Source organism: Cygnus atratus, unplaced genomic scaffold (genome assembly GCF_013377495.2).
Source record: "Cygnus atratus isolate AKBS03 ecotype Queensland, Australia unplaced genomic scaffold, CAtr_DNAZoo_HiC_assembly HiC_scaffold_50, whole genome shotgun sequence".
In the NCBI taxonomy this organism is placed as follows: Eukaryota; Metazoa; Chordata; class Aves; order Anseriformes; family Anatidae; genus Cygnus; species Cygnus atratus.
In genome coordinates this window covers 71,099-142,407 of record NW_026110106.1, presented here as the reverse complement: position 1 = coordinate 142,407, position 71,309 = coordinate 71,099, and the positions used below count along the sequence as shown (strand labels likewise).

The window sequence follows — 71,309 nt, the reverse complement described above, 5'->3', positions numbered from 1 at the left end:
TTGTTTCTTTTGGCACAGAAAGATGTGCATCGGCACGCTGTGGTGGCTGTGAATTGACGTAGTGACTGAGCGATGCTCTGAAGGCTTAAACGTAAAGCTTCTTCCTTCCTCCCCCCTTGGCACAACTCGATGTTGGGCACATTGTGAAGCTTCGGTGTTCTGATTTCTCGGACAGTTGATACCCAAATCCCGGAGTGACTCTGTCAACTCGTGGCTTTTATTTGTGTATGCCATTGTTTTGACTGTAATCTTTTCAGGTGATGAAGCTGTAGGGGCAGGAGGGAGCAGAATAATTATTCTAGCGTTGTGGACCAAACATGCTGCCAGGAGTGGTGGGGGGGGGGGGTCAGCCCACCCAGCCTTACTTTCAGATCAGGGATGATAAAATGGGGTGAAAAGCAGCAGCTCTGCGATACGGCTACGCTACCCCCACTCCCTTCTCTTGTGCTGTAGCAAAGTTCCCCCAAGCTTTGGTTGGTGCTTTTTGCTGGTGAGAGTAGGACTCCAGGGCGAGTAGTCGAGACTCTTCTGCAGTACTGGGTCAATTAAGGGTTGGTTTAAGTGCCTCTTGGTTTTTAAAATTGCTCCCCTGAGCTGCTGGCTCTGCTGCCTGCTCCAGCAAATGTTCGGGTGCCATCAGCGTCGCACTTGGGCGTGGGCACTGACCCTGCGGAGGATAGCTGAGACTCGGGTGTATTGTGTACCCTGCCACCAGTGATCGTTTTCCCCTAGCAGATCTATTTTGAATTTTCTGAAATTTTAGAGGAACTTGAGGCTCTTTGTGCTATGATTTGTGAAGCTGTAGGGGCCCTCAGGCATTTGCTGCTGGCAGAGGAAAAGCGCTTCTGGAATTTGTTGTAAATACTTTCTGTTTCTCGTTCAGAGAACTTTCTCGTTCAGGGCACGGAAGCCCCACACAGTCCTTGAGCTAGCAGGGTGCTAAGGAGGGTGTTGGAGATTTTGCATCCAATTGCAGCCCTTTGTTGCTGCAGTGACAGGTTCCTCAGATTCTTTCTAACAGGGTTTAACTTGTTGAGAATCTTTTTGGCAGTGTTTATTGTGGATCAATCAGTAAAAGTATCTTAGTGGGCCCGTGAGGGATTTGGGGCTGTGGTGCAGTAACCCAGCGTTTACAAGTGTACTGATAGGCATGCTTGTCAAATAACACCTCCAGATCAGAGAGTGAGAGCGGGCAGGGTTTGGATAAATCTGTCACTTCTTGCTGCTTTGGACAGAGCCTGTAGATTAAACCCTTGTGCTGTTCATAAGCTGGGGTATCGGATGTGTCGGTTGGGTTTTTATCATTGGATTTTTTTTGTATCCGTTTGGAGATCTGTCTGTTCTATTTAAGTTTCCCCAAGAGAGCTGAGTTGCTTGGTGCATCGACCAAAGATAAGTTCCCTGGCTGACTTGGGACAACCAGTCCCCTCTTTTTCTGATCACAAAAAACAAACAAAAAAAAAAGAAAAAAATTTGACTGTAACTGTAACTCAGAAACTAAGATTACCTGAATGGAGAGAAATGAATTTTGATGCACAGGCTGTGCTAGAAATCTGTTAATCAGCATTCAGTTTTTCAAAACTTGAATTTGTGTCTCATCATCATGAAAAGTAATCAATTCACGGTGGGAGATCCTTTCCTGAAAGGGAAGGACAGAACTACGAGTCTTGCTGTGGGGCCTTCCCGGCGCAGTTCTGCCATTCCGAGAAATAATACGTCAGGAGTGTCCCAGCAGCGTTCCCAGGAAGAAAGCTTTGAGGGGCAGCATGACACACTTGATTGGCTAAAGCAGCTTCAGCGTACAGCTGCTGCCGGGATGGTAATTCTAAGTTGTGTTAAAGTTGGTGAGTTCCTTTCAGCATGTAGTAAAGATGTAACGTGCCGATGTCGTTTGGGAACAGGAGGCATTCCGTGTCACCAGCAGTGGGCACATAGGGAACGAAACTAGTATCTTACGAGGTCCTCCACATCTGCCTTTCATTTTGTCCTTGGTTTGCCAGCTGGAGCTTTCAGGAGGTGAGGAAGGAGGCTGTCCCAGTCAGTAGTTGAGGTGTTGCAGGGTATTTGTGATGCAGTGCTTGTAAAATTTACCTGCCCGCATCTCCTGTTACAGGCAGCCCCCCCTGGGCCCTGTGAGACGGGGAGCTGCTGCCCGGGGTCAGGGCCAAGGTCCCCTGTCAGGCCCAGGGCCGCCCTTCCCCTCGCCTGCCCTTCCCTGCCGCTCCTCAGCCCTTGCTCAGGCCTTTTGGGCCGTCTGGCCGTCCGTCTGGCCCTCTGTCCCTCCGTCCCACCGCCGTGCCCCGTCCCTGCCGTCTCCCTAGGGAAGCAAAGAGTCCCTGGGCTGCCTTCAGGGGGGAGGTTCTGCTGAGGAAATTAAAGCCCCCCTTAACAGGCGCCTTGCGAGTTCTTTTGAGTTCCAACCTTCTGCCTTCCTTTCGTAGCAGTGCCTCTGAGGGGTGCGCTGTAAGGTAGGCGTCGTCTGGCGCGCTGCTCCTCCGTTTCCCAAAGGAACTGCCTTCCGGATCTGACTAAGTCTGGATGCAGCGGTTGTCACCTTAATTTCTCCTTTAGTTTGCTGAAAACCAGCCGCTTGGGTGACCTTGGTGTTTGTTTCTTAAAACTTGGCTCGAGGAGGTCTCTGTTTCCTTATGCTGATGTTCACGATGAAAGTGCAGAAGGGATGCTTACTGTTGCCCGGGTCAGTACTGTTGCCAGGATGGGAATGTTTAGCCTACCGGCCCTCTGGTGCTGTTAGGCTGCACTCGGAGTGTGAGCTCTGGGCCTTATTTCGAAACTACGGCGTTATTTGAGTGTACAGAGCCGAGATATTCTGCGGATAGGTGATTCTCAAACCACGTCAGGACCACCGCTGTGGCGTGTGCTGGAGTCGGACGCGCGTTTGACTGATCAGGCGGAGCAGGTGAATTGAATTTGTTGCTGGATGGCGAGGTGTTCTGGGGAAGAGCTAGTCTAAGGAAAACTTCCTCTTACTGCCCCTTCCCATCTCCAATGGCCACTGCCTGGGGAAATTGGTTCTTTCTGAGATTAACTACAACGTTACAGTGAGGATGAGGAATCATCATTACTCCCAGAGTTATTTGCTGCCACGCCGCAGCGTTGATTTCAGAGATTTAAAAATAAAAAAAAAAAAAAAAGGAAAAAGAAAGGAAGTATGTATTCTTTTTTCACATACTCTCTTTTCTTTCCCCGAGAGTAAATGTTGTAGCTTCAGCAGTACCCTTCCTCTGGAAACGATTCCCAGTGCCTGCTCAGACACTGGGGAGGAAAATGACAGAGAGAGCAATGGAGGAGAGCCACCCGATATAAATAAAGGAAAAAAGGGGTTATGGATTAAGGGAAAGCCACTACAGAACAAATTGGTGCTATCTAAAAATTGGTTAAGGGTTTGGGACCTGCAGGTGCTGCCTACACGTGCGTGTGTTGCAGTCGTGCCTGTTGCCACTGCGCAAAATGGAGAGAGCTTCTTTGTCGAATGCAGCATGTTAAAGCATGCGCCATTGCCTGGAAGAAAAGCACGGCCTTCCCTCGTGTGGGACTTCTTCCCTATTGATCTGTGGTTTACCTGAAGGTTTACCATAACCTGCATATGTTTCAAAAAAACAAAAGAAACAGAAAACAAAAAGCAACACCAACACTAAAGAGTGGCAAGGCAGATGCTCATGTGGGGACTCTGACTCATGGGTGACATCACCAAGCAAAGCACTGTGAGCGCTTCGGGTCGGGGCTGCTGTGGCGAGCCTCGCAGGCGGGAGGGAGAGCGGGTACGGTTCGCCTCTGGCGGGTCTGTGTCAGCCCTCTGCCCGGTGGCTTCGTTAGCAGTGAGAGTTTGACTGCTGTGTTCCCAGCTTTGGCTTCTGCACCGAGCGTGTGGCAGAGCCCGCAAGCTGCTTGCTCAGCTGGAAGAGGAAGAGGAGTGACCTCAACTGTGCCAAGGTAAAGCAGAACTGTTGAAAAGATTTGTCAAAGATGCGGGTTGTACCAGCGCAGCCGCTGCAGCTGCAGCAGGTCCTGGAGCATTGGAGAAGACAGAGAGGGCTTTCTTCGTGAAAAGAATGCTGTAAAAGTGTTTTCGTGCCGGAAAGTAGGACAAACGCCTCGTTGTTTGGATATCCTCTATTGACCTGGCACACTGGCATTACAGCATACCTGGCACACTCTTTGTATCGTTTGTGAAAAAAATAAAATAAAATAAAAAAAAAAGTGTTTTAGTGAGGGCAGGCCAATGGTGAGTGGCAGCGATGGTGCTGTTGGGAACGTGAAGTTCAGGAAGCACTTCTGGGTTTTTCTGCTCTTTCATGTGACTTTTTGCCCTGTGAAGGTGGTGTATTGAGCTCTTTTCTTAGCAACAACTAGGTTTCAAAGCAGTTACAGTTTAACATCTACATGCTTGGGTGTTATTAACACAGCATTGCATACTGAGCTGGTGCTTGGTAGGAGAAAACAGAAATCTTACCGGGGAAACTCTGGGAAACCTGGGAAACAGAAAACTTACCGGGGAAGTTAACTGGAAGTCTTTGAAGATCGATAACTTTGCTGAGGTTGTCCAGGTGGGTGAACTCGAAGACCCACAGGGACTGGAACATGCTATTTAATGCGTTCATACTGCGTTCTGTAGGAAGTTATTGTAGCCATAGTTTGATTCATTGCCTTGCATGTATGATCAGGTGGGGTTTTTAAGAAGTGACTCCATTTTCAGGCTCTCCAGGTGTGCTCCAAGTCATATTATTGAGGACGTGGAAGAGAACGCTTGCTGACAAAGCTCCTGGCAGCTTTACAGATCTTTAATTTAATATTGTGTTTAGTTCATGTAACAGCTGATTTCAAGGCATTGCTCTCCTCAAGAGACTAATTTGTTAACAGAAGAAAACTGGAAGAAATGCTTGTTACTCATTATTTTTCACTTGTTGGTACTTTCTTTAGGGTTACTTTTAAAAAGAAGATTTCACTGATCACAAGCCAGTAGAAAGACTTTCAAACCCAAGCAAGGGTGAAGACAGCTCTCTCCAAGAGCAGGAGGAAGTCCCTGTGGAGAGAACCCGAGCTTGTTATCAGAACTTGTCAGCATGTCTAAACAAGGAGACGATTGCTACTTCTATTTCTATTCTACCTGTACCAAGGTATGGCTGGGTTTCTTTTGCTTTGCTTTTCTTTCTTTTTTTCCATTTTTTTCAGGAAGGAGTAGAGTAGGAGGAGGAGGCACACTGGTCTTTGGTTAACTTGATAACCAGCTAGATTCTGAATTCAATGGTAGCAACGTGAGGCAGTAGCATGGAGGTTTTTGAGGCTGTCCTATATTTTCCTTGTTGGTTTCCTTTTGGTTACAGGGAGACAACTGTTCCTTCCGCCACTGCGAAGCTGCTCTGGGGAACGAGACAGTGTGCACGCTGTGGCAGGAGGGTCGTTGTTTCAGGAATGTCTGCCGATTCAGACACATGGAAATGGATGTGAGTGCCTAAAGATGTGTTCTCAAAATAAATCAACAAAAGCGTTTTTCAGTGCCGTAGGTGTGCTGCTTGTGCTTTTGCAGGATAGATTCATTTGCTTTGAAATTACACTGGTTTCTGTTACCAGGAGAGAGGGGGTGGGAGGAAGGAGAGGGAAATAAAATCAGTGCCTTCGGTATGTCTTAGCAAGATTTTCTTTTATTAGATGCCGACAGTATTTTCTCAACAGATGCAGAATAACCGCTAAATAGCCTGCTAAAACCTGCTGGAGCAGGGGGGTAATAACAGGCTGTACTAGCCTCCTGAGAGCAGGCTTGAGAATGATCTATCAGGTGTCTTGTGTCCCGCAGTCCTTCAGATAATGCTGTTGTAGCTGCCTGGGGTAGGAAGCAGTGGGGCAAGTTAAAGGTGCAGAAGAACAAAGTCTCCAAGAAGTAGTTCTGGATAGAGTTAACCTAGGCAATTTAAGATGTTCTTTTTCCCTCTGAAGAATCCTAGTATAAGCCTACGTGTATTAGTTTAACCCACCCTAAACTGCTGTCTGAGAGTGCCTGTCTTCTCAAACCTGAATGATGACAAAGCTAAACGTGCCTAGTGGTTACAGCTTATGCAAACTTTGTGAATATGCCCGGAAATACTCTACTTAAGTGACAAACTGACCTTTGGAATGATGTTTCAGCACTGTATTGTGACAGCCCTATCGCTGTCATGATCTGGAAGTGTGCATCTCTTTGCAACCCTTAGGTGCATGTTATCACGAGCTTGTCTTTCTTTGTGTCTTCAGAAAAAGCGCAATGAGATTCCGTGCTACTGGGAGAACCAGCCAGTAGGCTGTCAGAAAGCCAACTGTGCTTTTCATCACACAAAGGGACGTTACATCGATGGAGTCTTCTTACCACCAAGCAAGAGTGAGTTTAGGTCCTTTTTCTTTAAGTACTGAAGAATTAATTTTGAATATTACTTAGTGGGTGCCAATCCTGTAGGAGATATCAGGCAACCGTTCATCTGTGAGTGCAGGAAAAGGTGTGCAGTCCTAGGTGGTCAGCTAAACCGAGTGTCCTGCTGGTGTACTGCTGGTATTTGTTTTCTGCTTTCATGCTCAGCTTCTCTCTGCTTTGTGTGATATTTGCCTTGCAGTTTGCTTTCTGTTGTTTCATCTTCTGCTGGGTGGTAGGGAGATGTGTTGTTGTTTGAAGGGAAGTCATTGTTCACTGGTGTAAACAGTGACGGGATGGGCAAAAGGAGATGCTGAATTCATTGTCTGTGCGGGTTATCTGCCTTACCTACCACCTTCGTGCATTGTGGTCAAAGTTTTAAACTGCCATATTACTGATGCTCCTCCTCTTCCTCTAGCTCCACTGCCAAGTCCGCCTGAGTTCGCGGACGATGATTTGAAAGTGGCTCAGATGTCACGGCACCAAAAGAAACTTTCTGTCCAGTCCAATCCCTCCCCATAGCTAAGGGGGGTGATGAAAGTGGCAAACTCTGAAACTGTCCCAAGCCCTCCACACCCTCCAGTTGTAATCAATGCTGCAGATGATGATGAAGATGATGACGGTGAGCATGTTTTGGTTCTTGGAAGGAATTTGTGCTGTAAATGAATGTATAAAGCACAGGTGAACTGAGGTCTGACTAGCGATTGGGCAGGCAGTCTGGTCAGGTCAGTGGTGGCTTTGTCTGGCAGTCAGTGGACAGAACCTGAAATGTTGGAGGAAAGCTTAGAACCACTCTTGGCTTTAGCTGGTCTGTCGTGTAAAGCTCTGTGTGAAACTAGGAAGGAAATTCCTTTTATTTCTGTCTCTCTGAAGAGTAATATGTTGTGTAGTAGTTAAAGCTGCAGAGAGAATCTAGAGTCCCAGATGTTTTGTCCTAGGGTAGTCCACTTACGAGTTCATCAGGTCAGTGTAGCTGTATTAAAAAAAAAAAAAAAAGCTTTTTATATGAACCATGGACTGAAGTGTCATTGCATGAGCTACGTAATCACGAACAATCCGGTCTATGCATAGCTGAATAGATTTTTCCCCTTCAGACCAGCTTTGTGAGGAAGGAGAAGAAAGTAAAACTCCCGTCCAGCAACCAGCTGAGGAAGGCCAAAATGGATTACGGGTGATTTCCCCTCGGAAAGCCAGTGCTACTACTGCTAAACAAGGTATTCCGGCACCTGTGGTAGCATAAATCGGAAGGAGAACTTGACAATTAACTTGAAAGCAGTGTGGCGTAAAAACACAACAGAATGTAGGGGTGCTGAATGGACTCGATTATTTCCATGATCTCATTTCTACCTAATAGCATCATGTGCCCATTGGGTCAGAAAGGTGAACGCCTTTTCTTTACTTTTGGAGAACAAAACAGGGCCACAGCATGGAGTTAAAATGGCTGCACGTGCAGCCTTGCAACCACTGTTGAAAGCCATCTCTAACGCTAGAGGGATCTAATATCATGTAAATGGATTAAAATTAAAACTACAATTTTTACCCTGAAGGGGGAAAGGAGGGGCAAAATGCCATTGATTCTATGGTTCTTCCACTTGTGAGGAGTGTTGACAGGGTTTATTCTAAATGCTTCTGAAAGTTCCTGAGCACTAAGAAGCCTGAGGATCTGTGGTCCTCAGTGAGCGCCTCTAAGCCTTAGTCTCATTAACTGTTTTCTGTTTTCAGAGGACGGTCTGAATTTTGGAATAAAAACACTTGAAGAAATCAAATGGCAGAAAATGAAGGAAAAAACTAAGAGACACGGTGGTGAGTTAAGATTCCCTACTTTCTTACCCTGTTCACCTTCATCCTGTTTGATGTTCTTTTTTTAAAAAAAAAATTCTTCCAGTAATACCGGGTAGCTGGCTATGCTTTGGTGAATACAACTATTTGCCAAAGAAGTGAAATTTTATTGGCTTCGGAATGGCAGGTGATGGTAGCTGGGAGCTGCTTGAGGGATAGACTTCCATTTTTAGCTGGGGGCATCGAGCAACCTGATTCTCAGCCAGCTGGTATTCTAGATGGGAAGTCCAAGGGCAACCGGAGGCAAATTAGTCACCTCTCTTATTTACGTGCTCTGGTCTCTGTATGTTTGACAGTACTGAATAATTTAAGTTTTTTGTTCTTTGTGATAGTTTTTTACGTTTGGTAAACTTCCTTCTGTTTTGCTTGCTCTGAACAGAAGGTCCTTCAAGATCTTCTCTTCCTCCCGTCGATTCTATGATTTTTGCTGCTCCGGAAAAGGAAAATGTCCGGACAGTGGTGAGAACTGTGACACTGTCTACAGAGGAAGGTAATAATTAATGCTTTTGTTTTGATTTCATTACTCCTAAACTGGAAGGTTAAGCAAGAATGAAGACAATTCCCCCATGTTAGCCTGCTGGTGCTGCCTTCTTCTGTTCAAAACATGCTTTTATGCTGAAAGTCCCTGGTTGTGCTGGAAAGCTTTGGTGCTCAGGTTAAGTGCAGTAGCAGGAGAAAGAAAAAAAGGTGTCAGTATGCAAAGAGGGGGATAACTGAAAAACAGGAGAGTAACCAGAAGAAAGAGCTCTAGAAGACAGGGCTATGTAAGAAGCAATTTCTGAAGCTTTAAAGAGGCTGACAGTGGCAGGTGTGGACAGGAGTGCGATAGGAGTCTGTGTATAAATGCTATTGTTTAGAGTTGTGCAAATTCCTTTTAAAGGGAAAGAAGTGAAGAAGTACTTTTACTCATAGACATTCACCTTAGAAAGGAATATTTCTCAGCATTTGTACCTAATAACATTCTGCTTGCTTATGCAGCTTTGTTCTGCACAAAGTATAGCTGTCAAGCAGACTCAGATTCATTCTCTACTATCTCAGCTGGGATTTGAAGCAAACACTGAGACTATTAATACTTTTTCTAAGTTAATTATTGTTGAAATAGGAGTTTGTGTGGTTTAGCTGTCAAAACAGTGTCTTACTGGGTTTTGTTGGACATGGGCTAGCAGTATAATATTTCTAATGGCTACTGGTTTCTATGAAATAGAAAACTTTTACTTTTGTTTTAGGGGAGGAACCTGTGGTTCAACTAGATCTCGCTGAGAAACAAGGAAAACGGAAAGCCTCCGTGGGTAAGAACTTTTTATGAGCTGTTATTTAGGTGCCGCCTTCTATATAGGACTGCATTAAAGAGTATTTTTGACGTATGAGAGGAAAATGCATTGCAGTGGAGATCTGAGTTGACTGCAGAAATGGCAGAAAAAAAAAAACCAAAACCATTTAGCAGCTGAAAGGCAATTTTGTGAAAATATGCTTGAAAAATAGAAGCTTGTGGTTGACTGTTCTCAAATCTTCCTGCAAAGAAATGTTCTTAAAATATTCCTGGTTTTCTCTGTCTGAAGCTGATGTAAGCGCCCTTCCAGTGAAGTGCAGCCTTGCTGAAAGGCTGGGGAAGAAGGTGGAGGTTCCGGGAAATGCTGACAAAGCCCTGAAGAGAGGTACAGCTACTGAACAGGCATCTGGATTTGATTCCCGGGTTTTGTATTTAGGCTTTCTGTTTGTCCTTTTCCTGTGATGTTTCTTTTTGCATGGTGGCTGAGGTCTTAATCACTGGGATTCAAAGTTACCTTTCCTGTCTTGTTTTCAAATGTGAACACAAAGTTGACGTTTATGCAGCCTCCCTAATTTGTTCTTTTTCTGTTTAGCAGTTCAAGTTGCCAAGTCTGTGAAGGAGAGACTAGGATTACCTTTTCAACAGACTAGTACTGCGAAAGGTAACAACTGGCTATTAAATATACTTTCTCCTTCTTCCTTCCCCTGAACTTAGACCGTTTTCATACAGCCCTAAAAATTAATTGAAATGAAAACAAAGAACCGATTCCTCTTGTTTGAGTGCTGAAGCTCTTCTGACAGCCACTATCAGAAATGTGGCTCTAGGTGTGTGTTTATTTTCCACTTGTGCCTTGTCGAGGTTTTAAGCTGCTGCTGTGAACCATTGTGTACAATTAGAATAGAACCACTGCCAGGAGCAGGAATTGGAAATGCAGTCTGAAAAAGCAATAAAGTAAACTAGCATTTCTGTGTAGCAACTCTGTCTGGATAGGGCTGGTCTTCAAAATACAAGTGGCTCAGAGGAGGAGGAGAATGTCAGGCTATTGTCCTAAGAGGCGTTATTGGGAACGCTCAGGATTAGTTTTCCTTAGTACTGTGACAGATTTTGGAGACTTGAAATATTGTTGGACTCTCTTGAAATGTTGGTGCTTCTCATTTCTTGATGATGACAGGGAAGGCTGCTAAGCCAAAGGGAGAGATCCATGTGAAAACACTGGAGGAAATCCGTCGTGAGAGAGCTCTTCAGAGCCGAGAAACTCAAGGCAAAGCCCAGGCTGAATGGCATGGTAAAACCGAAGATCCCAGCGCAGGGGCAAAAATTCAGGGTGAGCCCAAGAAGCAGCAGAGTGTGCTCACTCTGCCCGGGCCCAGCAAAGTGCAGTCGAAGGAGCCGGCAGGTAAAGTCAAGGCAGAAGGAGAAGTGCGTGTTAAAACCTTGGAAGAACTAAAGCGCGAGAAAGCTCTGCGGATGCAGCAGAGTGGAGGAAATGTGCCAGCTCCCCCAGCACAAGCTGGACCTGCCTCAGCAGGGCAGAAATGGTTAGGGAACACAAAGCTAACAGGTAATCAGATGCTTGAATACCTGCCCCGGTGAGGTGCTTCCCATATTGAGCAAGTTCCGTTTGCTCAGGATCTGCCTCGCTTTTCCCTCAATGCAGAGGATAAAAGAGTTTAAGGCTACAAAGTTCAAAGGCAAGGAAGAGCCAGAATATGCAACCATGTCTGTTTTCATTAATTACGTGATGGTGTTCTGTATTTCCCACTAGAAAATTAACTGATTGAGGGGCTTTTTAGTCTAATTTTGGTATTCTGGTTTTTTCTGCCATCTGTTTATGGTATGGAGTCCTCCCTGTGTTGAGTTCAAGTTCACCTTCCTCTTTGGCATGTGTTGCTTAACTTGACACGTGTATGTGTTTGTAAAGCATGCCTCAACGTCTTAATGTGGGGGGCCAGTTTCTGTCCAAAATGACAGAGGATCAAAGGCCTCGTTGTTAAGATTATATCAACTTTGTAAAATGAGATTGTGTGAGGGAGCTAAGGAGGGCTTAAAGGCTGCACGGATTGCACATTGTAGCCTTTCTCTGGGTCTCATGGGACACGAGGAAATAAACAGACAAAGAAAACAAGGACCCAGAGCAAGACTCTATCAGTTCTCTCTTCCTTTTACTCTAGCCAACTTTAACATGGTTGCGAAGCCTTGGGATGGGAAAGTCGCTTCCCCCAAGAAGAAGGCACTGAAACGTGAGGCACCTGGGAGTTTTCCCTCTGCCGGAGCAGCTGTGAAACCCCGGACTGCCTTTGATGCTGACACAATGGGACCTCCAGCCAAAAAAGCAGCTATGGTAAGGACAGGGGCTAATGCAGAAATGGATCCCTTGTAAAATTTATACCCTCCTCCAGGAGAAAAGATGGCAAACTCCAATGTTCTACAGGCCTTCTGTTTCCTTTGAAATCCAGTAGCTGCCTACAGAATTCTTGTAGTACCCTTCCATATTTATTAGATTAATGGCACTATTTACTCAGTACTCTGTGATTCTGTGATTTCTCTGGTGTGGAGGATTTTGTCCATTAATGCTGTGTTCTTAAAAGACACAAGAGCATCAGTAACCTCCAAGTGAATAGTAACTTTCTTCAGGAGCACCTTGGTTTTGTATTTTGGCTAAGGCTCCGCGCTGCCAGAGGAGAAGCAGCATGGAGGAAAAAGCTATTAAGGAATCTTTTACCCATGGGTCATAAATACTGTTTTGCTGCTTTCTAGGCTGTTCCAGCCTGTGCTGGAGCATGTCCCAGCCACCAGACTTGAAGAAAATCCCCAAAACAGGTGATGACCACAACTTGTTCTTTTTCTTAATCGGTGTATATCCCCAGTGAAACCTAAGTTCTGTCACATGTGGGGAAAAAATGAGGGTTCTGAGATAATTAAAGCCCAAATCCATCAGAGGAATAAGTCCCGTGAAATCACTTTCTAGCAGCTAGCAGGAATGCTTAATTAGACTTACTTTCTTTAAATGCTGCAAGTCAGTACAGCTTTCCAGTGACTTCTTGGTCTGTCTGAATACCTAAATGAGGATGAGGTGAAGTTCTTCTACTTCTTGTGAGGTGATAAATGATGAGTAGTGTCCTCTGCCTTTTGGTCCTCAAGAATGCCACCCGAACAAACCTACAAGGTGACAAGACTGCAGGGAGAGCAGAGGGAAGTGACGGGTGCAGATCAGCTTCCTGTACTGGGGAGCAAACTCTGCTGAGTGTGCCATGGGAAAAATGACTAACTTAGTAAACGGATGTTTGCAGATAGAGACTTCTTAACATTTTTCCAGGAAAATTAATAAAGGTGGCAAAGTGGCTCTTGCTACAAAAATTGAACCATCTTTGCTAGACTCCAGGTGCTGTGGCTTCACAGACAAAGCCCCAAACTGAGAAATGTACCTGCTAATATATTGGGCTCTAAATGTAGCCCTGGGTTAATTGAAGAACAATCCCTGTGTAAGATTGAAGTGCAGGAGGGGTTGGCTACGGTTTTAAGAGCCGGTTTGCAGAAAAGGGATTTCCTGTTAAGAAATGGCCTATACTGCTTGTTCTCTTCCTTGCTCTCCCAAGACCTGAAGCACATCTTGGAAGCCAGGCAGAATCTGTGGAGCCGATGGAGTTGTCAAGCTCGACTTCAGCTTCTTCCCAGCTAGAAGAAGCAAGGACACGCCGGCTGAGTTCCCCAGGCAACGCGCCCTTATCTGTAGACGAGGATTTTGAGATGCTCCTTTGGGAACTCTCAGACGGCATCCTGGAAGCCGAACTCGACTTGGAGCCAGAGAAGGATGAGGATGACCTCCTCCTTGAACTTTCCAAGATGATTGACGATTGAACTGCAGAGTCCTACGGTATATTTAAAAAAAAATAAATAAATTAAAACTCTTCTTCTTGTTGGATACCCCGAGGTGATCCTTTTTCTACCTGAGGCTTTGCAATGAGACTTAAAGCTCAGTTTGAACTGGTAGAAATTGGCAGGAGCTGCACTCAGTTGTCCTAAGTTTCCCTGCTGGTCAGAGTTAAGGTCTTGTGCATCTGTTCTGTAACTATAGGTGGCTACCTTGGATATCAAGAGGACAAAGCACTTGTTTCTTTTGGCACAGAAAGATGTGCATCGGCACGCTGTGGTGGCTGTGAATTGACGTAGTGACTGAGCGATGCTCTGAAGGCTTAAACGTAAAGCTTCTTCCTTCCTCCCCCCTTGGCACAACTCAATGTTGGGCACATTGTGAAGCTTCGGTGTTCTGATTTCTCGGACAGTTGATACCCAAATCCCGGAGTGACTATGTCAACTCTTGGCTTTTATTTGTGTATGCCATCGTTTTGACTGTAGTCTTTTCAGGTGATGAAGCTGTAGGGGCAGGAGGGAGCAGAATAATTATTCTAGCGTTGTGGACCAAACATGCTGCCAGGAGTGGTGGGGGGAGGGGGGGTCAGCCCACCCAGCCTTACTTTCAGTTATCAGGGATGATAAAATGGGGTGAAAAGCAGCAGCTCTGCGATACGGACTACGCTACCCGCACTCCCTTCTCTTGTGCTGTAGCAAAGTTCCCCCAAGCTTTGGTTGGTGCTTTTTGCTGGTGAGAGTAGGACTCCAGGGCGAGTAGTCGAGACTCTTCTGCAGTATCTGGGTCAATTAAGGGTTGGTTTAAGTGCCTCTTGGTTTTTAAAATTGCTCCCCTGAGCTGCTGGCTCTGCTGCCTGCTCCAGCAAATGTTCGGGTGCCATCAGCATCACACTTGGGCGTGGGCACTGACCCTGCGGAGGATAGCTGAGACTCGGGTGTATTGTGTACCCTGCCACCAGTGATCATTTTCCCCAGCAGATCTATTTTGAATTCTTTTCTGAAATTTTAGAGGAACTTGAGGCTCTTTGTGCTATGATTTGTGAAGCTGTAGGGGCCCTCAGGCATTTGCTGCTGGCAGAGGAAAAGCGCTTCTGGAATTTGTTGTAAATACTTTCTGTTTCTCGTTCAGAGAACTTTCTCGTTCAGGGCACGGAAGCCCCACACAGTCCTTGAGCTAGCAGGGTGCTAAGGAGGGTGTTGGAGATTTTGCATCCAATTGCAGCCCTTAGTTGCTGCAGTGACAGGTTCCTCAGATTCTTTCTAACCAGGGTTTAACTTGTTGAGAATCTTTTTGGCAGTGTTTATTGTGGATCAGTCAGTAAAAGTATCTTAGTGGGCCCGTGAGGGATTTGGGGCTGTGGTGCAGTAACCCAGCGTTTACAAGTGTCACTGATAGGCATGCTTGTCAAATAACACCTCCAGATCAGAGAGTGAGAGCGGGCAGGCTGGTTTGGATGAAATCTGTCACTTCTTGCTGCTTTGGACAGAGCCTGTAGATTAAACCCTTGTGCTGTTCAATAAGCTGGGGTATGGGATGTGTCGGTTGGGTTTTTATCATTGGATTTATTTTTTGTATCCGTTTGGAGATCTGTCTGTTCTATTTAAGTTTCCCCAAGAGAGCTGAGTTGCTTGGTGCATCGACCAAAGATCAGTTAAGTTCCCTGGCTGACTTGGGACAACCAGTCCCCTCCTTTTTCTGATCACAAAAAAAACGAAAAAAATTTTTTGACTGTAACTGTAACTCAGAAACTAAGATTACCTGAATGGAGAGAAATGAATTTTGATGCGCAGGCTGTGCTAGAAATCTGTTAATCAGCATTCAGTTTTTCAAAACTTGAATTTGTGTCTCATCATCATGAAAAGTAATCAATTCACGGTGGGAGATCCTTTCCTGAAAGGGAAGGACAGAACTACGAGTCTTGCTGTGGGGCCTTCCCGGCGCAGTTCTGCCATTAAGAGAAATAATATGTCAGGAGTGTCCCAGCAGCTGTTCCCAGGAAGAAAGCTTTGAGGGGCATCATGACACACTTGATTGGCTAAAGCAGCTTCAGCTGTACAGCCTGCTGCCGGGATTGGTAATTTTAAGTTGTGTTAAAGTTGGTGAGTTCCAATGCATGTAGTAAAGATGTAGTAAAGATGTAATGTGCCGATGTCGTTTGGGAACAGGAGGCATTCCGTGTCACCAGCAGTGGGCACATAGGGGAACGAACTAGTATCTTACGAGGTCCTCCACATCTGCCTTTCATTTTGTCCTTGGTTTGCCAGCTGGAGCTTTCAGGAGGTGAGGAAGGAGGCTGTCCCAGTCAGTAGTTGAGGTGTTGCAGGGTATTTGTGATGCAGTGCTTGTAAAATTTACCTGCCCGCATCTCCTGTTACAGGCAGCCCCCCCTGGGCCCTGTGAGACGGGGAGCTGCTGCCCGGGGTCAGGGCCAAGGTCCCCTGTTCAGGCCCAGGGTCACCCTTCCCCTCGCCCTGCCCTTCCCTGCCGCTCCTCAGCCCTTGCTCAGGCCTTTTGGGCCGTCTGGCCATCCGTCTGGACCTCTGTCCCTCCGTCCCACCACCCTGCCCTGTCCCTGCCGTCTCCCGAGGGAAGCAAAGAGTCCCTGGGCTGCCTTCAGGGGGGAGGTTCTGCTGAGGAAATTAAAGCTTCCCCCTTAACAGGTGCCTTGCGAGTTCTTTTGAGTTCCAACCTTCTGCCTTCCTTTCGTAGCAGTGCCTCTGAGGGGTGCGCTGTAAGGTAGGCATCATCTGGCGCGCTGCTCCTCCGTTTCCCAAAGGAACTGCCTTCAGGATCTGACTAACTCTGGAGGCACGCAGTTGTCACCTTAATTTCTCCTTTAGTTTGCTGAAAACAAGCCGCTTGGGTGACCTTGATGTTTGTTTCTTAAAACTTGGCTCGAGGAGCTCTCTGTTTCCTTATGCTGATGTTCACGATGAAAGTGCAGAAGGGATGCTTACTGTTGCCTGGGTCAGGACTGTTGCCAGGATGGGAATGTTTAGCCTACCGGCCCTCTGGTGCTGTTAGGCTGCACTCGGAGTGTGAGCTCTGGGCCTTATTTCGAAACTACGGCGTTATTTGAGTGTACAAAGCCGAGATATTCTGCGGATAGGTGATTCTCAAACCACGTCAGGACCACCGCTGTGGCGTGTGCTGGAGTCGGACGCACGTTTGACTGATCAGGCGGAGCAGGTGAATTGAATTTGTTGCTGGATGGCGAGGTGTTCTGGGGAAAGAGCTAGTCTAAGGAAAACTTCCTCTTACTGCCCCTTCCCATCTCAAATGGCCACTGCCTGGGGAAATTGGTTCTTTATGAGATTAACTAGAACGTTACAGTGAGGATGAGGAATCATCATTACTCCCAGAGTTATTTGCTGCCAGGCCGCAGCATTGATTTCAGAGATTTTTTTTTTAAAAAAAAAAAAAAAAGGAAAAAGAAAGGAAGTATGTATTCTTTTTTCACATACTCTCTTTTCTTTCCCCGAGAGTAAATGTTGTAGCTTCAGCAGTACCCTTCCTCTGGAAACGCTTCCCAGTGCCTGCTCAGACACTGGGGAGGAAAATGACAGAGAGAGCAATGGAGGAGAGCCACCCGATATAAATAAAGGAAAAAAGGGGTTATGGATTAAGGGAAAGCCACTACAGAAGAAATTGGTGCTATCTAAAAATTGGTTAAGGGTTTGGGACCTGCAGGTGCTGCCTACACGTGCGTGTGTTGCAGTCGTGCCTGTTGCCACTGCGCAAAATGGAGAGAGCTTCTTTGTCGAATGCAGCATGTTAAAGCATGCGCCATTGCCTGGAAGGAAAGCACGGCCTTCCCTCGTGTGGGACTTCTTCCCTATTGATCTGTGGTTTACCTGAAGGTTTACCAGAACCTGCATATGTTTCAAAAAAAAAAAGGCAAAACAAAAACCAACACCAACACTAAAGAGTGGCAAGGCAGATGCTCATGTGGGGACTCTGACTCATGGGTGACATCACCAAGCAAAGCACTGTGAGCGCTTCGGGTCGGGGCTGCTGCGGCAAGCCTCGCAGGCAGGAGGGAGAGCGGGTACGGTTCGCCTCTGGTGGGTCTATGTCAGCCCTCTGCCCTGGTGGCTTCGTTAGTAGTGAGAGTTTGACTGCTGTGTTCCCAGCTTTGGCTTCTGCACCGAGCGTGTGGCAGAGCCCGCAAGCTACTTGCTCAGCTGGAAGAGGAAGAGGAGTGACCTCAACTGTACCGAGGTTTCCTGGTTTCAGGTAGGACAGAGTTAATTTTCCTCCTAGTAGCTGGCAGGGTGTTATGTTTTGGATTAGGATGAGAAGAGCGCTGATAACATGCTGATGTTTTAATTGTTGTAGAGCAATGCTTACACCAAGCCAAGGACTCTTCAGCTTCTCGCTCTGTCCTGCTAGCGAGCAGGCTGGGGGTGCAGCAGGAGCTGGGAGGAGACAGACCCAGGACAGCTCCCACAGCCGTTCCAGCTCCAGCTCCCGCAGCCGTCCCGGCACCCACAGCCGTTCCAGCTCCCGCAGCCGTTCCCACTCCTGTGGCTGGGTCAGAGAAACGAACTGTAGCAGTGCAAGTTGCCCCTGCAGAGGGTACTCCAACCCCTGTGGCAGGCCCTGTGGCTGGGTCGGAGAAACGAACTGTAGCAGTGCAAGTTGCCCCTGCAGAGGGTATTCCAACCCCTGTGGCAGACCCTGTGGCTGGGTCGGAGAGGCGAGCTGTAGCAGTGCAAGTTGCCCCTGTAGAAAAGGTGAAAAAATGGTATAGAGACTCAGGTAGTTTAGAACGCAGAAAGTCTTCTGCTAAGTCTGGGCGTGGAGAAGACGAGGCTGGGCCATCAAGTGTGCAGGAGGATGAAGATGAGGATGAGGATGTCAGACAATCAACAGTAACTACCCGAACCCTATACCAGCGTGAGCTACGAGATGTGCGAAAAGATTTTGGTCGCTGTATAGGTGAACAGCTTGTCACCTGGCTGCTCCGGTGCTGGGACACTGGAGCCAATGGTGTGGAATTAGAGGGCAGGGAAGCCAAGCGGTTGGGATCCCTTGCTAGAGATGCAAGCATTGATAAAGCAATTGGAGATGGAACACGATCTCACAGCCTCTGGAGGCGTCTCCTGTTAGCTGTGAAGGGAAGGTATCCCTACAAGGAAGAACTTGTATGTCTACCAGTCAAGTGGACCACCATGGAGAAGGGAATCCAGTACCTGAGGGAATTAGCCGTACGGGAAGTAATTTATATGGACCTAGACGATGCACAAACATCCACAGATCCAGATGAAGTCCAGTGTACTCGACCCATGTGGTGGAAGTTTGTACAGAATGCACCATCAACATGGGCCAGCACATTGGCAGCATATGAGGGAGTTCGATCTGCTTCGGAAGTGGTCGGTACTGAAGCGCAGCTCCTTCTGGCACCCCGACTGCCGGTACTGGGTTGGATGTTCAAAGGAAGGGTCCCCTCTACACATCATGCAACTGATGCTACATGGAGCAAGTGGGTTGCACTGACTACTCAGCGGGCTCGAATAGGAAACCCCAGTCGCCCAGGAATCCTGGAAGTGATTATGGACTGGCCAGAAGGCAAGTACTTTGGGATATCATCAGAGGAGGAGGTGGTCCGTGCTGAAGAAGCCCCACTGTACAACAAGCTACCAGAAAATGAGAAGAAATATGCCCTGTTCACTGATGGGTCCTGTCGTATGGTGGGAAAGCATCGGAGATGGAAAGCTGCTGTATGGAGTCCTACACGACGAAGTTGCAGAAGCTGCTGAGGGAGAAGGTGAATCGAGTCAGTTTGCAGAAGTGAAAGCCGTTCAGCTGGCCTTAGATATTGCTGAACGAGAAAAGTGGCCAGTTCTCTATCTCTATACTGATTCATGGATGGTAGCAAATGCCCTGTGGGGGTGGCTACAGCAATGGAAGCAGAACAACTGGGAACACCGGGGCAAACCCATCTGGGCTGCTGCATTGTGGCAAGATATTGCTGCCCGGGTAGAGAACCTGGTTGTAAAGGTACGCCATGTAGATGCCCATGTGCCCAAGAATCGGGCTACTGAAGAACATCAAAACAACCAGCAGGTGGATCAGGCTGCTAAGATTGAAATGGCTCAGGTGGACCTGGACTGGCAACATAAAGGTGAATTATTTATAGCCCGATGGGCCCATGACACCTCAGGCCATCAAGGTAGAGATGCAACATACAGATGGGCTCGTGACCGAGGGGTGGACCTGACCATGGACACTATAGCACAGGTTATTCATGATTGTGAAACATGTGCTGCAATTAAACAAGCCAAACGGTCAAAGCCTCTCTGGTATGGAGGACGATGGCTGAAATACAAATATGGAGAGGCCTGGCAGATTGATTACATCACACTCCCCCAAACCCGCAACGGCAAGCGCCACGTACTTGCAATGGTGGAAGCAACCACTGGATGGCTGGAAACATATCCTGTGCCCCATGCCACCGCCCGGAACACTATCCTGGGCCTTGAAAAGCAAGTCCTATGGCGACATGGCACCCCAGAAAGAATTGAGTCAGACAATGGGACTCATTTCCGAAACAACCTTGGCAACAAGGTTTTTCCTTGTTGTTGAACTCCTTGTTGAAAAACAAGTTGTTTTTCCGAAACAACTTGGGCCAAAGAACATGGTATTGAGTGGGTGTATCACATCCCTTATCATGCACCAGCCTCCGGGAAAGTTGAACGATACAATGGACTGTTAAAGACTACACTGAAAGCGATGGGTGCTGGGACATTCAAAAATTGGGAAACACATTTGGCAAAGGCCACCTGGTTAGTCAATACTAGAGGATCTGCCAACCGAGCTGGACCTGCCCAATCAAACCTGTTACGCACTGTAGAAGGGGATAAAGTTCCTGTAGTGCACGTAAGAAACATGCTGGGTAAGACAGTCTGGGCTACTCCTGCCTCAGGAAAAGGCAAGCCCATTCGTGGGATTGCTTTTGCCCAGGGACCTGGATGCACTTGGTGGGTAATGCAAAAGAATGGGGAGGTTCGGTGTGTACCTCAAGGGGACCTAATACTGGGTGAGAATAGCCCATGAGTTGAATTGTAGTATGTTAATTATCATATAACACTGTATGTCATCACTACCATGGTTGCTATATATCATAGATGAAAATGGTGATTAATTAGAAGGTATTGGAAAGAGTGTAACCTGAGCATGACATAAATGGTATGGAATAAGGGGTGGATATCTGTCCTGGTTTCAGGTAGGACAGAGTTAATTTTCCTCCTAGTAGCTGGCAGGGTGTTATGTTTTGGATTAGGATGAGAAGAGCGCTGATAACATGCTGATGTTTTAATTGTTGTAGAGCAATGCTTACACCAAGCCAAGGACTTTTCAGCTTCTTGCTCTGTCCTGCTAGCGAGCAGGCTGGGGGTGCAGCAGGAGCTGGGAGGGGACAGACCCAGGACAGCTGACCCAAACTGGCCAAAGGGGTATTCCATACCATCTGACGTCATGCTGAACAATATATAGGGGTGGCTAGCCGGGATGGGGGGGCCGGCTGCTCGGGGATAGGCTGGGCATCGGTCAACGGGTGGTGAGCAATTGCATTGTGCATCACTTATTTTGTACACATTATTACTATTATTATTATTATTATTATTGTTATTAATTTTCCTGTCTTAATAAACTGTCTTTATCTCAACTCACAGGCTTCACTTTCCCGTTTCTCTCCCCCATCCTGGAGAGGGAGGGGGGAGGGTGAGCGAACGGCTGTGTGGTGTTTGGCTGCCAGCCGGGCTAAACCACAACACGAGGTAAAGCAGAACTGTTGAAAAGATTTGTCAAAGCTGCGGGTTGTACCAGCGCAGCCGCTGCAGCTGCAGCAGGTCCTGGAGCATTGGAGAAGACAGAGAGGGCTTTCTTCGTGAAAAGAATGCTGTAAAAGTGTTTTCATGCCAGAAAGTAGGACAAACGCCTCTGTTGTTTGGATATCCTCTATTGACCTGGCACACTGGCATTACAGCACACCTGGCACACTCTTTGTATTGTTTGTAAAAAAAATAATAAAAAAAAGTGTTTTAGTGAGGGCAGGCCAAAAACCTGCCTTGGCACTTCCACATCGCAGCAGTGCTTGCAGAGCGTGCATCCTGGATGCCAGGCCAGGATCTAAATGCGATGGTGCTGTTGGGAACGTGAAGTTCAGGAAGCACTTCTGGGTTTTTCTGCTCTTCCATGTGACTTTTTGCCCTGTGAAGGTGGTGTATTGAGCTCTTTTCTTAGCAACAACTAGGTTTCAAAGCAGTTACAGTTTAACATCTACATGCTTGGGTGTTATTAACACAGCATTGCATACTGAGCTGGTGCTTGGTAGGAGAAAACATAAATCTTACCTGGGAAACTCGGACACTCTCAACTACATACTGCTAGGAAGAAACTCAGCTGTAAGAGTGCACTTAAATAACACATCACCAGAGCTATTGTGCTCCTGACCATTGAAGGCACCTTTTCCCAACACTGTCTTATTGGAAGTTGATACAGACTGGCAGTATGCAGTTGGTTCCCATCTATAACGTGTGACTGTACAGTGCTGTATAAGACATTTTTTTTCACAGGTTTGGAGAAAGTGAAGTAAAACACACACAACCATTGATACGTGGACCCTGAACCTGCCCCAGGCTAATTAACAGTGATGCCCATTGGATATCTACTGATACTCTGCTGCCTTCTGACTGCTCCAGCAGAAGTCCAATTTTAAGTAACCAGCAGGTCCCTCTGAGTGGCTTTGCTAAACCTCCTGCAGTAGGAAGTATCCTACGAGAGCCAAGTTACTAAATTGATGTGTGGTTTTCCCTTAATCCCCTCACCCCTGACTTTCTAGCTCCTGACGACACTGCCAACGTGTGCAGTGCTAGGTGCCAGCTGCCATGGTTTCTATATATTGTAAAATTAGTGATTTGGGCCTTGTGAGCACTGAGAACAGGTTAGCAGTTGCTTAAGAGCTTTACTTTCTCGTTCTGCTAATGCACATTAAATTCTTCAGGAACTGCAGCACAAGAACCGTCTTGCGCAGGATCTCTGGAAGCAGGAAATAGCCGCTCTGTGGAGCTCTCTCTTCCTTTTATATGTTAAGGGCTCTTTAGAACAGCAGCAGATGGAGCAGCTCTTCCTGGGAGGGAGAACGGGGCTATTTGCAGCTCGTTCCAGTGGTCCCAGATGTCTCGTGGTTGTGACATTCGTGGCTGGGGGAGACTGCTCAGTCGAGTCTTTGGTCACCTCGTGGCTTTGCAGAACACAGACTTTCAGAGTAAAGGTGTCACTGTCGCTCTGGGACAGATGGGCGAAACATCTTAGGCTTGAAACTGATTCTCTGCAGAGTGGCATGCTCAGATGTGAGCACATGGTCTTGGCCACCTTATTAGATCCCTGCTTGAGAGGTTGCTTTGAAGAATTGCTTCCTCTTCCTATGGATGTGTCAAGCTAAAGAGAAATCTGTGCTGAAGCACTGTCTGATCAGATGAGTGCCTCAGTTCAGGATTGTTCTTTGACAGCTACAGAAACACCAGGACAATCTGCGCTTTCAGGAGCAGATTGACTTGATCTTGAGGTTGTCACAATCCAGGTCCCTGAAGTGGCACGTCTTCAAATAGAGTTGCTTGGGCCAGCAAGGAGCAGCTGTACCTTGCGGCTGTGGTAAGTCGTGGCTCTGAGTCTCAGAGATCACGGTGAAAGGTGACCCCCAACTCGCTGGTGGAGGAGGCTGAGGCAGCGTTCAGCTTTAACCTTTGCCTTCTTGGCTGGCATCTTTGCTGTCTTGCTGTCAGTGGGTATCGAGTGTCCTTCCCTCCAGCCTCAGAATGCGCTCTCAGGGCAGATGTAGGCAGCATTTAACAGCTAGAATTCACTCATCTCTAAAGAGTACAAACCGTGTATTTTCTGCTTTTGCTTTGGAATTCTTAGCTTTAGGTTTTCCTACAGGTGATGAGGTTTCTCATGGCAGCAAGGATGAGCTGTGTTAGCAGGAGGCTGTTCTGTGCTTTGACCATGGGAAGATGAATGGTTTACCTATGCACCGTTCAATATAATTTGACACCTAGCACACAACACTTTCAGCCTGTGGGGTGCTTTAACAAGCAGGGAAATCAGTGGAGACTGTTTTGCAGCCAGGGTGATGCTGAGGAGTTAAAAAGCAGGGTCAGAACAAGGAGTTTATGGTGTTCTTTCTTGCTTGTCATCCGACTGTCCGCTTACACTGTTCTAAAAAAAAAAATAAAACGGGGTAAGCATCTTTAATATCTTTATTTTAACTGGAAGGCACAAAACAGGCCAGCAACAGAGACTGTCCAAGAGAACTACTTTGTGCTTTATAAAGAAACAAGAAATTACCCTTAGGTAGGTGTGATAATCCTTCTCTAATGCATTTTTTGGAGTGCAAAAATATTTTGTTCCCTTCTTGCTCTTCTCTCCAGGACAAAGGCAGAATAGCCAACTGGAAAGTTAGAGCAGGGAGGTCAGTTTGTTCCATACTGAGGAAGACAAGCCTGTAAAACAAACTAGACAGATTTTCTTTGTACGATTTGTCTTCCTTCAGCAAAGGCAAAGTTTATGACACTTGTTGGCATGTATTTCCAGACGCCCAGCTACCGTGACTGTAGTGCATCTGTAATTCTTTTGTACAAAAAGAGTTCAAAATCTTGTAATGCAGAAACTTTCCTAGCACCCTGGAGAAAAAAGAAATCTAAAAATCTTGACAACTTCTATTACAGACCTGCTGAGTGCACCAGAGTTACTCATTTTTATTGAGGCTTTCAGGGGCTAGTTCAGTTGGTTTCTATTCAGCACTTGGATTGCCATGTCTGCAGATGTCAGTTTAAAAAAAAAAAAGCTTTTGAGATCTTTTTTCAAATGAGACTGCTTTTATGGCATTTAGGGCTGTGAGGTATCCTTGGTTCTTGCTTTCTTCCCATTGCTTAGACCAGATCCATTCATATCCTGAACAGCGTTCTGGGTCTGTTCAGGAAAATGGAAGGCAACAAGCAAAATGATGAGCTCCTTGGGCATTCGAAAGAGCTAAATCTGGAAAATATTTCAAGTCCAACTTGCATGCTAAGGAGCACCAGTAATTTTTAGAAGTAGATGCAGAGGAACCTGCATGGCACTAAGTGTGTTTCTGAAGGTGCTACAGGTCAGAAGTGACGATTCCTAATCAATACTAAAGAAGAGAAGGAAACCTTGCGCTTAACTACTGTTTTTCTTCAAAACCAATAACTAATATGAGAACCCAACTTTTCCTCTCTTTATTTTAGATTTGGGAAAATTCCCTGCCAAAATAATACTTCCTGGAAAATTCTCTAGTGTTTGTGTGAGTAAAAGGTTCCAACCATTGATGATTAATTTGTAAGAGCTATTTCATCCACTTTTGTCCAGAAGAGTCAGAAATAATTTGCACAGAAACGTGCAGCATTTTAATGAAAGGATTCAGAATCACTCTCATTTGAACTTTGTCTGGTCTGGTTGCAGGTTTTATGACATTTAGTGTCTTAAAAAAAAAAAATCAAAATATCTGACTTCACATCAGAAAAAAAAACTGCTTGTGGCTAAATAAAATCTGTTGCAGCTCTGGTCATCGAAAAATCATTGGCTGTTAAATTGGACCTAAGTCATCTTTTCTAACCTTTCATGATCTTGCAGCAATGGATGATGATGGATATATGGATTAGGGAACAGCACGTGATGGCAAACCTGTGGTATTTGCTCCAGCGCAGAAAGAAAACAAATTGCTTCCAAAACATCAAGCTAATGCAAAATTCTTGGTATCATGCAGCCGTGCCACTGGCAAAGTGAGTGTTCCCCTGCCTCTCCAAGCTTGCTGTATCCTTGATCTGCTGTCTTCCTGCTGTTAATTGATTGCAACTCTACGTGTCTGATCAGGGCTACGAGTTGTTCTCGATATGGATATCATACAACATATCCTGTGCACGCTTGTGTGTCTAGATATGTTGATCCTGTATGCGTGTACATATGTATGCATATTTGTGTGCTGGCCCCCAGATCACTCATGTTATAAAGCATTGGCCTCGAAGGCATACTCATCAAAATATATTGTAGATCCTCCATTTTTTTCTAGTTCCTTCAAAATGAGAGATTTTTCACACGCTCTCTGTGTCAAAAAGGCAAAAATTCTGATTTCCACTGTCGCTCTCGCTAACTTTCTATCACTCACTCCTCGTGTGTGTCTAAACACACATCTGTATGCCTATGCACATTTGTGTATTTATATGCACTGGTGTGTTTTTTGCTGTACAGGTAGTAAAGACGGGGAAAGGTTTTTGTGTTTTCTTAATAGGTGAAGAAATGTTGAAGACCAGAGATTGGAACATACTGAATTTTAAATTAAAAAAGAAAAAAAGTTAAAGTGTCCGGCTGTGGAAGATGGATCTTCATTTTTGCAGCCACTTTGAATCACGAGTTCATCTCTAAATGCACAGTATTTTTTTGTTGTTTTTGTTTTGTTTTGTTTCGTTTTGTTTTTTGGCTTTTATTTTTTGAAGAGCTAACTAACCCTGGCTGTCTCCAGTCTGAGAGAGTGTTCAAATGGACTTGCTTCCTCCATTAGTTATAAGCTGTTTAAAAGCACATCCTATGTTTGAATTGTGGATGAGAGGTTCCCTTGGCAAAGTGAGGAGGAAAATTCTTCCTACCCCTTTATTATTACTTCACGGATTCAGTGTTGGTTCGGCCTACAGGAGAAGTTAACTGGAAGTCTTTGAAGATCGATAACTTTGCTGAGGTTGTCCAGGTGGGTGAACTTGAAGACCCACAGTGACTGGAACATGCTATTTAATGCGTCATACTGCGTTCTGTAGAAGTTATTTGTAGCCATAGTTGATCATTGCCTTGCATGTATGATCAGGTGGGTTTTTAAGAAGTGACTCCATTTTCAGGCTTCCAGGTGTGCTCCAAGTCATATTATTGAGGACGTGGAAGAGAACGCTTGCTGACAAAGCTCCTGGCAGCTTTACAGAACTTTAATTTAATATTGTGTTAGTTCATGTAACAGCTGATTTCAAGGCATTGCTCTTCTCAAGAGACTAATTTGATTAACAGAAGAAAACTGGAGAAATGCTTGTTACTCATTATTTTTCACTTGTTGGTACTTTCTTTAGGGTTACTTTTAAAAAGAAGATTTCACTGATCACAAGCCAGTAGAAGACTTTCAAGCCCAAGCAAGGGTGAAGACAGCTCTCTCCAAGAGCAGAGGAAGTCCCTGTGGAGAGAACCCGAGCTTGTTATCAGAACTTGTCAGCATGTCTAAACAAGGAGACGATTGCTACTTCTATTTCTATTCTACCTGTACCAAGGTATTGCTGGGTTTCTTTCTCTTTGCTTTTCTTTTTTTTCCATTTTTTTCAGGAAGGAGTAGAGTAGGAGGAGAAGGCACACTGGTCTTTGGTTAACTTGATAACCAGCTAGATTCTGAATTCAATGGTAGCAACGTGAGGCAGTAGCATGGAGGTTTTTGAGGCTGTCCTATATTTTCCTTGTTGGTTTCCTTTTGGTTACAGGGAGACAACTGTTCCTTCCGCCACTGCGAAGCTGCTCTGGGGAACGAGACGGTGTGCACGCTGTGGCAGGAGGGTCGTTGTTTCAGGAATGTCTGCCGATTCAGACACATGGAAATGGATGTGAGTGCCTAAAGATGTGTTCTCAAAATAAATCAACAAAAGCATTTTTCAGTGCCGTAGGTTTCTGTTACCAGGAGAGGGGGTGGGAGGAAGGAGAGGGAAATAAAATCAGTGCCTTCGGTATGTCTTAGCAAGATTTTCTTTTATTAGATGCCGACAGTATTTTCTCAACAGATGCAGAATAACCGCTAAATAGCCTGCTAAAACCTGCTGGAGCAGGGGGGTAATAAACAGGCTGTACTAGCCTCCTGAGAGCAGGCTTGAGAATGATCTATCAGGTGTCTTGTGTCCCGCAGTCCTTCAGATAATGCTGTTGTAGCTGCCTGGGGTAGGAAGCAGTGGGGCAAGTTAAAGGTGCAGAAGAACAAAGTCTCCAAGAAGTAGTTCTGGATAGAGTTAACCTAGGCAATTTAAGATGTTCTTTTTCCCTCTGAAGAATCCTAGTATAAGCCTACGTGTATTAGTTTAACCCACCCTAAACTGCTGTCTGAGAGTGCCTGTCTTCTCAAACTGAATGATGACAAAGCTAAACGTGCCTAGTGGTTACAGCTTATGCAAACTTTGTGAATATGCCCGGAAATACTCTACTTAAGTGACAAACTGACCTTTGGAATGATGTTTCAGCACTGTATTGTGACAGCCCTATCGCTGTCATGATCTGGAAGTGTGCATCTCTTTGCAACCCTTAGGTGCATGTTATCACGAGCTTGTCTTTCTTTGTGTCTTCAGAAAAAGCGCAGTGAGATTCCGTGCTACTGGGAGAACCAGCCAGTAGGCTGTCAGAAAGCCAACTGTGCTTTTCATCACACAAAGGGACGTTACATCGATGGAGTCTTCTTACCACCAAGCAAGAGTGAGTTTAGGTCCTTTTTCTTTAAGTACTGAAGAATTAATTTTGAATATTACTTAGTGGGTGCCAATCCTGTAGGAGACATCAGGCAACCGTTCATCTGTGAGTGCAGGAAAAGGTGTGCAGTCCTAGGTGGTCAGCTAAACCGAGTGTCCTGCTGGTGTACTGCTGGTATTTGTTTTCTGCTTTCATGCTCAGCTTCTCTCTGCTTTGTGTGATATTTGCCTTGCAGTTTGCTTTCTGTTGTTTCATCTTCTGCTGGGTGGTAGGGAGATGTGTTGTTGTTTGAAGGGAAGTCATTGTTCACGGTGTAAACAGTGACGGGATGGGCAAAAGGAGATGCTGAATTCATTGTCTGTGCGGGTTATCTGCCTTACCTACCACCTTCGTGCATTGTGGTCAAAGTTTTAAACTGCCATATTACTGATGCTCCTCCTCTTCCTCTAGCTCCACTGCCAAGTCCACCTGAGTCCGCGGACGATGATTTGAAAGTGGCTCAGATGTCACTGCAGCAAAAGAAACTTTCTGTCCAGTCCAATCCTTCTCCATAGCTAAGGGGGGTGATGAAAGTGGCAAACTCTGAAACTGTCCCAAGCCCTCCACACCCTCCAGTTGTAATCAATGCTGCAGATGATGATGAAGATGATGACGGTGAGCATGTTTTGGTTCTTGGAAGGAATTTGTGCTGTAAATGAATGTATAAAGCACAGGTGAACTGAGGTCTGACTAGCGATTGGGCAGGCAGTCTGGTCAGGTCAGTGGTGGCTTTGTCTGGCAGTCAGTGGACAGAACCTGAAATGTTGGAGGAAAGCTTAGAACCACTCTTGGCTTTAGCTGGTCTGTCGTGTAAAGCTCTGTGTGAAACTAGGAAGGAAATTCCTTTTATTTCTGTCTCTCTGAAGAGTAATATGTTGTGTAGTAGTTAAAGCTGCAGAGAGAATCCTAGAGTCCCAGATGTTTTGTCCTAGGGTAGTCCACTTACGAGTTCATCAGGTCAGTGTAGCTGTATTAAAAAAAAAAAAAAAAAGCTTTTTTATATGAACCATGGACTGAAGTGTCATTGCATGAGCTACGTAATCACGAACAATCCGGTCTATGCATAGCTGAATAGATTTTTCCCCTTCAGACCAGCTTTGTGAGGAAGGAGAAGAAAGTAAAACTCCCGTCCAGCAACCAGCTGAGGAAGGCCAAAATGGATTACGGGTGATTTCCCCTCGGAAAGCCAGTGCTACTACTGCTAAACAAGGTATTCCGGCACCTGTGGTAGGATAAATCGGAAGGAGAACTTGACAATTAACTCGAAAGCAGTGTGGCGTAAAAACACAACAGAATGTAGGGGTGCTGAATGGACTCGATTATTTCCATGATCTCATTTCTACCTAATAGCATCATGTGCCCATTGGGTCAGAAAGGTGAACGCCTTTTCTTTACTTTTGGAGAACAAAACAGGGCCACAGCATGGAGTTAAAATGGCTGCACGTGCAGCCTTGCAACCACTGTTGAAAGCCATCTCTAACGCTAGAGGGATCTAATATCATGTAAATGGATTAAAATTAAAACTACAATTTTTACCCTGAAGGGGGAAAGGAGGGGCAAAATGCCATTGATTCTATGGTTCTTCCACTTGTGAGGAGTGTTGACAGGGTTTATTCTAAATGCTTCTGAAAGTTCCTGAGCACTAAGAAGCCTGAGGATCTGTGGTCCTCAGTGAGCGCCTCTAAGCCTTAGTCTCATTAACTGTTTTCTGTTTTCAGAGGACGGTCTGAATTTTGGAATAAAAACACTTGAAGAAATCAAATGGCAGAAAATGAAGGAAAAAACTAAGAGACACGGTGGTGAGTTAAGATTCCCTACTTTCTTACCCTGTTCACCTTCATCCTGTTTGATGTTCTTTTTTTAAAAAAAAATTCTTCCAGTAATACCGGGTAGCTGGCTGTGCTTTGGTGAATACAACTACTTGCCAAAGAAGTGAAATTTTATTGGCTTCGGAATGGCAGGTGATGGTAGCTGGGAGCTGCTTGAGGGATAGACTTCCATTTTTAGCTGGGGGCATCGAGCAACCTGATTCTCAGCCAGCTGGTATTCTAGATGGGAAGTCCAAGGGCAACCGGAGGCAAATTAGTCACCTCTCTTATTTACGTGCTCTGGTCTCTGTATGTTTGACAGTACTGAATAATTTAAGTTTTTTGTTCTTTGTGATAGTTTTTTATGTTTGGTAAACTTCCTTCTGTTTTGCTTGCTCTGAACAGAAGGTCCTTCAAGATCTTCTCTTCCTCCCGTCGATTCTATGATTTTTGCTGCTCCGGAAAAGGAAAATGTCCGGACAGTGGTGAGAACTATGACACTGTCTACAGAGGAAGGTAATAATTAATGCTTTTGTTTTGATTTCATTACTCCTAAACTGGAAGGTTAAGCAAGAATGAAGACAATTCCCCCATGTTAGCCTGCTGGTGCTGCCTTCTTCTGTTCAAAACATGCTTTTATGCTGAAAGTCCCTGGTTGTGCTGGAAAGCTTTGGTGCTCAGGTTAAGTGCAGTAGCAGGAGAAAGAAAAAAAGGTGTCAGTATGCAAAGAGGGGGATAACTGAAAAACAGGAGAGTAACCAGAAGAAAGAGCTCTAGAAGACAGGGCTATGTAAGAAGCAATTTCTGAAGCTTTAAAGAGGCTGACAGTGGCAGGTGTGGACAGGAGTGTGATAGGAGTCTGTGTATAAATGCTATTGTTTAGAGTTGTGCAAATCCCTTTTAAAGGGAAAAGTGAAGAAGTACTTTTACTCATAGACATTCACCTTAGAAAGGTATATTTCTCAGCATTTGTACCTAATAACATTCTGCTTGCTTATGCAGCTTTGTTCTGCACAAAGTATAGCTGTCAAGCAGACTCAGATTCATTCTCTACTATCTCAGCTGGAATTTGAAGCAAACACTGAGACTATCAATACTTTTTCTAAGTTAATCAGAGTTGAAATAGGAGTTTGTGTGGTTTAGCTGTCAAAACAGTGTCTTACTGGGTTTTGTTGGACATGGGCTAACAGTATAATATTTCTAATGGCTACTGGTTTCTATGAAATAGAAAACTTTTACTTTTGTTTTAGGGGAGGAACCTGTGGTTCGACTAGATCTCGCTGAGAAACAAGGAAAACGGAAAGCCTCCGTGGGTAAGAACTTTTTATGAGCTGTTATTTAGGTGCCGCCTCCTATATAGGACTGCATTAAAGAGTATTTTTGACGTATGAGAGGAAAATGCATTGCAGTGGAGATCTGCGTTGACTGCAGAAATGGCAGAAAAAAAAAACCAAAACCATTTAGCAGCTGAAAGGCAATTTTGTGAAAATATGCTTGAAAAATAGAAGCTTGTGGTTGACTGTTCTCAAATCTTCCTGCAAAGAAATGTTCTTAAAATATTCCTGGTTTTCTCTGTCTGAAGCTGACGTAAGCGCCCTTCCAGTGAAGCGCAGCCTTGCTGAAAGGCTGGGGAAGAAGGTGGAGGTTCCGGGAAATGCTGACAAAGCCCCGAAGAGAGGTACAGCTCCTAAATAGGCATCTGGATTTGATTCCCGGGTTTTGTATTTAGGCTTTCTGTTTGTCCTTTTCCTGTGATGTTTCTTTTTGCATGGTGGCTGAGGTCTTAATCACTGGGACTCAAAGTTACCTTTCCTGTCTTGTTTTCAGATGTGAACACAAAGTTGACGTTTATGCAGCCTCCCTAATTTGTTCTTTTTCTGTTTTGCAGTTCAAGTTGCCAAGTCTGTGAAGGAGAGACTAGGATTACCTTTTCAACAGACTAGTACTGCGAAAGGTAACAACTGGCTATTAAATATACTTTCTCCTTCTTCCTTCCCGTGAACTTAGACCGTTTTCATACAGCCCTAAAAATTAATTGAAATGAAAACAAAGACCTGATTCCTCTTGCTTGAGTGCTGAAGCTCTTCTGACAGCCACTATCAGAAATGTGGCTCTAGGTGTGTGTTTATTTTCCACTTGTGCCTTGTCAAGGTTTTAAGCTGCTTCTGTGAACCATCGTGTACAATTAGAATAGAACCACTGCCAGGAGCAGGAATTGGAAATGCAGTCTGAAAAAGTAATAAAGTAAACTAGCATTTCTGTGTAGCAACTCTGTCTGGATAGGGCTGGTCTTCAAAATACAACAAGTGGCTCAGAGGAGGAGGAGAATGTTAGGCTATTGTCCTAAGAGGCGTAATTGGGAACGCTCAGGATTAGTTTTCCTTAGTACTGTGACAGATTTTGGAGACTTGAAATATTGTTGGACTCTCTTGAAATGTTGGTGCTTCTCATTTCTTGATGATGACAGGGAAGGCTGCTAAGCCAAAGGGAGAGATCCATGTGAAAACACTGGAGGAAATCCGTCGTGAGAGAGCTCTTCAGAGCCGAGAAACTCAAGGCAAAGCCCAGGCTGAATGGCATGGTAAAACCGAAGATCCCAGCGCAGGGGCAAAAATTCAGGGTGAGCCCAAGAAGCAGCAGAGTGTGCTCACTCTGCCCGGGCCCAGCAAAGTGCAGTCGAAGGAGCCGGCAGGTAAAGTCAAGGCAGAAGGAGAAGTGCGTGTTAAAACCTTGGAAGAACTAAAGCGCGAGAAAGCTCTGCGGATGCAGCAGAGTGGAGGAAATGTGCCAGCTCCCCCAGCACAAGCTGGACCTGCCTCAGCAGGGCAGAAATGGTTAGGGAACACAAAGCTAACAGGTAATCAGATGCTTGAATACCTGCCCCGGTGAGGTGCTTCCCATATTGAGCAAGTTCCGTTTGCTCAGGATCTGCCTCGCTTTTCCCTCAGTGCAGAGGATAAAAGAGTTTAAGGCTACAAAGTTCAAAGGCAAGGAAGAGCCAGAATATGCAACCATGTCTGTTTTCATTAATTACGTGATGGTGTTCTGTATTTCCCACTAGAAAATTAACTGATTGAGGGGCTTTTTAGTCTAATTTTGGTATTCTGGTTTTTTCTGCCATCTGTTTATGGTATGGAGTCCTCCCTGTGTTGAGTTCAAGTTCACCTTCCTCTTTGGCATGTGTTGCTTAACTTGACACGTGTATGTGTTTGTAAAGCATGCCTCAACGTCTTAATGTGGGGGGCCAGTTTCTGTCCAAAATGACAGAGGATCAAAGGCCTCGTTGTTAAGATTATATCAACTTTGTAAAATGAGATTGTGTGAGGGAGCTAAGGAGGGCTTAAAGGCTGCACGGATTGCACATTGTAGCCTTTCTCTGGGTCTCATGGGACACGAGGAAATAGACAAAGAAAACAAGGACCCAGAGCAAGACTCTATCAGTTCTCTCTTCCTTTTACTCTAGCCAACTTTAACATGGTTGCGAAGCCTTGGGATGGGAAAGTCGCTTCCCCCAAGAAGAAGGCACTGAAACATAAGGCACCTGGGAGTTTTCCCTCTGCTGGTGCAGCTGTGAAACCCCGGACTGCCTTTGATACTGACACAATGGGACCTCCAGCCAAAAAAGCAGCTATGGTAAGGACGGGTTAATGCCGAAATGGATCCCTTGTAAAATTTATACCCTCCTCCAGGAGAAAAGATGGCAAACTCCAATGTTCTACAGGCCTTCTGTTTCCTTTGAAATCCAGTAGCTGCCTACAGAATTCTTGTAGTACCCTTCCATATTTATTAGATTAATGGCACTATTTACTCAGTACTCTGTGATTCTGTGATTTCTCTGGTGTGGAGGATTTTGTCCATTAATGCTGTGTTCTTAAAAGACACAAGAGCATCAGTAACCTCCAAGTGAATAGTAACTTTCTTCAGGAGCACCTTGGTTTTGTATTTTGGCTAAGGCTCCGCGCTGCCAGAGGAGAAGCAGCATGGAGGAAAAAGCTATTAAGGAATCTTTTACCCATGGGTCATAAATACTGTTTTGCTGCTTTCTAGGCTGTTCCAGCCGTGCTGGAGCACGTCCCAGCCACCAGACTTGAAGAAAATCCCCAAAACAGGTGATGACCACAACTTGTTCTTTTTCTTAATCGGTGTATATCCCCAGTGAAACCTAAGTTCTGTCACATGTGGGGAAAAAATGAGGGTTCTGAGATAATTAAAGCCCAAATCCATCAGAGGAATAAGTCCCGTGAAATCACTTTCTAGCAGCTAGCAGGAATGCTTAATTAGACTTACTTTCTTTAAATGCTGCAAGTCAGTACAGCTTTCCAGTGACTTCTTGGTCTGTCTGAATACCTAAATGAGGATGAGGTGAAGTTCTTCTACTTCTTGTGAGGTGATAAATGATGAGTAGTGTCCTCTGCCTTTTGGTCCTCAAGAATGCCACCCGAACAAACCTACAAGGTGACAAGACTGCAGGGAGAGCAGAGGGAAGTGACGGGTGCAGATCAGCTTCCTGTACTGGGGAGCAAACTCTGCTGAGTGTGCCATGGGAAAAATGACTAACTTAGTAAACGGATGTTTGCAGATAGAGACTTCTTAACATTTTTCCAGGAAAATTAATAAAGGTGGCAAAGTGGCTCTTGCTACAAAAATTGAACCATCTTTGCTAGACTCCAGGTGCTGTGGCTTCACAGACAAAGCCCCAAACTGAGAAATGTACCTGCTAATATATTGGGCTCTAAATGTAGCCCTGGGTTAATTGAAGAACAATCCCTGTGTAAGATTGAAGTGCAGGAGGGGTTGGCTACGGTTTTAAGAGCCGGTTTGCAGAAAAGGGATTTCCCGTTAAGAAATGGCCTATACTGCTTGTTCTCTTCCTTGCTCTCCCAAGACCTGAAGCACATCTTGGAAGCCAGGCAGAATCTGTGGAGCCGATGGAGTTGTCAAGCTCGACTTCAGCTTCTTCCCAGCTAGAAGAAGCAAGGACACGCCGGCTGAGTTCCCCAGGCAACGCGCCCTTATCTGTAGACGAGGATTTTGAGATGCTCCTTTGGGAACTCTCAGACGGCATCCTGGAAGCCGAACTCGACTTGGAGCCAGGGAAGGAGGAGGATGACCTCCTCCTTGAACTTTCCAAGATGGTTGACGATTGAACTGCAGAGTCCTAGGGTATATTTAAAAAAAATAAATAAATTAAAACTCTTCTTCTTGTTGGATACCCCGAGGTGATCCTTTTCCTAACTGAGGCTTTGCAATGAGACTTAAAGCACAGTTTGAACTGGTAGAAATTGGCAGGAGCTGCACTCAGTTGTCCTAAGTTTCCCTGCTGGTCAGAGTTAAGGTCTTGTGCATCCGTTCTGTAACTATAGGTGGCTACCTTGGATATCAAGAGGACAAAGCACTTCTTCCTTTTGGCACAGAAAGATGTGCATCGGCACGCTGTGGTGGCTGTGAATTGATGTAGTGACTGAGCGATGCTCTGAAGGCTTAAACGTAAAGCTTCTTCCTTCCTCCCCCCTTGGCACAACTCAATGTTGGGCACATTGTGAAGCTTCGGTGTTCTGATTTCTCGGACAGTTGATACCCAAATCCCGGAGTGACTATGTCAACTCTTGACTTTTATTTGTGTATGCCATTGTTTTGACTGTAATCTTTTCAGGTGATGAAGCTGTAGGGGCAGGAGGGAGCAGAATAATTATTCTAGCGTTGTGGACCAAACATGCTGCCAGGAGTGGTGGGGGGAGGGAGGGTCAGCCCACCCAGCCTTACTTTCAGTTATCAGGGATGATAAAATGGGGTGAAAAGCAGCAGCTCTGCGATACGGCTACGCTACCCGCACTCCCTTCTCTTGTGCTGTAGCAAAGTTCCCCCAAGCTTTGGTTGGTGCTTTTTGCTGGTGAGAGTAGGACTCCAGGGCGAGTAGTCGAGACTCTTCTGCAGTATCTGGGTCAATTAAGGGTTGGTTTAAGTGCCTCTTGGTTTTTAAAATTGCTCCCCTGAGCTGCTGGCTCTGCTGCCTGCTCCAGCAAATGTTCGGGTGCCATCAGCATCACACTTGGACGTGGGCACTGACCCTGCGGAGGATAGCTGAGACTCGGGTGTATTGTGTACCCTGCCACCAGTGATCATTTTCCCCTAGCAGATCTATTTTGAATTCTTTTCTGAAATTTTAGAGGAACTTGAGGCTCTTTGTGCTATGATTTGTGAAGCTGTAGGGGCCCTCAGGCATTTGCTGCTGGCAGAGGAAAAGCGCTTCTGGAATTTGTTGTAAATACTTTCTGTTTCTCGTTCAGAGAACTTTCTCGTTCAGGGCACGGAAGCCCCACACAGTCCTTGAGCTAGCAGGGTGCTAAGGAGGGTGTTGGAGATTTTGCATCCAATTGCAGCCCTTTGTTGCTGCAGTGACAGGTTCCTCAGATTCTTTCTAACCAGGGTTTAACTTGTTGAGAATCTTTTTGGCAGTGTTTATTGTGGATCAATCAGTAAAAGTATCTTAGTGGGCCCGTGAGGGATTTGGGGCTGTGGTGCAGTAACCCAGCATTTACAAGTGTCACTGATAGGCATGCTTGTCAAATAACACCTCCAGATCAGAGAGTGAGAGCGGGCAGCTGGTTTGGATGAAATCTGTCACTTCTTGCTGCTTTGGACAGAGCCTGTAGATTAAACCCTTGTGCTGTTCAATAAGCTGGGGTTTGGGATATGTCGGTTGGGTTTTTATCATTGGATTTATTTTCTGTATCCGTTTGGAGATCTGTCTGTTCTATTTAAGTTTCCCCAAGAGAGCTGAGTTGCTTGGTGCATCGACCAAAGATCAGTTAAGTTCCCTGGCTGACTTGGGACAACCAGTCCCCTCCTTTTTCTGATCACAAAAAAAACGAAAAAAATTTTTTGACTGTAACTGTAACTCAGAAACTAAGATTACCTGAATGGAGAGAAATGAATTTTGATGCGCAGGCTGTGCTAGAAATCTGTTAATCAGCATTCAGTTTTTCAAAACTTGAATTTGTGTCTCATCATCATGAAAATTAATCAATTCAAGGTGGGAGATCCTTTCCTGAAAGGGAAAGACAGAACTACGAGTCTTGCTGTGGGGCCTTCCCGGCGCAGTTCTGCCATTCTGAGAAGTAATATGTCAGGAGTGTCCCAGCAGCTGTTCCCAGGAAGAAAGCTTTGAGGGGCAGCATGACACACTTGACTGGCTAAAGCAGCTTCAGCTGTACAGCCTGCTGCCGGGATTGGTAATTCTAAGTTGTGTTAAAGTTGGTGAGTTCCTTTCAGCATGTAGTAAAGATGTAACGTGCCGATGTCGTTTGGGAACAGGAGGCATTCCGTGTCACCAGCAGTGGGCACATAGGGAACAAACTAGTATCTTACGAGGTCCTCCACATCTGCCTTTCATTTTGTCCTTGGTGTGCCAGCTGGAGCTTTCAGGAGGTGAGGAAGGAGGCTGTCCCAGTCAGTAGTTGAGGTGTTGCAGGGTATTTGTGATGCAGTGCTTGTAAAATTTACCTGCCCGAATCTCCTGTTACAGGCAGCCCCCCCTGGGCCCTGTGAGACGGGGAGCTGCTGCCCGGGGTCAGGGCCAAGGTCCCCTGTCAGGCCCAGGGCCGCTCTTCCCCTTGCCCTGCCCTTCCCTGCCGCTCCTCAGCCCTTGCTCAGGCCTTTTGGGCCATCTGGCCATCCGTCTGGCCCTCTGTCCCTCCGTCCCACCGCACTGCCCCGTCCCTGCCGTCTCCCGAGGGAAGCAAAGAGTCCCTGGACTGCCTTCAGGGGGGAGGTTCTGCTGAGGAAATTAAAGCTTCCCCCTTAACAGGCGCCTTGCGAGTTCTTTTGAGTTCCAACCTTCTGCCTTCCTTTCGTAGCAGTGCCTCTGAGGGGTGCGTTGTAAGGTAGGCATCATCTGGCGCGCTGCTCCTCCGTTTCCCAAAGGAACTGCCTTCAGGATCTGACTAACTCTGGAGGCACGCGGTCGTCACCTTAATTTCTCCTTTAGTTTGCTGAAAACAAGCCGCTTGGGTGACCTTGGTGTTTGTTTCTTAAAACTTGGCTCGAGGAGCTCTCTGTTTCCTTATGCTGATGTTCACGATGAAAGTGCAGAAGGGATGCTTACTGTTGCCCGGGTCAGGACTGTTGCCAGGATGGGAATGTTTAGCCTACCGGCCCTCTGGTGCTGTTAGGCTGCACTCGGAGTGTGAGCTCTGGGCCTTATTTCGAAACTACGGCATTATTTGAGTGTACAAAGCCGAGATATTCTGCGGATAGGTGATTCTCAAACCACGTCAGGACCACCGCTGTGGTGTGTGCTGGAGTCAGACGCGCGTTTGACTGATCAGGCGGAGCAGGTGAATTGAATTTGTTGCTGGATGGCGAGGTGTTCTGGGGGAAGAGCTAGTCTAAGGAAAACTTCCTCTTACTGCCCCTTCCCATCTCAAATGGCCACTGCCTGGGGAAATTGGTTCTTTATGAGGTTAACTACAACGTTACAGTGAGGATGAGGAATCATCATTACTCCCAGAGTTATTTGCTGCCAGGCCACAGCGTTGATTTCAGAGATTTTTTTTTTTAAAAAAAAAAAAAGGAAAAAGAAAGGAAGTGTGTATTCTTTTTTCACATACTCTCTTTTCTTTCCCCGAGAGTAAATGTTGTAGCTTCAGCAGTACCCTTCCTCTGGAAACGCTTCCCAGTGCCTGCTCAGACACTGGGGAGGAAAATGACAGAGAGAGCAATGGAGGAGAGCCACCCGATATAAATAAAGGAAAAAAGGGGTTATGGATTAAGGGAAAGCCACTACAGAAGAAATTGGTGCTATCTAAAAATTGGTTAAGGGTTTGGGACCTGCAGGTGCTGCCTACACGTGCGTGTGTTGCAGTCGTGCCTGTTGCCACTGCGCAAAATGGAGAGAGCTTCTTTGTCGAATGCAGCATGTTAAAGCATGCGCCATTGCCTGGAAGAAAAGCACGGCCTTCCCTCGTGTGGAAGTTCTTCCCTATTGATCTGTGGTTTACCTGAAGGTTTACCATAACCTGCATATGTTTCAAAAAAAAAAAAAAAATGCAAAAAACCAACACCAACACTAAAGAGTGGCAAGGCAGATGCTCATGTGGGGACTCTGACTCATGGGTGACATCACCAAGCAAAGCACTGTGAGCGCTTCAGGTCGGGGCTGCTGCGGCAAGCCTCGCAGGCGGGAGGGAGAGCGGGTACGGTTCGCCTCTGGTGGGTCTATGTCAGCCCTCTGCCCTGGTGGCTTCGTTAGCAGTGAGAGTTTGACTGCTGTGTTCCCAGCTTTGGCTTCTGCACCGAGCGTGTGGCAGAGCCCGCAAGCTGCTTGCTCAGCTGGAAGAGGAAGAGGAGTGACCTCAACTGTGCCGAGGTAAAGCAGAACTGTTGAAAAGATTTGTCAAAGCTGCGGGTTGTACCAGCGCAGCCGCTGCAGCTGCAGCAGGTCCTGGAGCATTGGAGAAGATAGAGAGGGCTTTCTTCGTGAAAAGAATGCTGTAAAAGTGTTTTCATGCCAGAAAGTAGGACAAACGCCTCTGTTGTTTGGATATCCTCTATTGACCTGGCACACTGGCATTACAGCACACCTGGCACACTCTTTGTATTGTTTGTAAAAAAAATAATAATAAAAAAGTGTTTTAGTGAGGGCAGGCCAAAAACCTGCCTTGGCACTTCCACATCGCAGCAGTGCTTGCAGAGCGTGCATCCTGGATGCCAGGCCAGGATCTAAATGCGATGGTGCTGTTGGGAACGTGAAGTTCAGGAAGCACTTCTGGGTTTTTCTGCTCTTCCATGTGACTTTTTGCCCTGTGAAGGTGGTGTATTGAGCTCTTTTCTTAGCAACAACTAGGTTTCAAAGCAGTTACAGTTTAACATCTACATGCTTGGGTGTTATTAACGCAGCATTGCATACTGAGCTGGTGCTTGGTAGGAGAAAACAGAAATCTTACCGGGGAAACTCTGGGAAACCTGGGAAACAGAAAACTTACCTGGGAAGTTAACTGGAAGTCTTTGAAGATCGATAACTTTGCTGAGGTTGTCCAGGTGGGTGAACTCGAAGACCCACAGTGACTGGAACATGCTATTTAATGCGTCATACTGCGTTCTGTAGAAGTTATTTGTAGCCATAGTTGATCATTGCCTTGCATGTATGATCAGGTGGGTTTTTAAGAAGTGACTCCATTTTCAGGCTTCCAGGTGTGCTCCAAGTCATATTATTGAGGACGTGGAAGAGAACGCTTGCTGACAAAGCTCCTGGCAGCTTTACAGATCTTTAATTTAATATTGTGTTAGTTCATGTAACAGCTGATTTCAAGGTATTGCTCTCCTCAAGAGACTAATTTGGTTAACAGAAGAAAACTGGAGAAATGCTTGTTACTCATTATTTTTCACTTGTTGGTACTTTCTTTAGGGTTACTTTTAAAAAGAAGATTTCACTGATCACAAGCCAGTAGAAGACTTTCAACCCAAGCAAGGGTGAAGACAGCTCTCTCCAAGAGCAGAGGAAGTCCCTGTGGAGAGAACCCGAGCTTGTTATCAGAACTTGTCAGCATGTCTAAACAAGGAGACGATTGCTACTTCTATTTCTATTCTACCTGTACCAAGGTATGGCTGGGTTTCTTTTGCTTTGCTTTTCTTTCTTTTTTTTCCATTTTTTTTCAGGAAGGAGTAGAGTAGGAGGAGGAGGCACACTGGTCTTTGGTTAACTTGATAACCAGCTAGATTCTGAATTCAATGGTAGCAACATGAGGCAGTAGCATGGAGGTTTTTGAGGCTGTCCTATATTTTCCTTGTTGGTTTCCTTTTGGTTACAGGGAGACAACTGTTCCTTCCGCCACTGCGAAGCTGCTCTGGGGAACGAGACGGTGTGCACGCTGTGGCAGGAGGGTCGTTGTTTCAGGAATGTCTGCCCATTCAGACACATGGAAATGGATGTGAGTGCCTAAAGATGTGTTCTCAAAATAAATCAACAAAAGCATTTTTCAGTGCCGTAGGTGTGCTGCTTGTGCTTTTGCAGGATAGGTTCATTTGCTTTGAAATTACACTGGTCTCTGTTACCAGGAGAGGGGGTGGGAGGAAGGAGAGGGAAATAAAATCAGTGCCTTCGGTATGTCTTAGCAAGATTTTCTTTTATTAGATGCCGACGGTATTTTCTCAACAGATGCAGAATAACCGCTAAATAGCCTGCTAAAACCTGCTGGAGCAGGGGGGTAATAAACAGGCTGTACTAGCCTCCTGAGAGCAGGCTTGAGAATGATCTATCAGGTGTCTTGTGTCCCGCAGTCCTTCAGATAATGCTGTTGTAGCTGCCTGGGGTAGGAAGCAGTGGGGCAAGTTAAAGGTGCAGAAGAACAAAGTCTCCAAGAAGTAGTTCTAGATAGAGTTAACCTAGGCAATTTAAGATGTTCTTTTTCCCTCTGAAGAATCCTAGTATAATCCTAGGTGTATTAGTTTAACCCACCCTAAACTGCTGTCTGAGAGTGCCTGTCTTCTCAAACTGAATGATGACAAAGCTAAACGTGCATAGTGGTTACTATGTCAGAAGTGCGTCACAGTTTGATAGCATTTAATAATAAAAATAAAAATCACAGTATGAATTTGTTTGTAACTAGAAACTTTAGAGGGACAAAACAGACAACCGAGACTTAAGACAAGTGGCACTGTATAAAACAATGTAATAAAAACATATGGAAGTGTATACAAATAGTCTGAGAGATACATTCAGAACTGCATATTCTGATCATTATTCCACAGCACTGAAAACCAGAACGTTCTTCCGATCTTGAACAGAATTAAAATGTGAGGTAAATTAGTTCCTAGTGTCGGGCGTGACAAAAAAGATGAAGCTCTTGCAAAACTCCTGTTACGTGAGAGGTTGTGAAGTCTTAAATAAGTCTTGAAATTCGGTATACAGACTGTCATTTGCAACTTTTATAATTGTGTGGTTTCCTGGTTCTTGCACCAGATGTCTAACTTGGATTAACATTACATGAATAACACACAGTCAACCTGAGTCTGTAATTAAGCAGCATTCGAGATGTTCTATTCCAGGGCATTTTTTTCTGTGAGATATTTACTCGGTAATGTACAATGTTCAGCAGTTGTAGAAAGTTGCCACCCTTTTGGATTAGAAGTACATTTTAAAAAAAAGTTCTTTCATGGTAAAAGTCTGTACAGACATTTGAAGCACCACTGATGATTGGGTTTTGTTTTGATGGGAATTTTACGGTATTGATAAATTTTAAGTTTTGATAGTTCTGATAATGTTGTGTCTTCGGTTGTGAAGGTAAAAGGTGGTCAGTTTTGACTGTAAAAGGTTGGTTTTGACGGTAAGAAGACATTGGGTTTCGTGGTAAGAAGTTGTTGAGTTTGAAGTTGTTGGGTTTGACAGTAAGAAGTTGTTGCATTTCGATGGTAAAAAGGTCGTTGGTTTTGATGGTAGGTTTAGTCTGAGTATTGAAGGCTTCCACCAGTAAGCTCTGCATCTGAAAGACAAAGGGAAGAAATGTCATTCCCTGTTGTGATACTAAACATGGAACTGTCTGGCTCAGTGGTTTTCTTTCTAAACAGAGAAGTCACAACCCTGCACACGGCTTGATCTGCTCTCTGACTACAGGGCTGAACGGACTGGAGAAGGCAGCTTCCAAAGCCCTCCCATTAAACTGACTGCATTTCAGTTCTGTGCTAAAACTGGTGAACTGTATAGAGCATTAGGACAAAGCTACCTGCTTTGATAGCAAATGGTAGACCTTAGGTAAGTTACATTCATTTGAAGGTTTGACTGGACGGCATCCTTGTTTTACTAGTGATCTTGTGGTCAAGCTGACCAAATCCTGGCCACAGAACAGAAGCGTTCAGAAACTTGCTAGAGAGAGCACTTAGGAATGCAGGAATTTAACTGCTTTAATGCTGCTCTTTCTCTCACGTAGCTGGAATTTCCTTAAATCACAAATTATCACTAGCTATCCTTGCTAATTTATTCAAAGTAACATGAGTCCAGGTGAAAAGGCACATTCTAACAAGTCCTCAGTTGTTCCTAGTCTGTTCCTAGCTTACTTGAGAGGTTCAATACAGTTAAAAATAAATACATAAATAAATAACCTGCTGAAGTGGCCTTTTTCCAGATTAGATTCTACCATTCACAAAATCCTGCTTAAGAGACATTTCTTCTTTTCTTTGAAAGACTGACATTCCCCAAAATGAAACTAATTAGGATCTTTAGGCTTGATGAAATACTTGAATTCCTCAGTGTAACAAAATTGCTTTGCACAGCCCTCCTATCCTGCCTATGTTGCAAGCAGCGTATCTACGTGGGGTACTGTTGGGGTACATCTCTTTCACTTATATAGCCCAGTGATCCCAATGCCCCGGACTTGTGTAATGTATGCAAGACATTTACTTTCTTCCTATACTTTTGACTGGTTTAGAAAAAACGAGTTCACCATCTGCTGGCCAGAGAATTCACTGAAGCCCAAAGAGCATTAGAGCAGATGCATTTTCTTCTGTGCTGTTCCTGATTTATCAGCTACAAGAGACACTACAGTTTAGTACAATCAGGATTCTTTTGACATTAGTAGCATAAAAAGTCTATTTTTGCAACACTGGTATTTGAAAGACTTCCAGTTCAGTCCCTAAGATTTGTTCTTGATAATGGGACAGATTGTATTAATGTTTGCAAGAATGTGTGAACAACCAGCCTCCCCTCCATGTCGTATTTTAAGATTGAAACTTGTGGTCGTCCCTGTCTCAAAACACAAACATGCTTTGCAACAATCGCACTCCCTCTTTAGCTTGAAGGAACTTGTCAGTGCCAGAATCCTACTGACTATGGCAATTTACTTCATCATCCAAACCGCGCAGAATTTTTGAAAACCTCTTCCAAGATTTCACTTCTCCAAACATTATGTAAAAGGCATTCAGCTGTAAAGCAAGAAGATGAAGTCCTTTGTTTCCTATGCCAGAATGACATTTTCAACACTGAACAGGATTGTCACTGACTGTTAACTGGTTGTTAAGTTGGGGCTACGTATAAAATGTAGAAAATGTTTAAAAATAAAACTTGCCTTTGGATAGGGAACTGTGTTCTTCGGGGATTACTTCAGTTATCTGTAAGAGGAAAACAGATGATTGGTGCGCTCTTGCCAGTAATTTAGCTGGTATTTTTCAAAGTGACCTCTTAGAAACTTTACAGCTCTGTTGAATCACCATGTCTCTAGCCCTACAATTAAATAATGCTAAAAGATGCAGCAATTTATCACACTGCAAGTGCTTATTAAAATATCTGAGTAACTGGGACCGTGGCTTCATCACAGATATATATATATTTAATACTACACACTTCTGCTCAGAAAGAAAATCACGGAAAATGTAAAATTTCATTTTAGATGTTGAATTTGTTGCAGTGTGAGATCTTCTTCATCACATGATTCCTATTCATAATTAAACCATATTATCTACTGAGAGACCAAGATTATGACAAGAACAGCACAGAGTTCAGCATGAGGCCAATCAGGAGCTCAAGTTCTGTATTTATTTTTCTGTAAGGAGATGTACCAAGCTGGCTTTTTCATATCAAAAATTGTTTCATCAGCACATTTCTCTAGATTCTTAAGCCTATACTAGCAGGGGAAAAAAAAAAAAAACAACAAAAACAAGTAGAACAATAGCAGGGCTCCTCAGTTTACAGCATGAGGTCGCTTTTTCCAGGTGAAAAGCGGAGCCATAAGTGGTGGTACACTAAAGCCCTGGCACGATGAGATCCAAGAGGAGAGATGTTTGGCCCTCCTTTTCACTCCTGGGAACCACATACCTCAAAACCCACGGACTATGGGAAATATCCCAGAGAAATCTTGGGAAAGGAGAGCATGAAGACCATGTTTGTAAATTTATTTCTCCCTGGGCTTCTTCTGCTTCTCCAAGAAATACTTGCTTGAATATATCTTTGGCAGCAGTACTTATGCTGTTTTGCACCTACCACATTTAAAACTCCTACAAAAAACTGAAAAGTTAGACTGAAAAGCATCTCTTTCCATTCTACTTTGTAAAGTTGCATGTTTTCCTCATGCAAAACAACAGGGGAATGGAAGCTAGAAAAGGAAATGCTGAATGTAAAACAAAACAAAACAAATGTCAGCCCTGCAGGACAAAAGCCGATAACTGAGATTAAGTCTTTTCTAACATGCTGATTAAGTTTCAAGATGATACCGCTTTAAATAAGCGTAATTGTGTGTCCATAGGCAGAAGCTGAATAAGGACAGGATGAACTTCTATACTTAATTGTTTGTTACTGTCTTACTGGAGCACACAGGGACTTGTTACGTTTAGGGAAACCGCTAACCTAATGGAGGCTTTAAACCATAAGTTAGTTTGTTATACCAAAATGACTGAGAGAACAAAGCATAAAGTGTTTTCAGATTTCTAGTACACCTTGATTGCTATCCATTAAACTTAAGACAGGTTAAACAAAGCACAGGAAATAAGAAAACTCCTAGTCCCACAACTGGCAAATTGTGTGCACACTTTCCATTCCTGAGAAAATAATACACAAACCTGAAAATGCATTTAACTGAGAAATGAAGACATCCTTGTCCTATTGGAAGACTAAGGTGACAGCTTCTTGGGCTCAGCAATTTTCAGATAAGCTCCAGTCTTCAACTTGCAGACACCAGTAACAGCTCCTTTCTTCGGATTGAAAGGGAAAATGTTTCAACAACACATTGAAAACATACTTAAGGGACAAGAAACAAAATCAAGACTGCAGTGAGAAGGAAAACAGAAAAACAATACTGGAAAAAAAAAAAAAAGAGAAAAGACCTTGATCTTTATATTGACCTATGGGATAAGCCTTACACATTTTTAAGCTTATTTATGACTGAGCCGGGCACTCTGTGCTTTTCTGAGTGGATGTTTGACTAACAACTTGGTTTGCCAAACCATCTTATACAAATGTTCAATTGTTTCTCACATACGTAGAAACATCTTACATATTGATCAGCACAGAGAGCGCCTGAACTCAGTAGGCTTTCCCTGTGCACGGGTTAGGCTTAAGGGAGCTCATTTCAGACAGTAGTCCACGTCGATAGGTTTCACAGTTCAAGAGCTGTGCAAGACGCTGTTTAGTGAGCCAGCACAGGCTGCTAACATTAATTACCACAGAGGCAGCTCACATTCCCTGAGACTCAATCTAACTTTCTTTCACAGTGAACGCTAGGACCTTCAGGAACCTGCGCTGCCTTCCACGCCAAATCATTCTCCATAGTAGCTCCTTGCTTCAGCTCACCACTACTACAAAATGAAGCAACAACAACGAAGCTGCGTCTCCTTATTTCTAAATGAAGTTAAAGGATAACTTATGCTCTAAGTCATGCAATACATAAAACTAATATCTAGTATTAAGACATAATTAGTAATAATCTTACTCGCTACATTTATAGCAATTCTCTCCATCCGGCTCTTCAGGTTTCACAAATAGTTCTAGAGCTCTGGTAACAGATGAAACTGCCTAGAGGAGCGAGAAAGAAGAGCGTAAAGTCACTGTAAATTCAAAATTCCAGAGACACGCTGGTACTTTATAAGAGAATCTGACTAATACATACTTAAGCGATCTACTATGAGCACTGTGAAGAAGGAGGCAGAAAGAGCATGCTCAGCATTTACCTCACCTGGAAGTCATTTTACTTTGAAGCCAATCATTTTCCAGTAACGTAGACAGCATCTATAGTGTGCTTTGTCATCAATACTGGGAACAAATCCAGCAGTCTAACAATTAGATGTATATTGAGGTAGAACAACAAAGAAGTATGACAGTCTCATAATTTGTGCAGACGTAAAATTCTTTCAGCTTAAACCCAATGCAAATGTGGAGACTATTTACAGGGGTTCCACAGAAGGACAAAGTCCAATCCACTTTCTAACCACCACCAAGATCTTATATTTTAACATAGTATGTGGTTTGGTTTTTTAAGTTAAACAAGTTTAATTTAGAAAGTTATACATGTACTTAAACATCATGAATTATATTTACAAAACATCTTACCTTTATATCCAAAGTGATATCAAGAAATGCCTCATACATATCCGAAACTGCTTTGCAATTCAAGCACTTCACTGGAAGCAAAATAGAAATGCTTAACAATATGTGAAGGAGACCAACTGTCCAAATTCAAGTCGTTGATAGATACTACTTTAGACAAACTACAGACTGCTTTACTACCGACAAAAGACACAGATCAGTTCTAAGGACAGGAATATTTTTAAAAGTACCTCTTGATCTTAGAAATCCTCCAAATATTTGATGAATGATGGTGGTAGCTTGAGAAGATCTGTCCAATCTGGAAATAAATTATAATCAGACCTCAGAAGATTTAAGGCACACAGTTAACTCTTCCAAGAGTTTTATGAAAACCAAGGATGACGTAGACTTTCATTTTTGAGAGTAAATAAAGGGCTAGAAGGTGCTAGAGAACGTATCAAAGTGAATTTGTTTATGCTTACTTAGTGCTTCCGTTCAAGCACGCTTCCTGCATAGCATCAACAGTATAGCGCAAGAACTCGTGTGCGTCTTCTTGACTGCCCAAACTGAAATGTTGTCCTATTCCTAAATAAGAAGATGATAGTATTTACCTCATTTAAAAATGAAATAATTCTCGTCTTTCTAAAATCGCTCTTCTTTAGAGTGTTAAAACCATTTATACACATCAAATAATTATTTGAAGATTACAAGATAGCGAAAAAGAAACACATCTGAAGCCACTTACGACTGAGATTACTGATAACACACGTAGGCTCGATGGCATTAACAGTGCAACGCAGGGCCTGGTTAATGTGAGTCTCCATCGTGCACATCATGCAAAAGTCTTGTTCACGACCTGAAGAGTGAAAGAAGAAAGCATCCCAGTCTAGTGAAATACGCATAACTACAAACGAACATATAAGTAACATTTAAACTACAGATACAATATCCACTCTCCTTGCTACATTCTATTCTCCCAGGAAGCCAATGTCCCAACAGTCTCCTAACATTTCATTTCGCACAACTTTATAGAATAAAAATAGCCATTAAGCCTGTATTCGAGTGCATTTTGTGATGAGAAATCTAAAAAACTACTGCAAAGTTACGTTTGTAAAGGCTGACAGGAATGTGAACTCCACAGGCTGCAAAATATATGAGGACAGAATATTTGACATTGATGATGCAGCATTAAGAGTATGTGGGTTATTTTCAGCACAGTGCTGTCAGGTGAGCTTCATGATACAGAGCTACGAGTCCTTTGGGAGAAAGGAAAAATTAAAGTAATGTATGTAATAGTACTTCTGCCCTCCTTTTTTCAACAGGATTCTTAACTGAAACAATTTCTATATACAGGAAGAAAACAGTTAAATTTCTAGGTATCAATACAAAGATACCAGCCTAAAAAGCATACCCGTTTAGTACAACATTTAGTTTATAGTACAACATTTTATTTAGGACAAAATCAGTCTAGATTTTAATACAGTCCCACAGAAAAATCTAGTCATGTTCATAACAGCTCATATTGCTTTCTAGGTTCTGGGTTTTTTTGTTTTTAATTGGTTCAGCAACGAACAGACTGTTTATTGTAGTGCATTATGGAACCTAGGCTGTGAAGACTAAAGACCTATGATGCCAACATCCTAAATTTTATTGCCTTTCTAGCAGCAGGAAGCCCAAATAGCCCAAATGCCAAATGTTCATTAAATGCATTACTGTCCAATGCACTTCATTATTCCCATGAAGCAAGAAAAGATCCTTTTAAAAACAAACAAACGAACAAACAAAACACATGGTGCATTAAACGCACTCCATATGCTATTCTGAGCCCACTGCTGATACAATGCTCAAAGCCAGCTCCTACAGATAAAATCAGGCAAGTAAGTTTGTCTCACAGAATCACTGCTGTTCTTTCACCTTCAGAGCTATCCAACAGATTTAAAGTACTGTTAGAAAGTACTCACATGACCGGCTGTGCTCAAGAGAAAGCATGTAATTGGCAAGTGGGGGGGTGTAGGTCAAACACTGTAGAGTAGCATTAAGAAAACACGTGTTGCCAAGGTTGTACAGGCCAACTCCAACACTTTGTGTTTCTTGCCAATCCATACGTATCTTCTCAGGTGGAAAAAGAATCCTTTGTGGCGGAGCAATTCCATCATCAATGACTGCAAGAAAGTTATATTTAAAAAGAGATTTTGTTTTGTTTCTAAGAAAGGTATTAGGCATATATAGGTATAGTAAAAATACTATTCTGCAGGAGCACCCAGAGGAACTAGCTACAATCCAAAACAGAAAAACTTACTGCAGACAGCTTCAATACCGCCAAATTCAAATTGGCTGGTCAACACAATGTTTTGGGAAGAAAAAGTTTAGTCAACCGTTTTAATTTTCTAAGGCAAGGCTAACTGCCATTCTGTTTTTAGTATCTAACGCCAAGTTCCTCTCCATCTATAATCTTTAACCTTTTTCTCATCAAATGACAACATGGTGATTCAAAGGGGTATGCCCAACCCCTCAGTCTCCCACAACTCAAGACGGAGTTTGTTATTCACGATGCTAGTGGACTTGCCAAACATTTACTCCCTCCTGCACAAACAAACCCATAAAGTGGAAGAGAGGCACTCTTTGGCATGTAATGCAGGGGAAAAACATCCTTCAGAACTATCTTGTTCAAAATGTGTCCCTTGAGATTTACCAGGAGGGTAAACAGAGGCATACAGGGTGCCTCTGTTATCCCAGGCATCTCACTGTAACCTGAGTGCCAAGCACCCCCCAGTGAGGACAACAGGGAAAGGCACAAACCTCCACCAGCAATCAGTCATTAACATTACCTTGTTCATTAAACATCTCTTCCTCTGCAAGGTGCTCCCTAGCAAGCCGAGGTACCGCCTTAATCTCAAACCTGGAAATAGGAAGAAGGCACCATTTTTTTAAAAGGGCTCCTTTGCCAGATTAATGTCAAGGTATCTGTGGAGAGTCCAACACATGCCCTAAACCATTCAAACTGAGCAGTGCTGGCCTTGGGAACAGCTCAGCTGCCCCTCGCTAGACAGAGGTTTGGGTTTTTATTTTGCCTCAGTGCTTCTGTGTCATCCTGAAACAAGAAGGCATTTCAAAGTTCCTTTGATTGGCACGAGTTTCACAAAAGACATGGAAACATCACAGACAGAGGACAAGCATAGATCTGGTCCTTGTTCCACCTGCTAAGAGATCCTGTCCGTGTTGCATTCAAAACAAAATAAATATTAGGATCTTACTTCTTTTAGATATTTTGGCAGTTTTAACCACATAAAAGAGAAGCAGCAGATGAAACATTAGGTGAGTTGCTTCAATGCCTCTGCAGAGCAAACCAGTTGCCTCTGACTGGAGTAATGGTAAAATGCAGAACACAGTCAGTAACTGAGGATGATGCATAAGTCCAAGCTAAGCAAAAGCAAGGATGAAATTAACTGCAAAACAGGAATTTGAAAGAGCACTACCGATCATGAGCTGAGCACACGTGAGTGTGCACAGAGAAGGGTTGCACGAACAAATACACTCACTGAGGGAACAGGTGGGCACGACCAAAATGGCTTGGAAAGAGGGCAGTTTCTTTGTCCAGTCTGACCAACTTTTTCTGCAGCAGGGACAGAAACATCTGACATGAGTCCAAGGAAATGATCTCAACATTCACAGAGGCCTTTCTATAGCTCCACGAATTCACTGCCTCCCAGCAAACTTCTTGACAAGTGCCTCAGCCAGTTAAAACACACTGCACAGCACATAATCTGCTAGGGTGAGGATCACTGCCAACCTTTTCACAAGGACCGTAGTTAACAGCCTCAGCCTGTGAACAAGTCAATGGAGCAAACACAAGGGAAGGCCCATCATGAGCCTCAGCTTCCAGCTGCTGCTTTCAGTGGGGTCACTTGCTTTAACTATTCCTGAATGCAGTGCAAATGGGTCAGAGCTGGTTTTAGCCCCAGAGTTTTTCATACGAGTCAGAGGATTGCATTGGCAGTGTGGAGGAACACAGAGACCAGACCTTTTCTGCTGGGTCAGGAGAACTACACCAACAGCCTGCCTGCAGCCAAAAGGGCCTGGTGTCGTTGTGCCTCAGCCTCACACCCGCAGCGGGGGGAACATCATCAGCCTAGCCATTGCTTTGGCTTTTTTCCTATTTATGGCGAGGCCCTTCCAGTGCTATCCTTTGCCCAGCAACGATACGACTGCACGCATTGCCAGCAGTCATACAGCAAATAAAAGAAAGAAAACAGAAAGCTTTCACTGCGATGGACTGTGCCTAGCTCCAGCATCCTGGCAGCTCACAGCTGCCAGCAGGGCTCAGTGCCCCCAGCCTTTGATGGGGCTTCAAACCCTCTCTAAGTAGGACTGCAGAAACAATAAACTTACAGCGACCAGCTTCTCTACCACGTATGTGGACTTGTTGAGACTGTGTAAAAACTCTTCAGAAAATGTCATTTTCACTCTTTGCCCTCGGATAGCAAGAGTGCCAATATCCTTTAATGTGGAGTCCGTGTCTTCCCTATTTGTGAGGATGCGGTAGAAGTATTGCAAAGTCTCCTCCAAACAGCTCTACACAATTTCCTTGGTGTAGGGGACGTTCAAGAGTATATTCTCGTAGCTCAGCACCACTATCTTCATATCATCTGGAAAAAATGAGGAACAATGCAACTTGCACTGCAGTTGAGCAGATTCAAACAAAGTTCCAGGAGCTTCCAGCTAAAACATGCTGCTGTAGCTGCTGTAGTCTAAGCCTTGTACGACTCCTTAAAGCAGCTGATGTATGCTCCCCCTCAAGAAAAATTGAAATCACTCCATCAATGTACCAGGTGCACAGCTGTGACTCCTCAGCCCAGAGATAGGACCCAACAACCTCAGCTGTCTGCGGAACACAGGAGGAGGAGGCGAGAAGAATGCGGCTGGTTCCCATGCAAAGAGCCCAGGGTCAGTGCACTCCTGGTCTGGGGAGACCTGCCTCGCACTGAGACAGGCAAGCACAAGAACTTCCAGACAGTTCTGGACAGTCCCTGTGGCCTTCAAAACTGAGGAGCAAATGTCTCTGCTTTTGGTACCAGACCCCTTTACCCTGGGGCTGCCCGACAGAAGTTCCTATCCAGGAGAAGCTGGGAGTCATTGCAAAGAGAAGAAACACCCCAAACGAGGCACCAAGCTCTTAGTGCTGCACAGGTCTCATCCATGGCACACTGTAGCCAAAGTAATGGCAGCAGTTGACAGAAATTACAGCAAGTCTGGCCATTGATGGATTTCTATGCCAGCCATCTTTTCTCTCTCTCAGGGCCTTCTGATGGCATCTGAGTTGTCTATCAGCACTTCTAAACAGCAATCAGCACAACCCCTTAATATATGTACACATGGGAAAACAAGACTTTAATTGGTATTCTTACCAGGAACACGTACACAACGGTGTTTCAACTTACGAATCTGTACAAGAGTCTTGGACTGTGAAAACACAGGTCTCCGAAAATGTGAGCACCTGGCCATTTTCGAAAGATAACCATTTTTTAGTATGGAATGTCCCCAGTCCTGTTACAGTGATGGCCCGAGGCTGGTAAAGAAAAGAAGGTGAAGCATGTTTAAGTTGGAAAACAGAGTGAGAGCTTGTGACATCTGGCAAGGGGGTGCCCTGTGCCCTGCCCACTCTTAATGCGGCATGGGATAAGATGGGGGAGCTGGGAAAGCTCATGAGAGCTGAGTATGCCCACATACTCAGGGCATTTTCTCTCCCTTTCCTTTGCCCCTCAAGAAAATATGCGGTGAAGTAAAGCAGGTAGAGGAGGTCTAGCCCATCCTTCAGCTAGGTCCCTTCCAGCAACTGGGGATAACCCTGGAAGCATCCCCAGCTGTCTGTTTGCTCTCTCCACTCTGAGAGCGAAGAACAGAGAAGACCCAGCAAGTTCTGAACACATTTTCCTACCGTTTATATCTTTGATATAAATATACCCCCCCCCCCCCGGTGACCCCAGGCGTCCCCCAGGTGCCCCGGAGGACCCCCCCCGGTGACACCCAGCGGGCCCCAGGGCGCCCCGGTGGACCCCCCCCTGCGACCCCCGGCAGGTCCCTGGGCACCCCGCAGGACCCACCCCTGTGACCCCCTGGCGTCCCCCCGGGCGCCCGGGAGGCCCCCCCCAGTGACGCCCGGTGGGCCCCGGGGCGCCCTGGAGGACCCCTCCAGCTGACCTCCGGCAGGCACCCGGGCACCCAGAGGACCCCTCCAGGCAACCCCATGCAGACCCCAGCGCTCTCTGGAGTACCGCCCCCGGTGACCCCTGGCAGGACCCCAGATGCCCCTGAGGACCCCGCCCGGTGACCCCCGGCAGGCATCCGGTACCACGGAGGACCCCTCCAGGTGACCCCCGGCGGGCCCCTGGGAGCCCCGGTGACCCCCCCTGGTGACCCCCGGCTATGGGGACAGGAGCTATGGGGCAGATGAAGCAGGAGCTATGGAGCAGGATGGGGCAACATCTATGGGGCAGGAGCTATGGGGTGAGATGGGGCAGGAGCTATGGGGCAGCTACGGGGCAGCTATGGGTCACACCTCTCTCCCCTTACCCAGCAGGTGCCGGCTACACCACAGTGCGGTTGTACAGGATCTGGGGGGGGGGGGGTTACGGGGAGGTTTGGGGGGTTACGGGTTTTTTTTGGGGGGGGTTCTGGGGGTTAAAGGGGTCGGGATCAGTGCCAAATGGGGACCCGGATGGCTGCCGATGGGTGAAAGGGACGTTAGATGGCCCCAAATGGGGTGGGTGTTGGGTGGGTGTGGGGTGAGGTGTGGGGCAGGTGTGGGGTGGGCTGTGGGGCTCACTATGGGGCAAGCTATGGGGTGTGCTATGGGTTTATGGGGCACTCTATGGGACTCACTATGGGGTGTGCTATGGGGCACACTGTGGGGCAGGCTATGGAGTGGGTGTGGGGTGGGTGCGGGGGTCCCACTAGGAGCAGTGGTTGGAGGCTGACGCTATGGGGCAGGATGTGGGGTGGGTGTGCGGCATGCTATGGGGCGTGCTATGGGGCTCACTATGGGGCACAAGTGGGGTGGGTGTGGGGTGGGTGTGGGGCAGGGTGTGGGGTGAGGTGTGGGGTGGGCTGTGGGGCGTGCTATGGGTCACGCTATGGGGTGTGCTATGGGTTTATGGGGCACGCTATGGGGCAGGCTATGGGTCACGCTATGGGGCAGCCTTTTCCCAATTAAAAAAACAAAACAAAACAACCAAACAAAAACCAACCAAACAACCAACCAAAAACCCTTTACGAATATAAGAGAGGATTGGTTATAACATTAAAATTATGGGTGATTTGGAAAAGAAGGGAGGTAGTTTCTTGGTTATGAAATACACACAGCCATCAGTTTCCACACCACATCCTTGAGGTCCTGGTTCCTCGTGCTGTAGGTGAGGGGGTTCACTGCTGGAGGCACCGCCGAGTACAGAACTGCCAGCGCCAGGTCCAGAGAAGGGTAGGAGACCCGCACCTAACTTGGTGTCGTCTGCAAACTTACTGGGGGTGCACTCGATCACCTCATCCAGATCATCCATAAAGATATTGAAGAGAACTGGCCCCAGTACTGAGCCCTGGGGGACTCCACCAGTGACCAGTCTCCAACTGGATTTGACTCCATTCACCACGACTCTTTGGGCCCGGCTACCCAGCCAGTTTCTAACCCAACGCAGCGTACGCCAGTCCAAGCCAAGAGCAGCCAGGTTCTCGAGGAGATCATCGGGTCCAAACCCGCTGCCAAAGCAGGTTCCTTACAGCAGGCTGCCCAGGTAGGCATCCAGACGGGCCTCGAATATCTCCAGAGAAGGAGACCCCACAACCTCCCTGGGCATCCTGTCCCAGTTCTCCGTCACCCTCATCGTGAAGTTCTTTCGCATGGTGGTGCAGAACTTCCTGGCCTCCATCTTGTGACCATTACCCCTTGTCCTGTCCCCACAAACCACTGAAAAGAGGTTGGCCAAATCCCTCTGTCTCCCACACCTCAGGTATTTATACACATTGATGAGATCCTCTCTCAGTCTTCTCTTCTCCAGGCTGAACACACCCAGGTCTCTCAGCCTTTCCTCATAGGGAAGATGATCCAGGCCCCGTGTCATCTTTGTGGCCCTCCTCTGGACTCTTTCCAGGAGATCCCTGTCTTTTTTGTACCGGGGAGCCCAGAACTGGATACAGTACTCCAGGTGAGGCCTGACCAGGGCAGAGTAGAGGGGGAGGATCACCTCCCTTGACCTGCTGGCCACACTCCTTTTAATGCATGCCAGGATCCCCTTGGCCCTCTTGGCCACCAGGGCACACTGCTGGCTTGTGTTCGACCTGTCGCCCACCAGGACCCCCAGGTCCTTCTCCTCAGAGCTCCTCTCCAGCAGGTCGCCCCCCAGCCTGTACTGATACGTCCGGTTGTTCCTTCCCAGGTGCAGGACTCTACTCTTGTTCTTGTTAAACCTCATTTGGTTTCCTCCTGCCCAGCTCTCCAGCCAGCCCAGGTCTCGCTGAATGGCAGCACAGCTTTCTGGCATGTTGGCCACTCCTCCCAGCTTTGTGTCATCGGCATCCTTGCTGAGGGCAGACACTATTCCCTCATCAAGGTCGTCAATGGTAGATGTTGAACAAGAGTGGACCCAGCACTGACCCCTGGGGAACGCCACTAGTCACAGGTCTCCAGCCGGACTCTGCGCCGCTGATCACCACCCTCTGAGTTTGGCCAGTCAGCCAGTTCTCAACCCACCTTACTGCCCACTCCTCTATCCCACACTTTCTCAGCTTTGCTAGCAGGATGTCATGGGAGACAGCATCGAAAGCCTTACTAAAATCAAGGTAGATGACATCCACTGCTCTCCCGCATCTACCCAGCTGGTGATGCCATCATAGAAGGCAACGAGGCTGGTCGAGCACGACTTCCCCTTGGTGAATCCATGCTGACTACTCCTCACAACCTTCTTCTCTTCCAATTGCTTGGAGATGGCATCCAGAACGAGCTGTTCCAACACCTTTCCAGGGACAGAGGTGAGACCAACTGGCCTGTAGTTTCCTGGATCCTCCTTCTTGCCCTTCTTGAAGATCGGAGTGACATTGGCTATCCTCCAGTCTTCAGGCACCTCTCTTGTTCTCCAGGACCTTTCGAAGATGACAGAGCGGTTCGGCAATCACCTCTGCCAACTCCCTTAGCACACGGGGATGCATCCCATCGGGACCCATGGATTTGTGTGCGTTGAGCCCACTCAGACGCTCCCGAACCACTCTCTCGTCAACTACGGGGGAGCCCTCCGTTTCCCAGACCCTTTCTCCCCCCACCAGGGTCGAGGAGTCCCCGGGGGGAGTCCTTGAAGCAAAGACTGAAGCAAAGAAAGCATTCAGTATCTCCGCCTTCTCGGCGTCTCCCGTTACCGGGACACCCCCCTCATTCAGCAAGTGACCCACATTATCCCTAGTCTTCCTTTTACTATTTACGTACTTAAAAAAAACCCTTCTTATTATCTTTTATCTCTCTTGCAAGCCTTGTCTCTAGGTGGGCTTTAGCCTTCCTTGTCGTGTCCCTGCAGGCCCTGACAACACTCCTCTACTCCTCCCAGTCGGACAGGCCCTTTTTCCACATTTCATAGACCTTCCTCTTCCTTTTGATCTTATCGGCGAGCTTCTTGCTCATCCACGCAGGTTTCCTGCCCCCCTTCCCCGATTTCCTACTCTTAGGGATGCACTGAGCTTGGAAGAAGTGCTGTTTAAAGGCAGCCCAGCTCTCACAAACACCCTTGCCTTCTAGCAACCTAGCCCATGAGATACCCCCAAGCAGGTCCTAGAAGAGGTCGAAGTTGGCTCTCTGAAAGTCCAGGGTAGCAATCCTGGTACTAGCCTTACTTCTCCCACCAAGTTCCATTTTGAACTCCACCATCTCATGGTTGCTGCATCCCAAGCTGCCCCCAACCTTCACGTCCCTAACAAGCCCATCCCTGTTGGTAAGGACACGGTCCAGAAGCACCCCCCCACCTCGTCAGCTCCTCCACCATCTGCATCAGAAAACTGTCCTCAGTGCCTTGTAGGAACCGTTTGGACTGCGTATGCCTGGCCGAGTTGCTTGCCCGACAGATGTCTGGATAATCGAAGTCCCCCAGGAGAACCAGTGCCCGGGATCATGAGGCTACTACCAGCTGCTTGTAGAAGGCCTCATCAACCTCCTCCTCCTGATTTGGCGACCTGTAGTGCACTCCCACAACAGCATCCCCCATCCCAGCCCACCCCTTAATTCTCACCCACAAGCTCTCCACTTGTCCTTCGCCCTCCCCCAGGTGGAGCTGGGCATGCTTTCATTGCTCCCTCACATAAGGGGCAACCCCTAAAGAGGACACAGCCCTCCATGACAGCGTTCCAGCCGTGTGAGCTGTCCCACCACGTCTCTGTGATCGCAACGAGATTGCGGCCCTGTGACCAAGCACAGATCTCGAGCTCACCCTGTTTATTTCCCATGCTCCATGCATTGGTACACGGGCACTTTAGGGCATCAGAAGGCGCAGTTACCCCTGGAGGGATGCAAGAAGATTCCGGACGGGCTATCGGGTTCGTGACCTTCTCTGAGGAGCCCTCGGACAATCCTGTGGGACAGCTCAGAGGTTTTTCCCTGCTGTCTTCAACAGTGACAGCAGTGACGACTTCCCCCAGCCCTTCTCTGTTGCTTTTAGCTCCCCTCCCTTCCCCCATCAAACCTAGTGTAAAGCCCTGGTAACCAGCCCCAAGAGCTTGCTCCCCAACACACTTGTGCCCCGCTTGCTGAGTCGCAGTCGGTCAGCAGCCCCCACACCCGGCTTCTCAAAAGGCTGCCCAAGATCAAAACACCCAAATCCTTGGTCCAGACACCGCCCCCTCAGCCAGTCATTTCCCTGTCCCGTTCTCCTCCTTCCTTCTCGCATCACTTCTCATTTTCTGGGAGGTTATTAGGCAGTGGGCCTCTTCAGCATGTCACCTCCGCCTCTGGAGATCATTCAAAATCTTTGCCTTCTGGCCAGTCCATGATCACTTCCAAGATACCTGGCTGACTGGGATTTCCTGTTTGAGCCTTTTGGGTGATCAGTGCTACCCACTTACTCTGTATGGCATCAGTCGTGTGCTGTGTAGAGGGGACCCTCCCTTTGAACACCCAACCCAGCACTGGCAGGCAGGGTGCCAGGACGAGCTGGGCTTCAGTACCAACCACTTCTGAAGCAGCTCAAACTCCTTCACATACTGCCAGTATCTCTTTTTTGGGGCAAGTATTGAGAGTCTCGGCTCCTCTGTATCTGCGTGGTGGTTTTACTCGGGTGGGCAGCTGAACTCCACCACAACCGCATTCACCAAATAAGGTTTTATTGGGAAGAAAATAAAAAAGTAAAAAGTTAACTCCATCCCAGCCAGACTCAGCACAATCTGTGACTCCAAAACCCTCGGGCTCGACGTCGAGTCTCCCTGGGCTCTTGCTGACAGGGGCTCCAGGTGGGCCATTCTCCCTGGTTGAGCTGCAGAGCACATTTTTTACATCTAGTCCTGCTTGGACTGTCCCAAGGACTACTGCACGAACTGTCTCCTGTTTAATTTGTTCAAATGGTTGTCATTGCTCAGGGCCCCGTGTGAAACTGCTCTTCTTCCAGGTGACATGATCGAGAGGGCTGCCAATCAGACTCTAATTTGGAATGTGCATTCTCCAAAAACAGTGCCTAAGAAAGCTTGTGTTTCTTTTTTGCTAGCCGGTGGAGACATAGCTGTTATTTTGTTGATCACATCCATTGGGATCTGATGACAGTCATCTTGCCATTTTATTCCTAAAACTATATCTCCTGTGAAGGTCCTTTGACCTTATTTTGTTTTATGGCAAAACCTGAGTTAGTCTATGCCATGGATGCATGCAGCCTCCAGGCCAGTCTTAACTGGGTGCTTTTGCCACTCCTTCCCAGTTAAGCTCACTTCAGCCTACAGTTAACTACAGTTAACTGTTGGGACATCCCTGTCACTCCAGAAGTATAAATGGCTTCTGCCCCTTTATAGCTTGGCGGCATTACAGTACATTGTGCACAGGTGTCTACTAAAACCTTATACTTCTGTGGGTCTGATGTACAAGGCCATCAAATCTACACAGTCCAAAAAACCTGATTGTCCCTTCTTTCCCCCTGACTGGAGGCAGGACCCCTCTAATCCTGCTCATAGTATTTGTTAATGTGTCTGGGTGACAGCCTTCTGAAAACTAGGGAAGAGATCTATTAGAGTGGGTCCAGAGGATGTCCATGAGGATAATCAGAGGGCTGGAGCACTGATCCTCTGAAGAAGTGCTGAGAGAGCTGAGAAAACTCGGGGGTGACCTCATTTCAGCCTTTCAGTACATAATGGGAGCTCATAAAAAAATGGAGAGCAAATTTTACACAAGCAGATAGTGATAGGGCACGGGGAAATGGTTTTAAACTACAACATGGGAGTTTTAGATGAAATGTTAGGAGGAAATTCTTCGCAGAAACACGTTGCCCAGAGAAGTTCTGCAAGCTCCATCCCTGGAAGTGTTCAAGGCCGTTGGATTGGGCCCTGGGCAATCTAATCTAGAGGGTGGCATTCCTGCTCATGGCATTAGGGCTGGAACTAGATGACCATTGAGGTCTCTTCAAACCCAAGCAGTTCTATGATTCTATGACCCTAGGATTCTAGGATTCTATGGTCCACTGGGTGACAGTGTGAAAAAATTACTCATGTCTGGGTAGACAATACCTGTTTGGCCCTCATCTACCAGGCTGGTCACTTCACTTCAGAGGCTTATCCAGTTGGTCATGCAGGACTTCCCCTTGGTGACTCCCTCATGACTCTTCCTGATGATTTTCTTGCCCTTCATGTGCCTGGAAATAGTTGCCAGGATTTGTTGTTCCATTCCTTTCCCAGGGATCAAGGTGAAACTGGCTGGCCTCTAGTTCCCTGGGTCCTCCGTCTTGAAGAAATGCAAAGCACACCACTATATGTTTGCTAGGAAGAAAGCTACCTCCGTGCCAGTGCAATTAAAGTTGGTAAGAGGAGGCGTAAGGATCAGGCCTGGGGACAGGGAGGGGAGAAACGTACAAGAGATGATGAGGACAACACCAGAACGGGAAATTTCTAAAGAGTTTAAGGACGGGAGTAATCACCATGAGAGAAGATTAGTGCTGGGTCAGGAGAAAGTACTGGTCAGTCTGATCTAAATGGCAGTAACATTGTCCCTGCTCAGAGCAGACCACAGTGCTTGAGACCTCCAGAAGTCCCTTGCCACCCAAATCCTTTAGGGCAAAGGGGTTGGGCAGTGAAACTGGGAGTATTGGACCTGGCCATTTCTGGAGGAATTGCTGTCATTTGTAATTCCTGCTTGGCCCCGTCCTCAGGATTGCATGGTCCACAAATCCATCCTCAGGAGGAAGTTCTGCTCCATGGGCACCTGCAGTCAAACGTGCACAGGAATACCACAGAAAAATTCTCCTAAGCAGTGCTGGGCATTCCAGGGTCACAGAATAATGAGAGTTGGAAGAGGCCTCTTGAGGCTTGTCTACTGCCAAGCCTTCCTACTCAAGCACGGTCAGCTAGAGCCTGTTGTCAGGGACCCAGTCATCTCTGGAATATCTCCAAGGAATGGGAGACTCCACAGTCTCTCTGGGCAAGTGTTTCCAGTGATCAGCCCCCCACAGTAAAGAGGTGTTCGTTTATGTTCAGAATAAATATCCTGTGATTCAGATTGTGTCCATTGCTGCTTCTGCTGTTGCTGGGCATGATCAAGAAGAGCCTGGCTCCTTCTTCCTCACAACCTCCCATCAAATTTTGATATTCATTGACAAGGACCTCCACGGAGCCCTGCCTTCTGCAGGCTGAACAGTCCCAGCCCTCCCAGCCTCTCGTCTTATGAAGGACACTCCAGTCCACTCACCGTCTCCATGGCCCTTTCCTGGACTCACTCCATCAAGCCCATGTTCCTCTTGTACTGAGGAGCCCAGCACTGGTCACGGTCCTGCAGAGGTGGTGTCACCAGTGCTCAAATCAGAGGGAGGATCTCTTGCTTGACCTGCTGGCAATGCTCTATCTAATGCAGCCCAGATGGCTGTTGGTCTTCTTGGCTGCAAGGGCACACTGCTGGATCACATATCAGCTGTTGCACACCAGGAAACTTTTGCTTCCGTCATGTCCTTGGAACCTCATGCAGACACCAGGGCCATTCAAAGATAGTCGAGTATGGCTTCACAGTGAGGTTGGCCAGCTCCCTCAGTGTCACAAACAGATTTCTCCGTAACTTGGATTGAACAGCAGTGCAGGATTTATTTTTTACTTTTATGGTAAATCACGAGATTAGATTGTATGATTCCTGACAGCGCTTAATCATCTGCTACTTTAACATAATGACTGTACAGAATTTACTACAATCAAAGCAGCTACTTAGATAAAGATTTTAGAATGACAAGGGATACAGAAGAGTTATTGCAGGGTGCTGGGGGGATTCTAAACTCATTTGCACAGTTAGAGACTTCCACTCTTGCTGGTAAATTGCTGACCATTCTCATTTGTTGGTGTGGAGAGTGGACAATTTTAAACCTGGAGGAGTCTCCCCTGAAAGGAGTCCCTGCTCAGGAGGAGATCAAGGCTCACAGCCTGCTGCAGTCTCTGGAGAGCTCAAGGGGCTTTTGGCTTAAAACCACTATTTATAGGACCACAAGTCTAAGACCAAGGACTGTTAGACCAATGACCAATGACCATTTCCATAGTTGTTATTTTCGAACAACAGTACTGTTTCAGTACCTTCTAGTATGTACGGTTCTGGTATTTCACAGACTGGGCTATGATCCAGGTCGCAGGGTCCAAGACGCAATCGGGGAGTGCCAGTACATGTGTGCCCATGTTATGCCAGTTGCCCATTGACAACAGAGGGACGATGTAGCAGGAGTGAACCTTGAACCACAGCTGAGCTGGGGAAAGAGCTCCTCCACCACACTCAGCATTCATGGGGGCATCCCATCAGGGCCCATGGACATTTGGATGCCCAGTTTCTTTACATGGTTCCTAAACTTAGATTCCTCTACCAAGGCTAAGTCTTCCTTGCAGAAGACCTTGTGAAACTCTGTGATTTGGCCAACAAACCTCATTCTGTTTTCCAAGGAGAAGAGAGCCTCTTTTTCTCATCTTGTGATGCTCTGCATCAGGGACTGTACAACTCCACACATCACAACAGGCTTGGACCGGACTGCAGGAAGAGTAACCTCGAGGAGGAGGGTCTGGGCACAACCAGGGATGCCATATGAGCCATCAGTGCTAAACATGAATATGGACATGTCCACATTGGGATGCTCTAGCAGTGTGTCCACCCAGGTAAGGGACTTAACATCTTCCTTGACTCCGTACTGGTGTGGCCCTAACTGGAATAATGTTTCCCAGAGTGGGGCTCCTTTTCTGGATGAGTGGAGAGGAATGGAGAGTGTTCAGAGGAGGTGTGCCAAGACAGGGCTAGGGGTCACATGTGTGGAGGCTGAGAGACCTACGTTTCCTAGGCCTGGTGAAGCTCTTCATAGGAGAGGTTCTCCAGCACTCTGATCAACATTGTAGCTGTCCTCTGGACGTGATCTGTCAGATCAATGTCATTCTTGTGCTGGGGGCCTCAGACCTAGATGCAGTACTCTAAGTGAGGTTTCACAAGAGCAGAACAGAGGGGCAAAATCTCCTCCCTCAGCCTGCTGGCTACTCTTCTGTTAATGCAGCCCAGGATGCAGTTGGCCTTCTGGGCTGCAGACATACACTGCTGGCTCACATCAAGCTTTTTGCCCAGTGGAACACCCAAGTCCTTCTCTGCAAGGCTGCTTTTAATGAGCTCTTCACCCAGTCTGTCCTCATGTCTGGGAGTGCCTTGGTGCAGGTGTCACACCTTGCACTTAGACTTGGTGAACCTCATTAGCTTCATGTGGGCCCACTTCTCAAGATTGTCCGAGTCCCTTTGGTTGGCATCTCTTCCTTCTGCTGTATCAACTGCACCACTCAGCTTAGTGTCATCTGCAAACTTGCAGATGCTCTCAATCCCACTGTCTATGTCATTAATAAAGATATTAAACAGTACTGGTCCCAGGACAGAGCCCTGAGGGACACCACTCATCACTGGCCTCCACCTGGACATGGAGCCATTGACCACCACTCTTTGGGTGCAGCTTTCAAACCAATTCCTTATGCACTGAATGGTCAACCCTTCAAATCCATCTCTCTCTAAATTTGGAGACCACGATGTCATTTGGGACTATGTCAAAGGCCTTACAAAAGTCCAGGTAGTTGACATCAGTCAGTCTTCCCTTGTCCACTGACGCAGTCACTCTATCAAAGGCCACCAGAGTAGTCAGGCATGATTTGCCTTTGGTGAAGCTGTGCTGGCTGTCTCGGATCACCTCCTTGTCTTGCATGTGCCTTTACATTGCTTCCAGGAGGAACTGTTCCATGATCTTGCCAGGCACAGAGGTGAGGCTCAGTGCTCTGTAGTTCCCCAGGTCCTCCTTTCTAGCCTTTTTAAAAATTAGAGTGATGTTTCTCAATTTCCAGTCACTGGGGACATTCCCTGACTGACATGATTTTTCAAATACGATGGAGAGTGGCTTGGCAACTACATCAGTCTATCATTTCAGGACCCTAGGATGCATGTAATCAGGCCCATAGATTGGAACTTGTTCCGTTTCATCAGGTGGTCTCCAACCTGCTCTTTGGTTACAGTGGGAGGGACTTTGTTCCCCCAGCCCTCATCTGTGGAATCAGGAAAGGCCTGTGGGCAGCCTGGCTGGCAGTGAATGCTGAGGCAAAGCAGTTGCTGAATCCTTAACCTTCTCCATGTCTGTTGTTACCAGTTCTGCTTTCTCATCCATCAGAGGGGGAACCCTCTTCAGAGTTGCCAGCTCTATTCAGCTCCTTTGTCCCTAGGGAAAGTGATCCAGGGGATCTCATCCACTAGGTCTTTCAATAGCTTGAAGTTCAGTCTTCGAAATTTCAGGGTCCTGACTTTGCTCTTTACCAGGTCCGTATTCCTCAAGATCACAAACTCAAACAGAGTGTGGTCACTGCAGCGCAGACTGCCTCCGATCTTAACCTCTTGAATGAGTTTGTCTTCATTGGTGAGCGCCAGGTCCAGTAATGCTTCTCCTCTAGTTGGTTTGTCTAATACCTAATACCAGGAAGTTATAGTCAATGCACTCTAGGAGTCTCCTGGATTGCTTACAGCCTGCTGTGTAGATTTCCTAGCAAACGTCTGGGTCTTTGAAGTCCCCCATCAGGAAGAAATTGTGCAAGCATGATGCTTGTTGTAGTTGAAGCAAGAAGGCCTCATCAACAGGCTCTCTTTGATCTGGTGGTCTGGAGTACATCTCAACCACAAGGTGTCCTTTATTGGTGCGGTCCTTAACTTTCACCCACAAGCTCTCAACCTGCCACGGCTGTTTCTCAGAGGCAACTCTTCACAATCAGTCCCTTCCCTAACATAGAGGGCAATAGCCCCTCCCCTCCTTCCCTGCCCCTCTCTTATGAAGAGCTTGTAGTCCTCCATGCCAGTGTTCCAGTTATGTGATCCATCCCACCACATTTCCATGGTAGCAATCAGGTCCTATATGTCTAATTGCATCATGATTTACAACTCTTCCTGCTTGTTTCCCATGCTGCATGCATTGGTGTAGAGGCACTTCATCTGGGCAATCAGTCGCATCATGTTTTCAGAGGAACCCTTCCTGATTGCTTTGGGATCGTTCACAAGTATTTCCTGCTGTTTCCTAAAGTGACAACATTCCCAGGTTTGCTTTCATCCTTCAGAGGTTCATACCCTTTCCCCATTGCATAGTTTGAAGCCCTTCTGATAAGCCCAGCCAGCTTGCTCCCCAGAAAGACTCTTGCCCCACCTGGTCAGGTGTACCCCATCTGCTGTCAGCATCCCAGAGAGAGCACTGGGGTGTCCAGTGAGACCCCCTCCTGCATGCTGGGGCTGCTCCATCAACTCCAGTGAGGTTATGAGAAATTGGCGGTGAGGCAAAGAGCTATCTGCTGGATCCTTTATTGACCTTTATTACACAGGGGCCCTAGCTTCTCATGTAAAGGAAGTCTCTGGCTTAGAACAAAAAAAGATAGATTGTGAAGAAGGAGGAACAGTAATAACATTTTGTTATGAATATTAATACAAAGAAAGATGAAACAAGAAAGCAAAGAAACAAACAAAAAATGAATATGGGCAAAGATACCCCAAATTTCATCCTGTCAAAGAAGAGTTCTGAGCTGATGTAGACCATGCCCCAGGCAGCAGGCTCTGGGCAGCAGCAGGACCCTGCCCTGCCCTGCCCTGCCGTGCCGGGGGGACTCCTTCCACCCGCAGCTTCTCCCCGCAGCCCCTGGGCAGCTCCCCGGGCAGGATGAATGCTGAGCCTGGCAGGCGGCAGAGGCCCTGCCCCGCCACACAGCCCCTGGGGCATAGCAGGGACCCTGCTCTGCACTACAGCCCTGGGCACCCCTGCCTGCACCCCCGGCTGCACAGCCTGCAGCCGGCCCCAAGAGAAGGGAGCCCTCGGGCCCTGCACGCTGACCCTGCAGCACACAAGCCCTGCGTGCCCTTCAGCTCCAACACCAAGCGTCCTCCTGACAGCTCCCATCGGCTGAGGGCTGTGCCAGCTCCAGGAGAGCCTGGCAGGGTGCGCAGCGGCATTGCCCTGCACCCAGACACTTACTGTGGGGAGGTGGCTGTGAGGATTTCTCCCTCTGCCAGCTCTCCTCTGCCTTCCCCCCTAGGCTGCCCTGAACCTCTCTCCCCCTTCTCTCCTCTCCCCATGCCAGCTGCAGGCAGTGCCCCCAGCCCTGCTGCGCCTGGCAGAGGAGCTGCTCCTGGGCAGAGCTGTCTCTCTGCAGTGCTGCCCGCTTGCCAGGAGCTCCCTCCCTCCATCCCACGAGCCGTCCCAGCTCAGCAAAACAGGCCCAGCCCAAGGCTTTTTACTGACCCTCCTGGTGGGCTGGGGCAGAGCCCAGGAGCCTCAGGCACTCAGAGGAAATGGAAGACCTTTCTCAAGTAGAGAACGCAGATGCAAACACCAAAGCCTCTCACAGCGTTAATGAGTCCCACTGAGGGACATTACTGACAAAGCCTCCCCATGGCCTTCTTTGAGCAGAAAAGTGCAGGCGGTGATGATGGGGAGACCAAGGCCAAGGGAAGGTGGCCCTGATGCTGAGGAAACGTTGATGTGTGCCATGAAGTCCAACAGTCGGGCCCTGACCTCAGCCTCTGGGAAGGGAGATCCTGTCCCTCCGGCGGGGTTTAGGGCTCTTCTTGGGTCAGTTCAGTGTGGGGATGGGCAATGCCAAGTACAAGGCTACAGGAGGACATCTCCTAGGCTCTTGGAGGGGGATGAGGAGGCATTGAGACCGTACTGCTGTAAGGATGAGGTGTCTCCTCACAGACATCCATGACAGAGACAAGAGCCAGAGCCCAGCAGACAAAGATGTTGACTCCGTTGGGGGCTTTCATCTTACAAAAGATCATAGACCATAACCAACACTTGCTGTCCTATGCTGTTGCACGTCTGCACCTGTTTCCCTGCAGGACTTTGGTATCCACACTGCTTCCCCTCCTCCATATCTCACCTGAGCACCTTCCAGCCTTGACTGATGTCTCTCCATCTGCCCTCAGTAATCCACAAAACACAAAGCCAGGGGCTCTGGGTGACCTCTGTCCTTCAATAAACCTTTCTCCTCCACCTCAGTCCCAGTGCCCGCAGCTGCATTTTGTGATATTCATTCTTTCTCATGCTCTGTCCTACTGTGAGGAAAAGCACCCACATGTCTGAAACCACCCCTCAAGCAGTCTCTGCATACTTCTGTACTGCCTGGAGACTCCATGCCAAAGGGCCAAAGGAGCCCTGGTCTCTCAACCTCTCCATCTCATGTGCTTCAAGCCCTGAAGCCCACCTTGGCAGACCTCCCCTCCGCACTCTCCGTTTTCTCTGCACTCCTCCAAAACCTGGAGCCGCACCCTGGGACACACTGCTCCAGAGGTAGCCACAGCAGCACTGAGTCGAGAGGGACGATAACCCAAGTGGTCTTGGTGGCCCCCGCTGCCCCTAGTGCAGCCCCGTAAGGAGCTGGCCTTGCTCCCTGTCAGCATGTCGCACTGGCTCCTAGGGTGTCCTCATAGCACCTGGGCCCTTTTCTCCAGGGTCCCCCCTCAGCTGCTCACATCCAGCCCTGCCCTGATGGATGCAGGTATTCTGCCCCATGTGCAGCACTGGCCACGTCTCCTTGCCACCTTCAGGGGGCTTCTGTTGGCTGAAGGCTGGAGATTCCCAAGGTCCCCCTGCCCTGAAGCTCCGTTTTGTCACCTGTTGGGTTGCATGGTTGGGTGCAGATGGCTCACTCTGATTGTGGTGACTCTCACAATATAACAGATGATAGAACAAGGATCAATGGTTTGAATCTTAAAGAAGGGAAAATTTAGATTAGATATGAGGAAGAAATTCTTTTCTTATCAAGGTGGTGAGTCCTAGGAAGAGGTTGCCAAGAGAAACTGTGGATGCTCCATCCCAGAAAGTGTTCAAGGCCAGGCTGGATGGGGCTTTGAGCAAGCTGATCAAGTGGAAGGTGTTCGTGGTCATGGGAGGGGTGTTGCAATTACACAATCTTTGAAGTCCCTTCCAACCCAATCCACTCTATCAGTAGATGCTCAAACATCAACCATCTCCCTGCAGCCCTCCTCTCTGCAGGGCCATATCCCAAAGGAAACCTCCAAGGAGGCCCCTCAGCAGGCCCAAGTCTGATCACCTCAAGTCCTCTGCTTTGCCTTGTTCCCCTCTCTCAGCCTCCTCAACTCTACCTTCTCACCTCTTTCAAATCCCTGAGCACTTCGTGTTGATTTCTAAGGATGAGGTCCTGCAGGTCACCTCACCTCACTGGCTCCTCGGTCACCCGTGTCAGCCAGATGTCATCAAGGAGCTCCCAAACCTTCCTGGAGGGTTTGTGTAAGGGTATGCAGAAGCAGAGGGTCTGCTCCTTCCAGGCTATCTGGTCAAGGACCTTTTCCAGTGCACCAAGGGATGCTGATGGGAGGCGAAGGTGGGAGCCAGACCTGGTCAGTTGTGCCAATTGATAAGGAAAGGGCCAGAATGTAGGGATGCTTACTCACACAAGGCTGTCTGACTGAGGAGATCGAAACTGAGATAAGAGTAAGAACGGGCAACAAAAAAAAAAATAAATATTACTACAAGACAGGAATGTGCTCAGGTGGCCAACAAGGCCATCAGCAGTTTGGCTTGGGGTTGTTTAGCCTAGAGAAAACAATGCTCAGGGCAGACCTTATTGCTCTCCACAACTCCCTCCCAAGAGGTTGTAGCAGGGATGGGGGTCGGTCTTTCTCCCAAGCAGCAAGCAACAGGAGAAGAGGAATTGGCCTCAAGTTTCACCCAGGGAGGCATGGGGTGGATATGAGGAAAAAAAATCTTCCCTGAAAGGGTTGTGAGGCCTTGGAAGAGGCTGCCCAGGGAAGGAGTTGAGTCACCGTCCCTGCGGCTCTGCAAAAGACTTGTAGATGTGGTGCTTGGGGACGTGGTTTAGTGGTAGGCTTGGCAGGGCTGGGTTAGCGCTTGGACTGGATGACCTCCGAGCTCTTTTCCAGCCTAAAGGATTCGACAATTCTATGATAATAAGCACAAGTGCTGAGACACAGAGCTGACCAAGCAAACATAGAAACAAGGACAAGACACAAACCATGAGGATTCTTCTTAACAGAAGAGTAGAGAAAGCAGCTAGAAATAGAAGATCTTTTTAGAAGAGAACTTTCCAAGCTAGAGAAAGAGGAAAGCATATGTGTGTAACTTTAAACTTGAACAAGAAAGGAAAAGCATGCTAAACACGGACAAGAAAAACACAAAGAAATAAAAACACCAACACTTTAGACTAAAACTTCGAGAATCATTTGGTATTCGTTACTTTGGTGAGGTTAACAGAAGTTGCCAGAAATATTTTTTTTCTGGGGGTGAATCTGATAAATTATCTTAAATTTAACTGTCACTGACACACCTGTCCAAAGAAATAGATACTGAGCGGTGTCCCAGTAGGCAGGAGGGCAGCGGTGGCTGTGTCACCCAGGTGTCACAATGGGCAGCGGTGGGTGTGTCACCCAGGTGTCACAGTGGGGCCATGACACGGCAGCCCAGTCAGGATAAAAGGACCCCGGTTGCGGGCAGGCCCCAGTCGGGATGGAAGCCCCTGGCAGCAGGCAGCAGAGGGCAGAGCAGGGCAGGACAGGGAGGTGAGTGCGCGATGGAGCAGGGGCTGAAGTGCAGGGCGAGCCTGAATGGTCCAGGAAACGATGTGGGGAGGAGATGCTTGTGTGCTCATCACAGTGCAGAGATGATGCCTGGGAGCCTCAGAAGATGCCCGAGAGACTCAGGAGATGCTTTCTTGCTTGATGGAAGTTCTGGGCTATGCCAAGAACAATCTGGGTGCTCCCCAGGCTTCTTAGCTGCTGTGTGCAGATGCTCCGTGGGTGTGCAGGGAGATGCTTGGTTTCTCCAAGAAGACAGCTAGGTGATGCAGAGATTTTTTTGGATGTGCCAGGAAGATGGATTGGTGATCCTGGACATTTCTTGGTGGCTCCAGAGAAATGCCTGAGTGCTATTTGGGGATGTTTGTGTACCCTAGGAGATGTGCTTGTGTGCCCAAGGGAGAGGCTAGTTTGATCCAGGGTAAAGCTTTGTTTCTCCAGGGAGGCCTTTGGGTGCTCCAGGGAGATGGTTGGGTGGTTTTTGTGTGATGCTTGGCTCCAGGGAGATGCTGGAGTGCTGTGGGGAGATGCTTGGTTCCTGCTATTTGGTATTTGTGTCCCCTGGAGCACTCTCCATGACACCCAAGCCTCTCCCCAAGGAACATAAGCACCTCTTGAAATCACCGAGATTTTCCCCAGGGCACACAAGCCTTGTGTTGGAGTAGACAAGCATCTCCCCAGGACACCTAAGCACTACCTTCTACCTGTGAGGCATCACCCAAGGGCATTCCAGCACCTTCCAGGAGATCCCAACATCACCCTGAGCTCACAAGGTTCTCACTGGGTCAGCCAGGCATCTCTCTGGAGCACCCAAGCATCATTGCAGGGCATCCAGACATGACCCTTTTAAGGACCCAAGCATTTTGGGTAGACCTGTGCGGTGCCAGGGGTTGCACTTGATCATCCTTATGGGTCCCTTCCAACTCGGGCTATTCTAGGATTCTATGATTCCCCAGCAGCAGCAAAGCATCTCCCCAGGAACACACATATTTCCCTGAGGCACCCAACCATCACCCCTGAGAACCCAGGCATCTTCCTGGAGGACCCACGCATCTCCCCACAGCACTCAGGCACCCCACTGCAGCGTTATTGAAACAGTCTCCCCAGGGAACCCAAGCACATCCCAAGGTACTTTGATGTCCCTCCGGAGCTCCCAAGCAAGTTCTTTCAGCATCTCGGTCGGTCAAAAAGCACCTCTGTGAAGCACGCAGAGACCTCTCTGGAGTACCCTAACTTCTCCCTGGGGTAGGAGAAGTAGATGCCCAGGATCCCCAAGCATCACTCTGTGTCAGCCATCACATCCTTGGTACACACAAGCACCTCCCCGTGCTGCACAAGCAATTTGCTGAGGCAGCCAAAGATTTCCCCAGAGCACCCAGTCACCTGCCTGGGGTATTCAAGAACCTCCCTGGAGCACCCAAGTCTCTCACCAAGCCACCCTGGTGTCTCTTGGAGCATGCAAACATCTCTGTGCAGCACCCAAGCGTCTGCCCCAGGCATACTTGGACATCCTAGAGCATTTTCCTGGAAACACAAGCACCTCCCTGGGAGCACCCAAGCATATCCCCAGGCCACCCAAACGCCTTCCTGAAACACCCAAGCATCTTCCTGTGGCAGCCAGGCATCTCCCTGGGGAAACCAAGCACATACTTGGAGAGCCCAAGCATCATTCTGAGTCTCCATCTTTTCTCCGGGAGCAAACCAAGGGGCACCAAAGGATCACCTGGGGGCACCCAAACATCTCCATGGGGCACCCAGGAGCATCTGAGGAACACCCAAGCACCTCCACACAACAGCCATGCACCTCCCTGGAGAAAGCATGCGCCTCCCTGGGGCACAGAATTGTCGTCTTGGAGCTCCACAACATCTCCCTGCATTGTTCAAGCATGTCTCTGCAGCACCCAAGCAGCTTCCCACATCCCCAAGCATTTCAGCACGTCACTCAAGCACCTCCCTGGATCCCACAGGCATCTTCCCCAGGTAGCCAGGCATTTCCCAGGGATCTCAGGCAACTCCCAGAGCACTCCAGCACCTCCACAGGACACTGAAGCACTTCCCTGGTGAAGCTAAGCACTTCCATGGAGCACCCAGGCATCACCCCAGGGCACCCAAGCACCTCTCTTAAGTTCCCAAGCATAGCCACAGGGCACTAAAAAAATCTCCTTGGATGACACAAGCATTTCCTCAGAGCAAACAAGCATCTCCCTGGCGTGCCCAAGAACCTCTGGAGTGCCCATCCATCTCGCCAGGATCCCAACTCTTCCCCTGGTGCTCGCAAGTAATTCCCTTTGCACCCAAGTATAAA

The 71,309-nt window shown here is 46.8% G+C and overlaps 2 pseudogenes; both read left to right on the top strand.

Annotated features, from left to right (window-relative positions):
* Positions 1–5,084: 5,084 nt before the first annotated feature.
* On the top strand, positions 5,085–13,367 carry LOC118261331 (zinc finger CCCH domain-containing protein 11A-like; annotated as a pseudogene).
* Positions 13,368–26,651: 13,284 nt separating this feature from the next.
* On the top strand, positions 26,652–34,870 carry LOC118261332 (zinc finger CCCH domain-containing protein 11A-like; annotated as a pseudogene).
* Positions 34,871–71,309: the final 36,439 nt, after the last annotated feature.